The sequence below is a fragment of the Lithobates pipiens genome, unplaced genomic scaffold, assembly GCF_037356315.1.
Source record: "Lithobates pipiens isolate NorthernLeopardFrog02 unplaced genomic scaffold, aLitPip1_a1.2 Scaffold_8, whole genome shotgun sequence".
Classification (NCBI taxonomy): Eukaryota; Metazoa; Chordata; class Amphibia; order Anura; family Ranidae; genus Lithobates; species Lithobates pipiens.
The window spans coordinates 449,817,170-449,889,258 of NW_027507903.1; the positions used below are offsets into that span (position 1 = coordinate 449,817,170).

A 72,089-nucleotide genomic window follows, 5' to 3' on the forward strand; every position below is an offset into this window, starting at 1 on the left:
CCGGAGGGCTGCGACATTCTGTCCATTGCGGGGTCCGGGACCATGTTAAAGTCCCCCATCAGCAGGATATTGTCCGTGCCATATTGCGTGAGTTTTGTCACAATCTGGTACAATAAAGACACCGAGGCCGGTGGAGGCAGGTATAACCCCACCAACACCACCTCCAGCGACATAATACTAGCATAGACAATGACAAATCTCCCCATCGGGTCTACCTCCAGGGCCAAAAGTTGAAAAGATAGAGATTTACGGATAAGAATACTCACTCCCCTTGCTAGATTCGAATAGGTCGAATGATAGGAGTGTCCCACCCAATTTCTGCGCAAACTCAGAACTCTTGCTTCCTATTAGGTGTGTCTCCTGCAGAATACAGACGTGGGGAGAATGCTTTTGCAAAAACTGGAACACCAGTGACCTCTTAATCTTAGAGTTCAGTCCCCTGGTGTTCCAGGATACAATTTTACAGGAAGACATTAGGCTCCACATACCACTCCTCAGGACTAGATCGAGCTCCCGCCACACCGCCATTTTGTATCCGCTGCAGTACAGTTTCAATGGAAGACATAAAACAGTAATGACATTTAACAAGCTGACTCATACAAACACCAACATGTTGGAATAAAACAATAACCCCATCACCAATCCCCCCACCCCGCCCAACCCAGAGGGGGCTTCACTCCCAAACCAAAAAGGGACAACAGGCCCCCGTGGGGACGTGCACTGCAAGAGGGCACCAGAGACCCGTCCTCTGGTAAACAGTACATGGAGCGGGTATCGGAGTCCGGCAAGTCATTGCAAACTTTTCTCCCGGCCGAGACCGGGGGCACGTGGCTTAGAATTCAAACTTGGCAAGGGGAATGGAAGGGCATGAGGGCCACCCACCCTCAAGACGGCCAACACAGCCGGAAACCACAGATCCAATAGGCCAGGGGTACTGCGACATAGGGGCCCCAGGGACTATCTGGCTGAGCCGAGCAAGTGTTACATTTCGGAGACCCAGCAAACCCCAATTGGAGCTAAAACTAGGCCGGGTCACCCCTCACCAGGTGGCAGTCAGCACGTCTCCCACCCCCCCAGATAAGCAGGATAGCAGGAGATGTCTGTGCGCCTGGCAGGGCGGCCAGCAGACGCAGCGTGCTGGCAAGACAAGGGGGACCAGCTGAGCAAGGTCGGTAAGAAGGCCCGAAGGGGACCACGTTCCTTTAGGGCAGCGTCCAGTTCCGTAGTTCATCAGGGTCGGGAGCACAGCAGCCCCTGGGCAACAGATTTAGCAGAGCAGGTGGCATGTTCCATCGGGGGGGGGGGGGGGGAGGGGATCCACAATAGATTACTGGCCCGACCAGGCCGCTTCTCCACAGGTTCCAGTCAACTGGCCCCCCCACCCCCCCAAAGACCCCAAACAAACAGAGAATCAGGATATGGCCAAGTGGCCAACTGAGTGGCAACAAAGTTCAGGTTACTGGTAGATCAGTGCCTCTGCACCATTTCAATCCATGAGGAGGCCTCTGCCGGGGAAGTAAAAAATCTCACCGTCTCCCCATCCTCCACCCGCAGCCGGGCCGGGAAGAGCATGCTATATTTCAAGCCCTTGGATCGCAGCTTGGCTCGGACCCCATCGAAGGACTTGCGTTGGGGCTGCGTCTCCATGGTGTAGTCAGGGAAGATCATTAGCCGTGCGTTTTCAAACTTAAGATCCTGGACCCCTCTAGCCTCCCGCAGCACCACATCTCTGTCCTTATAATGCAGGAGTTTAAAAATAAAAGTGCGAGGGGGAGCGCCCGGTGGGCCTCGTGTAGCCGCCATGTGACTCGAGGATGCGGCCCGGCCTCCGGCCGGGGCCTTGTCTCGTGCGGCTGTAGGTTGCGAAGACCTTTGTGACCGACCGCCGGGCATGACCCGGGAGTCCCCGCTGCTGCCGGAGTGCACTCTACCACTCAGGGTCACTCGGAAGCCGCCAATTAAGGAGGATTAACGGCCGGACTCCGGGAGCTCTGTTACGGAGCGTCCTCTCCCAGCGCCATCTTGGACACGCCCCCAGCCATTCCCAACATTAGGAATTACTGCCCAGAAACATCAGGACTGGACTCTCCGTCTCCTGTACCTCTCCCAGCAAGCAGTTTTCCAGCCTCTCTCCTGTAAGCTGCTGCTTGAGTAGACAGGAGCCTCCTGGCTTCTGCTGCTTGAGAGGGAGGGATGAGCATAGTTGCCAACTGTCCTGAATTTCGTGGGACATTCCCGCCATTAGGACATTTGTCCCGTTTAATTTTGTCCCGGGAAATGTCCCGCGAAATTCGGTTTGTCACAGGAAATTGAATTTCCAGTTTTTTTGCCGCCGGCCGCTAGACAATGTCTTCGCCGGCCGCCATTTTTAAGAAGACCAGAAGTTGGTCTACACCTGTGGCGCCACCCACCCCCGCTGCGTGTGTGTTTGTGTCAGTGAAGGGCGGTGGGCGGCACCACAGTTATGTGCGCGCGGCAAAGGCGGCCAGTATGAATGTGTATGTTGGGGGCCAGTCGGATGTCGGGGGCCAGTCGGATGTCGGGGGCCAGTCAGTCGGATGTCGGGGGCCAGTGACAGTCATGGTATGTGGCCAGTCTGAGAATGTAGGGGGCCAGTCTCTGAATGTGGGGGCCAGTCTGTGAATGTGGGGGCCAGTGGTATGTCGGGGGGCCAGTCTGTGGATGTGGGGGGCCAGTCTGTGGATGTCGGTGGCCAATTGTATGTCGGGGGCCAGTCTTGAGATGTGGATGTCGGGGCGGGGGCCATTTGGATGTCGGGGGCCAGTTGGATGTCGGGGGCCAGTGACAGTCATGGTATGTGGCCAGTCTGTGAATATGGGGGTCCAGTCTGTGAATGTGGGGGCCAGTCTGTGAATGTGGGGGGCCAGTCTGTGGATGTCGGGGGGCCAGTCTGTGGATGTCGGGGGGCCAGTCTGGAGATGTGGATGTCGGGGCGGAGGCCAGTCGGATGTCGGGGGCCAGTCGGATGTCGGGGGCCAGTGACAGTCATGGTATGTGGCCAGTCTGTGAATATGGGGGTCCAGTCTGTGAATGTGGGGGCTAGTGGTATGTCGGGGGCCAGTCTGTGGATGTGGGGGCCAGTCTGTGGATGTCGCGGGGCCAGTTGTATGTCGGGGCCAGTGGTATGTCGGGGGGTCAATCTGGAGATGTGGATGTCGGGGACCAGTCGGATGTCGGGGGCCAGTGACAGTCATGGTATGTGGCCAGTCTGTGAATGTGGGGGTCCAGTCTGTGAATGTGGGGGGCCAGTGGTATGTGGGGGGCCAGTCTGTGGATGTGGGGGGGGGCCAGTCTGTGGATGTCGGGGGCCAGTTGTATGTCGGGGGCCAGTCTGTGGATGTTGGGGGGCCAGTGGTATGTCGGGGGCCAGTCTGGAGATGTGGGGGCCGGTCTGTGGAGTATGTGGGGGCAGGTCTGTGCAGGATGTGGGGGGGCGGTCTGTGGATGTCAGAGGGACACCAGATGTAAGGAGAGGCTCCGCTGATGGACACAGATGTGAGGAAGGTACCTCTGATGGGGCACCTGATGTAAGGACAGACTCTGCTTGGGACACCTTATGGCATCTGGTGGCAGGCAACGTGGCTAGTGACGCGGGCATGGCTACCACTGATTCTGCATTATGGTGAGTTGAATGATTTCATTTCATATTGCAATGTAATAATAGAAATAATGTGCTTCAATCATCCTGACACCATAACAATCATGGCACCGGGATGATTGAAGCGCCAACACCAGGTATTTGGAGTATCTTTATCTGCTGATTGTCAAACTCTGGAAAACACATATTACTATTGTGGTGTAGGATCGGGGGGCTGCTGTCCCTCCTTCCCCCTCCCCTCCATCCCCCTCCTTTCCCCCTCTCCATCCCCCTCCTTTCCCTCTCTCCATCCACCTCCTTTCCCTCTCTCCATCCCGCATTCATCTCAGACTCTAACCACACCCCTTTGAGCCACGCCCCATGTACGCCACGCCCACTATTTTACGTAATCCACGCCCATTTTTCGTCGCAGCGCGCAGCATTTTTTCCTTTTCCTATACCACACCTATAAACGCATGCCCCGCCCCCCTAATTATACCACGACTCCCGCCCACTGCCAAAAAAGTGTCCCTAATTTTTTTTTTACAATGTTGGCAACTATGGATGAGGATGTACCTGACCCCCGAGACTGGACCCACCTGGAAAAGGGAGGTGTGAGCAGCTGAGCAGAGGGAGCCGAATAAATGTGAACTTCCTGGAGGTAAGCTCAACTAGCAGTACATTGTGTATTCGTTTACAGGCACCTCTATGCTAAGTCTGCGGAGTTACTGCAACTTAGCATAGAGGTGCTGTTAGCTGACAAATGGGATTGCATCTCCTTATCATGTAGCACAGTGAGAAATTGGGCTCATTAAAGCATCGTGACTGCCCCCTGGTGTGTGCCCACCCGATTCCCCCAGTGTATGTCCTTCTGACCGCCTGATGTGTCCCCTCCTGACCCCTCCAGTGTATGCTCTCCCAGCCTGCCTTCCGACCTCCCCCATGTGTGCCCTCCTGACCCTGTAATGTGCCCCCCTGACCACCCCAGTGTGTGCCCTCCTGACTCCCCAGTGTGTTCCCTCCTGACCCTGTACTGCGCCCTCCTGACCTACTTGATGTGTGCCATCCTAACATCCCTGGTGTGTGCCATCCTGGCCTTCCTGGTATGTGCCCTCCTGACCCTCCCCTGGTGTGTAATCTCCCAGCCCTGGAGTGTGCCCTTCCGACCCCTCAGTGTGTGCCATTCTGACCCCCGAGTGTGTACCGTTCTGCCACCCCCCCCCCGCCCCCCAGGGGAGACATAGTCTTTTGCTCTACTGATCCCTGTACATTGTCCTACATTCTAATGACCTCTGTACACTTCTCTTCATCCCACTGACCCTGTACATTGTCCTCTTGCCCCCTGTCCTCCTCCCTACTTACCCCCCCCCCCCTCCATTCTCTGTCCTGTCAACTCCTGTCCTCTTCCCTGATGACCCCCTGTTCTCTGCCCTACTGTTCCCTGTACACTGCCCTACATCCTACTAATCTCTCTACATTGCTCTACATACTAATAACCACTGTACACTGCCCTAGATAATGCTGACCACTGTACACTGCCCTACATCCTACTGACCTCTGTACACTGCCCTACATCCTACTGACCTCTGCACACTGCCCTACATCCTACTGACCTCTGCACACTGCCCTACATACTACTGACCTCTATACACTGCCCTACATACTACTGACCTCTGTAAACTGCCCTACATACTACTGACTTCTGTACACTGCTCTACATACTACTGACCTCAATACACTCTACATACTACTGACCTCTGTACCCTGCCCTACATACTACTGACATCTGTGCACTGTACGATACATTCAATTCAGTTCTGTAAGCAACACCTTATTTTCTGGTAGGGCCCCCCTCAAGACTAGACTCTGGATCCACCCCTGCAACAGGCTTGGTGAGAAGGAGACAACTGTTGGAGCGATTATTTGCAAGTGGAAGAAATACAATATAACCATTAATCACCCTTGAGAAAGAAAAAAAACTGACTATGACCCTAAGAACACCATCCCTACAGTTAAGCACAGAGGTGGAAACATTATGCTTTGGGGCTGTTTCTCTGCTAAAGGTCAGGTCAACTTTACTGCATTGAGGGGCCAATGGATGGGGCCGTGTATTGTAAAATCCTGGATGAGAACCTTCTTCCTTTAGCCAGAAAATTGAAGATGGGTCTTCCAGCTTGACAATGACTCAAAACATACCAGCAAGGCCACAAAGGAGTGGCTGAAGAAGAAACACATTAAGGTCTCCAGTCTCCAGACCTTAATCCTCTAGAAAACTTATGGAGGGAGCTAAAACTTTGAGTTGCCAAGCAACAGCCAATAAACCTTATGGATTTAGAGAAGATCTGTAAAGAAGAGTGGACCAAAATCCCTCCTGATATGTATGCAAACCTGGTAACCAACTACAAGAAACGTCTTACCTCTGTGCTTGCCAACAAGGGTTTCTCCACCAAGTACTAAGTCATGTTTTGCTTGGGGATCAAATACTTATTTTACTCACTGAACTGCAACTCAATTTATAACATTTGTATCATGTGTTTTTCTGGATTTTTGGTTGATATTCTGCCTCAATCATTTAAAATACACCCATGATAACAATTATAGACCATTCATTTCTTTGTAAATGGGTGAATTTACAAAATCTGCAGGGGATCAAATAATTATATTCCCCATTGTAAATATACATTATAGCATAAAAAGTGCAGGACTCAGGACTGTGTAATGTGCAAAATTGCATACATTCTGCAGGGTCAGGACTATGTAACATACAGAGGTCAGGAGAGGTCATGAGTGGGTAAAGCCTGGTAAAGCCTATTAGGTTTTTCCATTCAACCCAGCGGGTTAAATGAAAGTCGGAGCCGCTATACTAACTATGCCCCCAATGAGCTATTGTGTTCTGACAGGGGGACGGCTTAAGACACTGCTCCTTCATTGCCCTTTCAGCAGCAGTGAAATACCCCCTGAATCACTGGGGGTCAGTGGTAATAGCCTCCCCTTCCAAAAGCATTTTGATTAGTAATGATAAGATCCTCCACGCACATCACTGATCAATAGTATTTTTAAAAATAATTGATGGTGAGCAACCTTAAAGGATAACTAAATCTTAGTTTAAAAAAAGAAAATAACATACATGTCACACTTGCCTCCTCTGTGCAGTTGGTTTTGCACAGAGTGGCCCCGATCCTCCTCTTCAGGGGGTCCCTCAGCAGCGCTCCTGACTCCTCCTCTTCTCGAGTGCCCCATTGGAGAAGTTCTCTCCCTTGGGGCACACATGCGGGCGCGCTCCCATGTTCTGCTGCTGCGTCCATTGACACAGACAAACAAGATATTTGGGGGAGCACATCCTAAAAAAATGCATAAAGCTGGTGTTGCCATAAGATATTTTTGTTTCATTGACACAGACAGCCCCGTCCCCCAGCTCCCATGTCATTGGATTTGATTGACAGCAGTGAGAGCCAATGGCTGCACTGGTATCAATCTATCCAATCAGGACCCGAGACTCCGGCTGAAGCTGGTGGGCTCGTTCTCGGGGCTGGAAAGACCGGGCTCAAGTGACTAAGGCTGGGTTCACACCTGCGATGGATGCGGCTTGCAGCATGGGTCTGGTGTGCCCCTGTTCTCCATTTCAGGGATGAATCTTTGCCTGATTCGACCCTGAAACTGAGCCAAAGACACACAGCACTCCTGTCCAAGCCGTTCCACAGCCACAACGGTGATATGTGAACCGGCTCAATAGAGAGCGGGTCACAATCTCCTGTCATGCAAATTGGATGCGGGAAAAACCACATCCAATTTGCATAGGTGTGAACCCAGCCTTAAAGGGGGGCTCTGGGGGGGTGCTGCACTATAGAAGGTTTTACACCTTAATGCATAGAATGCATTAAGATGAAAAACCACGAGGGTTTACAACCCCTTTAAAAAAAACTCTCTTCAATCACTCGTGGCCAGTGGCCTTTTGAAAATACTCCCCGTAATCATCGGTGGTCAGTTTTAATCCCAAATATTATTTAGAGAATTTTAACTGCATATTATAGCTTGTAAACTCTTCCTAGGCTAGACTGTGATGTTCCAGTGTTCTCTTTTAAAAGCATTGTAATCTATTGGCTCTACAAAACTGAAACAAAAAATTTAATAAAATATATATATTTTGTTTTTGTGCTGTTTGGATGTCTTCATTCTGCATAAATAAACTTACACTATATGTTTCCAAGTTAGTGGGAAGTGGTTATTGTATTGTATACTTCAGATGTTTGACCAGCACCACTGCGTATGCTTTATCACTATCATTGTGTAGGGGCAGGAGATCACCCGCCGGTAAGTACATAGGCTAGAGTTCAAGCACTGGGCTCTGGGACAAGGCCCAGATTTGCAGGAGGCCTAGGTTATGCTTTTTACCTAGATCCCAGAACAGCCCCATGCATTATTGGAAGGTATGGAAACTGACATCTGGGTTCTTTGCTCCTAAGGGTGATTGAGAAACAGATAGATTTATTTTAATGTACGCTATTTCAGATAAGGAATATGTTAATTTAAAAAAAAAAGTTGATTTATACTTGGCCTTCACCTTGACGTGTGGCTAAAATGTGGCCCTTGGGCCCTTTTAAGTTGGACACCACTGATCTGCTCCTATGCATGCTGTAAAGGAACACAGAATGTTGTATCCAGGGGAGGCGGAAACACAATACTTGTTTGGAGTGATGTTTTATGTAACCTAGCAATCTTCAAAGAATCAGACAATGTTCTGTAATGTGGTAACAGTTAATTATCTATGTGTAACATGATGATCAGCGCTGTAGAGATGTCACATGCTGTCAGGTCGGATGGCGCTGTCAGGACTACTAGAAAGACTTTAATGCAAAGATACATTAAAAGTGTCATACTATCAATTTAGAATAATAACAATAAAAGCACATATTCTGAAAGCAATGTTACACAATTTAAAGTGTCACAATACCCAGAATTGTTTTGAAAATACCTTATTTTTTTTTTTTTTTATTACAAATGAGTTTTCAACACGAAAAATCTTATCTTGGCAAAATAAAAAATACATTTGCTCTATAGAATAAGTGCACTTTTACATTGTAAAACAAGCCTTCCTTGCATCCCTAACCTAATCGAACCCACCTTCCCCTTCCGCAGATGCATGCTTACCTTTATCCATTGACTGTGGTTCCACTATTTGTTTGGATCCATATGTACATGTTATCACTGTCCTGGCCTGCATAGACTTAAATGGGACTGTTGAGCATATTAAACCTTTGCGACACAGGGAATTATTTACTAAAGTGCACTTGGAAGTAAAGTCGCTGTAGATCCGAGGGGTACATGCAAGGAAAAGAAACAACAGCATTTTAGCTTGCACATGATTGGATGATAAAATCAGCAGAGCTTCCCCTTGTTTCAGATCTACCCCTTGGATTTACAGTGACTGCACTTCCAAGTGCACTTGCAGTGTACTTGTAGTTCAAAGTGGATTTGCCTTTCGTAAATAACCCCCACAGTCTCATAGAAGTATATGGGGCCCTATTTCGCAGGTGCAGCCAAGACAGTAAGGACTTGCACTGGTGGATGTAAATAAACAGCAGAATATTGGTTTAATGTAAGTATGCAATGTGCAGGGGGTGGGGTGGATTAGGTTAGTTGAGGGAAAAGGGGCTAAAAAGATAACTGAGCTTTGTTTTAAAGTGCACTTCTCCTTTAAATGCACGTATCATTTTACATAACACCTTAGCCCTGCCAAGCTCAGCAACTTAAAGTATAATTAAAGTTCTGCTTTTAAAAACTGCAAGCAACCAGGATCTATTGCAAAAGAGACATGCAATGTCTCATCTGCAATAAAAGGAACCTATTGGCATGCTCAAAGTCTTCTTTGGAACATTCACTGAGCTGCACAAGCGCAGCTCATTTTCCTTTCCGGCAAAGCACCTGTGTGCCAGGAGGACTGCACTCCTGTGCATGTGCAGGGTTGATGTCATCCAATGCCAGCCAATTAAAATGGCCACAGCCTGGCACCTGGTAGAAGCCAGGAAGAAGATCCTGGCATTGGGCTGTTGAAGGTAGGTAAATACTACAGAATTTAGCAACACTTTAAAGTTGATTTGCAGGCAAACATCTAAATAAATCGATGAAATACATACAGTAAATGGGAGATACTTTACCTGCCAAGTAATACAGCACTTACCGTATATACTCGAGTATAGGTCGATCCAAATATAAGCCGAGGCCCCCAATTTACCACAAAAAAAATGGGAAAACTTATTGACTCGTGTATAAGCCGAGGGTGAGACATGCCTGTCCATCCCTGTGTGTCCGTCCATCCCTGTGTGTCCGTCCATCCCTGTGTGTCAGTCCATCCCTGTGTGTCAGTCCATCCCTGTGTGTCCGTCCATCCCTGTGTGTCCAGCCGCCCTCGGATGAGAGGATGTCCGTGATAGGCGGAACACAGACTGCTGGCAAATTGAGTGTTCCGCCTATCACAGACAGGGAGGCGCGGCTTTTGAATAGTGGAATGGCCGCCGTCTGTCACAGACGAGAAGAGGTGCGGCGATCCTGGCATGGCTGCCGTATGTGCAGAAGGACACAGGCTCAGGACACAGGTAGGCTGGACACACAGGGCGGCTGGACACACAGGGCGGCTGGACACACAGGGATGGACGGACACATTTACTACTACTTACTATTCACTTTGTGAATGGCCCATTGTTTTCTGGGACACACATGTCCCAGAAGGCAACGGGGTCACTCATCGAAGAGGAGGAAGGGCCGCAGAATAGGAAGAGGCAGATTGGGAAGACTGCCTAGCAACAGAGTTTCAGGTAAGTGAAAAAAAATCTTTTTTTTAATTTTTTTATTTTTTTTATTTTATTAATGCATTTTTTTTTTTGGGTGGCCCTCCCCTTTAAGTAAGCATTTTCATACATTTAATTCCAAATAATCAATTTATTAAAGCATAACATGTGAATCGTTTTCATAACTGTTTTTAATTCGCTTTTATACAGTTCAGTAAAGTGTCTACTGCACAGATCAGTTGAATGTACTGCTTGTACATTTTAAGATCAAGTTTTGTTGTATTGTATATTAAAAATGTATCACCCTAAACAATATTGCACAGGTTTTTAAATACAGGTTTCTTCTAGCTGGTGTTAAAGTGTATGGACCTTAAAGTGTTTACCTATTTTTAAGGAGCCATCAAACAATGAGCATTAAAACATGCTGACCTCAGCAATTCATCCTCAAAAGTATAAACTCTGCTGCTCCTTCTTCCAGCAGTTCAGCTACCCCTACTCCTTCCTTCTAGCAACAACTCAGCAGCTCAACTCACCTTCTCCCCCTCCAATAAGTGACTCAGCAGCTCAGCTTCTTCTGCTTTATCCTCCCTACAATGATTCAGCAACTCAGATCCCTCTGTTCATTCTTCCATCAGCTCACAATCCCCCTGCTCATCCCTCCCATTAGTAACTCATCAGCCCAGCTCACCTTGCTCTCCCTCCCAGCAGTAACTCAGAAGCTCAGTTCCCCCTTCTCATCCCTCCCAGCAGCTCAGCGCCCCCTTCCTGCAGTGACTCAGCAGCTTAACTCACCCTGTTCCTCCTGCCAGCAGTGACTTAGCAGCTATCTCTTCTCTCACTCCCAGCAGTGACTTAGTGCTTCACCCACTCTTCTCCTATCTTCAGGCATTGACTTGGCAGCTCAGCTAACTCTTTTCCAAACTTTCGACAGTAACTCAGCAGCTCAGGTAACCAGTAGTGTATTTAGGTTTTGTGCTGCCCTAGGCCTGACTAAACTCGTGCACTCCCTAATAAGCTGACGACACCCAAATCTATTTCTCTACCCCTCAGCTCACTCCCTGTGTCTCCTCACATATCACTAATTTACTATTAGATATATCAGTCCGGATGTCACACCACTTCCTCAAACTCAATCTATCCAAAACCGAACTTGTAATTTTTCCTCCCCCATATGCCCCTTCCCCTGATCTCACTGTCAAAATTGATGGCACAACCATAAGCCCATCCCTACATGCCAAGGTTCTAGGTGTAGTCCTGGACTTTGACCTCTTCTTCAAGCAACACATCCAATCACTGTCCAAATCCTGCCGCCTCAACCTCTGCAACATCTCCAAAATACGCCCCTTTCTAACCAATGACACAACAATGCTCTTAATTCATTCGCTGATCATCTCTCGCCTTGACTACTGCAACTCCCTTCTCATTAGCTTACCTCTACATAGTCTATCACCTCTTCAATTCATCATGAATGCTGCTGCCAGACTCATCCACCTTACCAATCGCTCTGTCTCTGCTACTCCTCTCTGTCAATCCCTCCACTGGCTTCCGCTCGGCCAAAGAATTAAATTCAAAATACTAACAACTACATACAAAGCCATCTACTCATCTGCTCGCCTCCAGGACTTTTCCAAAGCCTCTCCAATCCTATGGAATGCCCTGCCCCAATCTGTCCGCCTATCTCCTACTTTATTAGCTTTTAGATGATCCCTGAAAACCCTTCTCTTCAGAGAAGCCTATCCTACCCACACCTAACAACTGTATTTTCATTTTCTCCATCAGCTCATCCCCGCAATTATTACCTTTTTTGTTTCAACTTGACCCTCTCTTCTAGATTGTAAGCTCTAATGAGCAGGGCCCTCTAGTCCCTCCTGTATTGATTTGTATTGTAAGTGTACTGTCTGCCCTCATGTTGTAAAGCGCTGTGCAAACTGTTGGCGCTATATAAATCCGGTATAATAATAATAATTCAAATATGACGCACCCCTTTCTCTCATGGCCACACCTCTTGTTGTTTAAGATCCGCCCTAAAATTTTCAAGTGGGGACACTAGTTCTGAGGGCCTGGGGGGTGCAATGGATTTTCTTAATTTGCATAGACTTCCTGTTTGGCTATGGGGCAGGAAATGAAGGGAAATATCTGCAATGGGACAGGGATGGTAAAAAATAAACTGACATGGGTTAAAGCTCTCCCTTACTCTATCTAAAATGAAAAAAATAAGTGTTGCCTATAGTTCTACTTTAAGCACAATTTTCTGACCCCACACACACACACACAGTTGCGGAATGCCAGCCGTCTACATACCAAAAGCAGTGCAGCCGCCTTATGGGGGCACTAGACTAATTTGCCTCTCAGCCCGGTCCACCTCATAAGACTTGTGCTACACTAATTCTGCGTACACACGTAGCGGACTATCCGACGGACTTAGACTGGCGGACTTCCCGCCAGACTGTCCGTCGGACTTTCCGAACGGGCTACTTGCCCTCACAGGGCACTCTTTAAGCGGACTAATACGGCGTACTAAGTCCGCCGTACTATCCGCCCTACTTTTGAAATGAACGGACTCGCCCACACACGCGTAGGAAAGTCCGCTCATTTTAAGCGCGTCTCCAGGTAGGCGGGGCACGCGAAGGAGACGCCGCTTGCCCCGCCACCTGGTATGGACTTAAAGGGGAACCCCAACGCCGAAAAAAATCGGCGTAGGGGTTCCCCCAAGTCCACAACAGACCCTTGTCCACAACAGACCCTTGTCCGAGCACGCTACCCGGCCAGCCAGGAAAGGAGGGGCGAGCGAACGCCCCCCCCCTTCAACCGATGACCCCGCCCCTTGTCCCTATATAAGTCGCCGCGCAGCGCATCCCTGGCATTGTGGCCGGAGAGAGCTTCGAGTCAACATCTCCAGGAGAAGAAGAAGAACGGAAGGCGGCGGCGGCGACAGAAGACCGGGCCGCCGCCTGTAAAAGAGCTATAAGAAGGCGCGGTGGCCCGGCAGAAGAACCGAAGAAGGGGACAAGACCCCCGAAGTCGGAAGAAGAGGCCGCGGCGACGAAGAAGAATGCCGGGCTCCTCCGCTAGCAAAAGCGCTACAAGAAGATAGGAGTCCGACGAGAAGACCCCCGAAGACGGAAGACCCCCGGAGCTGTGCAATAAATTATTTTATCTTGTGTGTTGTGGTTTTTTTTGTACTTTATTTTACAGGTGAATGGGTAGGGGTACATTGTACCCCATACTCATTCACATAGGGTGGGGGGCCAGGATACGGGGGCCCCCTTATTAAAGGGTGCTCCCGGATTCCGATAAGCCCCCTGCCCGCAGACCCCGACAACCAAAGGCCAGGGTTGTCGGGAAGAGGCCCTTGTCCTCATCAACATGGGGACAAGGTGCTTTGGGGTGGGGGGGCCGCACGGCCCCCCCTTCCCCAAGGCACCCCCCCATGTTGAGGGCACGCGGCCTGGTACGGCTCAGGGGGGGCGCTCGCTCGCCCCTCCTTTCCTGGCCGGCCGGGTAGCGTGCTCGGACAAGGGTCTGTTGTGGACTTAGGGGGGACCCCCACGCCGTTTTTTTTCGGCGTTGGGGTTCCCCTTTAAGTCCATACCAGGTGGCGGGGCCAGCGATGTCTCCTTCGCGGGCCCTGCCTACCTGGAGACCTGCTCGAAATGAGCGGACTTTTCTCCGGGCGGGAAAAGCTCGTTCATTTCAAAAGTACGGCGGACTGGCACACACACGGCCGATTTGTCTGCCGAAATGCGAGTCCGGCGGGAAGATTGGAGTGCAAAACTACTTTCTAAGTCCGCCATACTTTCGGGTCAAAAAAGTATGCCGGAGGCTACACACGGGGGGATTGTCCGGCGGACTTCAGTTTGCCGGACTTTTCCACCCGCTTGTTTGATCGTGTGTACGCGGCATAACAGTGTAGCGCAAGTTGGCGTGGACTCTTTCCATGCTGCTCCCCTGCAAAGTGCTGTCCTAGGCCTGGGCCTTGTCGGCCTAGGCCAGGATACAGCGTTGCAGGTAACCCGCACCCACTTCCAAGTAGTAACTAAGGTTGGCCATACATGGTTTGATTTTTCGGCCAGTTCGGCAAGAAGTACTCCATGATTTATCCTTATAAAATATAGTTCAGCCAGGGGCAGTGAGACCATACTCTTGCATTGGCTTTTCTAGGGAGGAAGGCCAGGCTGAAAACAATCTAGCAACCAGAGAACAAACCTGACATAAGAAACTGCTGACTCAACCTGATAAAGAGTAAAAATGTAAATAATTCAACTTGGCAGCAGTTACCAGGAACTAAAAGCTAAGCTGTCTGAAACTCTTATACTAATTTATATTTTGACAGGACATGGAAGAAAAAGTTTAGTAATGACGTTCTCTCCTATCAATGTGTTTTCCTTGCAAAAAGCTGTCAATATCCAACTAGGGCCTAATAGTGAAAACTATATAATAAAATGCCATTTGTAATACCAGATCTGCCCAGTAGATGGCACTATGAATCACCCTTTTCCTCTGTCCTATTTATACAGTTGCTCAGTATTTAAAGGACAACTCTAAGCAAACTAAACATTTACATTTATTGTAAGTTTTCATCAGGTTGTAGACCATGCACTTCCTGGTCTTCACCGGCTCCCTCTTCAGTTCTCCCCTCTTTTTGTCTATATAATAGATTACATATAGTTTTAGTAGTTTATCCTTTTTTTTTTTTTTTTAGCAAGATACATAATATTTAGTAGGAATTTTCACCCAAGATTCACTCAGCTTTCACTCAGAAGTCACCTATTTTTCACTTGAGATGCAATTAGAAAAAAATGGATGAATCCTGGGTGAAAGTTGTATGAATCTTTGGTGAAAACATTGATTAATAGATCAGAGATTGTATTTTTATGCTTTAAGAGTGTATTCTTTTTAATTGACTGCTGATACTTACCTTATAATCAGCACTATATACGGGAAGTCCTATGTTCCATTCAAGATAATGAACTTGAGCACAATTTTTTCCCTGTTTGTCTGTAGATTGTCTGTAAAGGTTTTCCTTTACAGGCATTACAGTTTTAAAGAGCTTCTATTTCCAAAACTAAAAAAAAGAATAACATATATTATAATGCGTTAATGAGTTAATTCACAGTTACGTATGTAGAAGTCCCATACTGAACATTAGATACCTGGGCAACATCCCTGTTTAGGTAATGTGTAATCTGCCATGTTGGACAAAAGAAGGCACAAAAAAATCACTATACTATACTATTGTGTAATTTGAGTATTTTAATAAAAAAACAAATTTTAGAATGTGTTGTTGGAAGCAGCCTGCACCACAAGGATAAGACTTCATTCACACGGTTGAGCTTTAACGCCCGCCTGTGCGAGGGCGGTGTTTGCCTGCACAGGGATGCAAAGGGGTCCCGTGCATTCCCATGCATGCAGTTCCATTGATGTCAATTGGACAGCCATATGGGTGTGGTGTGCATTCTGCGGAACCGCATTTGCACTTGTGTCAAATTGGGGACAGCAGTTGTATCTGTGCAGCTGCTGCATTCCAGCTGACATGAATGTGACTGCCTTCACAGGGACGCACAGGCAAACACTCGCACGGGCATGCGTTTAAGTACAACAGTGTGAACGAGACCTTCTAGTCATGCACGTGAATATGTGTTTCAAGGCATGTAAAAAAGGCCTGAAACAGTGAGAGTTGAGAGTGCAATGCAACTTTACCAGTAAGGATGGAGTCCCTCCTCCATGTGGTAAAATTAGCATTTTACCACGTGTAACTGCAACACACAGTAATGCACAAACTACCTACTTTGCAGCATCATTTATTTAAAATGCCATCCCAACACACCACAGCGGGCCTATGTTCAGCACACTACAATGCGCAAGTATGAACCATCTTTGCGTTGTGGCATGCTGGAGTATAAAAAAACAGCGTAAGTCTGTTAAAACCTCGGTTGCTGCACGCTGACTGCCCATTCAAAATATTTTGATCGTGTAGGACACACATTTTATTGTTAATAGGTTAAATTCACAAGCTATAACATAAAGATAAGGATCTTTCTTTTTAGCCACGTGACTGGCATTTTTAAATCTCAGTCAAAAATATCTTTGTGAAATCTTGTGATATCTTTTGTGAAAAAAAAAAAAATGTATCATTATTCTGTTGTGTTAGCTAAGCTTAATGTCTCTTTGGTTAGGTAAAAAGATTCCTGTGCTACCTTATGAAATAAGCCCATCTAAAACATTCTTTGGAGTTCAGAACTCCAGACATAATCGCACTGGGCAAACTACTGGCATTATGTTTTATAACATAGGAATACAACATGGGACAGAGGTGGGGGTGATATTTTTTTCCCGAAGCCTTAGGTTGTATTGCTGAGCTGCTGCTGGGCTGTATTGTACAGTGCAGTCAGCCGCTTTTCCAACATCGAGTGACTGAACATTCAAGAACTCCCTCTATTGTGTGCATGGGGATTTGTAGGCTCTTGTTTTGTTGGGTGCCATAGAGAATCAATCAGCAGGCTTTTATCATGGCACCAGTGCCCTGCCCCCTCCCGATATCCCTGGCTGTGAGGTATTATCAGTGCAGAGTTAGCCTGCGGCCCACACCCACCGTCTGCAGCTAGATGTGGCTGGATGCTGCTGATTACAATGGTAAGCACATGGGTGCTGCCTTACTCTGCACTCTCCCTGCAGTCAGCATTTGTCAGAGAAAGTCTAATATCCACAACATTTACTTATTCTGCTCAAGCCATTTCATCTTTACAAGCATCTTCTGTAAGTCCCAGTCTGGGAGCTGACTACACACAGTATATGAAATAGAAATGCAGCATTTCATGTGTCTATATGGCAACAAGCAAAATGTAAACACTGGATTCTTTATAGGAATTCAGCAGCCAAAACCATATTGTGTAGAGTTAGCTGTCATGTTGCCCATGCCCAGCTAAACTGGTCGAAAAATCTTCAGTATCGGACATTCCTGCTGTGGTTCGACTCGTTGGCCACCATGTCACTACTGCTTCCCTGCACATGGCTCGGCTGATGTACTAAGAGTGACCATGTACTGTTATGCCACGTACACACGACCGGACTTTCCGGCAGAAAAGGTCTGACGGACTTTCAACTGAGTTACAAAGGACTTACGAACGAATGGACTTGCCCAAACACGAAAGGACTAAAGTCCATTCATTTTGAATGTGATGACGTATGACGGGACTAGAAAAGGAAGTACAATAGCCAGTAGCCAATAGCTGCCCTTGCGTCGTATTTGGTCCGTCGGACCAGCATACAAACGAACGGTTTTCCCAATAGTACAGATTTGAAACATGTTCTATTTCTAGGTCCATTGGAATTTTTTTTAGAAAAACAATCAGATTTTCAGAGACAGAGAACAATCCATGACTTTGTTTTTGTTATTTATTGAGGGTTAATAACTTGGATAGGGATGGGATGAACACTTGACTTTAGCAAAACTTCAGCAACAACTTCAGGGCATTGTTAACCTTTAAAACAACAGCATTCTGCCTATATACAGTCTCTATATACAGCTCCAATGTCTTCCTCCAGCACACACTTGCTTGCAGACCCCAGCTGAATCACTGTTTGGATATCTGCCGAACTTTCAGTCAGATGTTTGAGTGACGGCCCATTACAGGTAGGAACCTGAGGCCCCTTGTAGTGAAGCAAAAATACAGTAAAACAGTTTGCACTCTCCCTCCTGTGGCTACTGATTTCAGCACCATCTCTTCAGGCACTACCAACCCACTTGGTTACCGCTGCCCCCTTCACTAGCCCTCCAGGCTACATGTCCTTCACAGTCCTCCAGACTGTCCCTCTCACCAGCCCACCTGGCTGACTCTGCAGGAGATCTCCCAGGGAAAGGATGAAGACTTGGGACAACCTTGTCTTCGGGGAGAACTGGCTACATAAGGTAGTCTCCCCCCTTGTTAGTTCCCAACAGTGCTGCTCTAATCACACTGTCCTCCACTTTCTCCCGTGCCTGCAGAAAGGGCTTCCTCCCATGTATTGTAGAAGGAACTTCCCAGCACCCAAGCCTGGGCCCAAAGGTCATAATCACCAGACTAAGGGGTACTCCAGAGGGTCACCGACAGTCTACACAGCACTATATCTCCATTTTCCGACTGCCCCTGCTGGCATCACTCATGCCTATTTATGAAGTGGCCTGCCCCCTGCCTGCCCTTTTACTGGGGATTAGCTGAGGCCATCATAAATATTCCAAACAGCTCCTCCTAACCTTCCCCCACTATCTCTAGAAGTTTCTACAACTTTCTAGACCAGGGGAAAGCACCACAGTAGCTGTCGGGATGAGTCATTCAGCCCTGACTCACTGAACCCTGACCTAGATTCACAGCTCAGGCTTAGCCCTGAGCTAAATAAATGTACCTATTCTAAACACTAACACTACTTCTAGCATACACTGGAGGGTGCACACGCACAAACAAGGTTAATGGAGGAATCTCCCCCATCGGGACACTGATCAGCGTCTGTACCCGATTGGTGCAGCCACTGATCGACAAAACTTTTCCAGCACGTCCATGGGCGTCCGCAGAACTTTTTCCAAGGGGGGGCATCATTTTAAGGCTGCTCATGCTCCGCCCCTTTTCGACAATCTCATGAAAATCTTTCCACTGGTAATACATATGTGTTATATAACAGATAATTCATCTTCACTTTGTATTGGAAGTTACTCTGGTGGCTGCGTACCATGCCCATATAGCCTAGAGAATGTACATCTTTTTACATTGCAATACATCTGTTGTGGCCATATTTTGATTTCATACTGTCACTGTATAGGCTAAAAATATGGCAACAACAGATGTATTGCAATGTAAAAAGATGTACATTCTCTAGGCTATATGGGCATGGTACACAGCCACCTGAGTAACCTTGTGGACACTCTGGAAAAAATTTCATACCAGCCTCACAGCATTATTATACCAGCCCAACAGCATAACGTCATTATTTTCTTGTTCATGAAAGGGAAAACCATACATTTTACCAGTTAATAGTGGTAAGTGATCAATCATCAAGGGGGACCCCAGGAACTCAGAACGGGGGGGGACCACCTTCTGCAGAAAGAATACTCGAAGGTAAGGGGGGTGGGTTACTAATATAAGGAGGAAACCCTTTATATCAGTGCCCCTTACATTATCGTATTCACTCCCCCTTACATCAGTGACCCCCCCGACTGGCCTGGCGGTGCTTTCACTGACCTCCTCTCAGGTGCACTGTGCAGGGCTCAGTCAGTCGGCTCCAGCTTGGTGGCTCTGGTTTTATCCTATAGTCTCCTCTCCACAGTCCACACAAGTCTGACTTCTCCCATGACCCCCATCCTGGCGGTGCTCCCACTCTTGACTCCTCTCCAGACTCCCTACAGGAGATGGTCAGAGACTGCAATCTCTATGCAAGAGCTCAATTCAGCCTCACCAGTGCCCATCAAATGCAGCCTCACTGTGCCCACCAATGCAGCCTCACTGTGCCCACCAATGCAGCCTCACCGTGTCCATCAAATGCAGCCTCACCGTGTCCATCAAATGCAGCCTCACCGTGTCCATCAAATGCAGCTTTACTGTGTCCATCAAATGCAGCCTCACTGTGTCCATCAAATGCCGCTTTACTGTGCCGTGAATGCAGCCTCACTGTGTCCATCATTACAGCCCCTCCTGTGCCCCACGTCCCAGTCTGCAGTCCCTGTCTGTGGGAAGGTGTGTTGTTGATGCTTGGTACGGTACCTTGCATGCCAGCAGGATATCCATGATGACCAGCAGCAGGCAGGGTCTGTTCTCGTTTTGGATGGGGACGGTGCTCCTTCCAGAGGATCTGTCTGCTGTGAGATGGAGTGGTCCCTGGCCACCTGGACCTTCAGCTGTCTTCATTTTCCAGCCCCAGTCAGCCTGTCCTCTGGTCCTGGGGAAGTGGAGAGCACTGGGTGGGAGTTGGAGAGAAGGGGGAGCAAAGAGTACTGGCAGGGTTGGAGAACACCTGGGTGGGGGCAAAGAGCGAGGGGGAGTGGAGATCACAGGGATGGGGAGCGGAGAGCGCTGGGGGGGAACCTGAGAGTACTGGGGGGGCCAACAAGAACAGGGGTAGAGAGCATGGTAGGCTGAGAGCACGGGGGGGGGCTAAGAGTATGGAGTGGTGAAGAGCACTGGGGGGGCAGAAAAACAGGGGTGGAGAGCACGGAGGCTGGAGAGTACTGGGGGGCAGAAAAACAGGGGTGGAGAGCACGGAGGCTGGAGAGTACTGGGGGGTACAAAGAGCAGGGGGGAGTTGAGAGCAACGGGGGGGGGCTGGAGAGCACCAGGGGGGCAGAAAGAACAAGGGTGGGGAGAATGGGGGGCTGGAGAGTACTGGGGTGGGGGCTGGAGAGTGATGGGGAGAGCTGAAGAGCACTGGGGGGGAGAAAGAACAGGGGGGAGAGCACTGGGGGGAGTGAAGAGCACTGAGGGGAGAGCACTGGGGGGGAAAGAACAGGGGGAGAGAGGAGAGCACTGGGGCGGGGAGAGCACTGGGGAGAGTGGAGTGTACTGGGGGGGGGAGCACTGGAGGGAGTGGAGAGCACTGGGGAGGGAAGAACAGGGGGGAGAGCACTGGGGGGAGAACAGGGGGGAGAGCACTGGGGAGGAGAACGGGGGGAGAGCACAGAGGGGAGAGGACTGGGGGGAGTGGAGAGCACTGTGGGGGGGGGGAACAGGGGGGAGCACTGGTCGGAGTAGAGAGCACTGGGGGGAACGGGGGGAGAGCACTTGTGGGGGGACGGGGGAGAGCACTGGGGGGGGACAGGGGGGAAAGCACTGGGGGGAGAGCACTGGGATGGTGGCTAGAGAAGGATGGGGAGAGCTGGAGAGCAGCAAGAACAGGGGAGGAGAAAACTGGGGGGGGGGGCAGGAGAGTATGGTGGTGGAGGAGAGCACTTTGGGGGGGGCAGGAGAGTGTGGTGGAGGAGAGCACTGGAGGGGGTGGCAGGAGAGTGTGGTGGTGGAGGAGACCACTGGGGGGGCAGGAGAGTGTGGCAGTGGAGGAGAGCACTGGGGGGGCAGGAGAGTGCGGTGGTGGAGAGCACTGTGGGGGGGGGGGGGGCAGGAGAGTGCGGTGGTGGAGGAGAGCACTGGAGGGGGTGGCAGGAGAGTGTGGTGGTGGAGGAGACCACTGGGGGGGGGTGGCAGGAGAGTGTGGCGGTGGAGAACACTGGGGGGGCAGGAGAGTGTGGTGGTGGAGGAGAGCACTGTGGGGGAGGGGGCAGGAGAGTGTGGTGGTGGAGGGGAGCACTGTGGGGGAGGGGGCAGGAGAGTGTGGTGGTGGAGGGGAGCACTGGAGGGGGGGCAGGAGAGTGTGGTGGTGGAGGAGACCACGGGGGGGGGGCAGGAGAGTGTGGTGGTGGTGGAGGAGAGCACTGGGGGGGGCAGGAGAGTGCGTGGTGGAGGAGAGCACTGGGGGGGGGAGGAGAGTGCGGTGGTGGAGAGCACTGGGGGGGCAGGAGAGTGCGGTGGTGGAGGAGAGCACTGGGGGGGGCAGGAGAGTGCGGTGGTGGAGGAGAGCACTGGGGGGGGGCAGGAGAGTGCGGTGGTGGAGGAGAGCACTGCAGCCCCCCCCTCGATCCTCCTATCCAGGCACTGTGGCACGGATGGGCATCTACTCCTCTGGATCACAGCGATGAATGGCTGTGTTCGGCGGCCGCTCTGTAACACAGTCCCGCTCCCCCCAGACCGGCTCATGTGATAGGCGGAACGTGATTCTCTCTACTATCACACGAGCTGGTCTGGGGGGCGGGACTGTGTTACAGAGCGGCCGCCAAACACAGAGCCAGAGGAGAGAGCGGAGGATGCAGCATGGCGGCGGCAACACCTTGGGGATTCCAGGGGGGGGCACTTGACCCCCCTTGCCCCCTGCTGCGGACACCCATGAGCACGTCCCTTCCAGAGAAGGTGATTAAAAAATTGGCTTCTGTTGATCAGTGACAGCCACACAATCATCGAAAATTCATCCAATCCCCACAGGACTGGCCAAATTTCGATCAGTGTATGGCCTGGTTAATGCTCTCTTCACATGCAGTGCAGTGATCTACTCACATTGCAATGTATCCCCTAGGTATGGTGCAGTGAGCTGCGATAAAATGCAGACATGCTGCATTATATTGCAGTGTGCCGTAAGGGATCACATGTTACTGAACAGTAGTGGAATGCAACACTTTGTGCACTTTTTTTTACTTTTTGCACTTCGAATACAGCTGATCCCCAAAAAAAAGCAAAAAACTGTGTGATACGCTGAAAACACATCACACCGCCCTCTAACACCAGCTCACTGCAGCCAGAAAGAAGAGCTGCCACACACTAAACCAATGCGTGTGTGTTGAGGGTGTGGGCAGAGCAAACAGGTCCTAAGCATGGTCATTGTTTCTTAGTTCAAATCATCACACCACCTGGGAGCTGCCATACGTTTTATCCCTGATTTAAAACTATCCCACTGTGGTACACAATTGAAAAGCCTCTTTCTACAAAGAAAATTAACAATTTCTAAACCATTGGCTGCGCCTGCGAGCACTGGTAATATGCTGGTTTTCCAGCAAGACCATTTTGACAGCGGGAACCCATGATACCTGCTGAACTGGCCGACTTTTGGTACATGTGAACTAGGGGACAACATGAATCTTCTAATTCTCAGAAGGGAAAAACTGAATAGACACTCATTAACACAAATGTGACAACCATAATGTTTGTTAAAGGATTGGAGTGGACACTTTTGCCTCGTACACACGTTTAGACTTTCCAACAACAAAACCGTAGATTTTTGTTCGAAGGTTGTTGGCTCCAACTTGTCTTGCATACACACGGTCACACAAATGTTGGCCCACAATTACGAACGTAGTGACGTACAAGACGTACATGATATCTCCATCACGAACGCTAGTTTTACAAGATCGAGCACTTCCTGCTCGTCCTTGATTCCGAGCAGGCATGGATTTTTGTGTGATGTACCTGTGTGCACACACGATCGGAAAGTCTGAGAACAAACATTTGTTGGCAGAAAATTTGAGAACCTGCTAGTCAACATTTGTTGGCGGAAAGTCCGACAACAAATGTCCGATAGAGTGTACACATGATTGGACTTACCGCCAACAAGCTCACATCCAACATTTCCCGTTGGAAAATCTGATCGTGTGTACGCGGCATTAGGTCTATTGTCAGTTTTGTATTGCTGTCAGTGTTACTATCAGGTAGATCTTCCTATACTTCCTGTCATCGCTAATGCAGAGATCACATGCAAATCATAAGCCCTGGACGCAGGCAGTATTTTTTTCCTGCACTCTTTTGCCCCGTACACACGAGAGGACTTATGTCCGACAGACTTCCAAAGGAGTTCCGCCGGAGTTCCGCCGGAGTTCCGACGGAGTTCTGACAGACTTTTCGGCCGAACGGACTTGGCCACACACGATCACACTAAACTCTGACGGATTCGAACGTGATGACGTACGACCCGACTCGAATAAGGAAGTTCATAGCCAGTAGCCAATAGCTGCCCTAGCGTCGGTTTTAGTCCGTCGGAGTAGCATACACACGAGCGGAGTTTTCGAAGGGGACCGGGTCCGGCGGAGTTCCTTCGGGAAAATTTGAAGCATGCTTCATTTCTAAAGTCCGTCAGACTTTGGCGAATCAAAAGTCCGTTGCAGCCCACACACGATCGGATAGTCTGACGGACTCGGTCCTTCGGACTTTGGATGTTGAAAAGTCCGCTCGTGTGTACGGGGCATTATGGGTACCCTGATCTTTTGATAGACCACCCAAGACTCCCGCGTAATAAATACAGGGCTGTCCATGACCCTTCCACCCCTATGTGACATGTTTCAGGTGCCGATTGCTGCTGTGTGCGTATGAGGGGCAGGGTGTTGGTAATGTCTTTCTTCACACCTGGAAGTACTGCATTTTTTTTGACAGTCTGTAAGCAGATTGGGTCAGCAGTAAAGCACAGAAAAAGTATGCACAAATTTACCATTTAAGATGAACCCATTGCCATACCTCCCAAATTTTTGCAATGGGAATGAGGGACACCCCTCAGCAAAAGTAGGCAGGCATAGAACACATCCCTTGCCACGCCCCCTTAAAGGAGAATTGTACAAAAAACAAGATTGGTTAAACCCACAAGTGCTTTTTTTTTTTACTTCTACTATTCCTTTATATTGGCTTTTGGAATTTACAATTTAGAAATCAGATGAAAGGTTTAGCACTGGAAAACACTTTTTGATAGATAAAAAGTGCATTTTATATACAGCTATATAGATCAGACCAAAATGAGGGACAAATGAGGAGCAATAAGGGACAGAGGGACATTGTTCCAAATCAAGGACAGTCCCTCGAAATCAGAGACAGCTGGGAGCTATGCATTACTTTCACTAGTAAGGACAAAGTACAGGTTCACTTTAAAAAGGCTGTGATTGGTTGCTATGCAGTGCTGAGTTTTGTACATTGCCCCTTACTATATACGGAAGAGCAGAGAATTAAGTAAAATTGCACAACTGGGATGTCCCACTCGCTCATGCAAAATGAAAGTACGTGGTTTGGGTGGAGGTCTTATTTATTATTTTTCTGTGAGATAAGCAATCTCTGTGGCGCAGTGTAAGGCTCCGTAGACTAATGCACCCCTGCAGTTTTCCTATACTGTTTATACAGCAGTCTAGAGCACAGGTATGTGGAGGCTTTGTGCTGGGGTTTACACTGTATGCTAATTAATTATGGGACCCAGTCATAAACTAGTGATATGACCCTACTGTAGCCCTGCTTTTGTTAAAAAATAAAAAAAAGGCACACTTATAAAGCACAGCACTGGGCTTTATAAATGTGATCTCCCATTCGCTTGCTACAGGACTCCAAAAAGGTTAAAATGCTTACTTTCAACAATTTTTGTATACATAAATAATATTTAAATAAATATGATTTAAAATAAATAATATTTTAAATAATAAATAATTAAATAATATTTATTTACTTGCAATGTCCCTCTGAACTTGTTAGCACATATAGCTACTTCAGAAGAGTCAACTCCCTAAGCACAGCCCCCTCCCTACTTGCATGTCATAGCCCTGTCATCTTCTGAGAGTATCTAATAACTGTCTGTGCTGGCCCAGCAATTTCACCCCTCCCTACATAATATTTTATATAGCTGCCAGCGGAGAACCAAAGGGAAACACTATAGAATGTTACTTGTGTCACAGATCTGAATCTGCTAGAGGTGCTGACTTCACATACAATCCAGTCTATGGCCCTTTAGATGTCTACACAAGGGAGGTTTTTATAGGTACAGTATATATAACATGCCTAAAACATATGAAATGTCTGTTAAATGAGCTAGTGACAGGATCTCTTTAAAAAAAATCAGGGAGAAGAAGAAGAGTGGCACAGGTGCCTGTACCAAGTCCTGGCCAGCAGAAGAACTGGATCTGGCAATGAAGTAGAAACTGAAGAACAGGAACTCGTGCCAGAAGTTGTCACAGGGCTTGCAGAAGCCGGAGGCAAGAACGTGGTCAGACAGGCAGAAATTGGCAATGGGCAGGCAGCAAAGCCAGGCAGAGATTCCGAAGATGTAAGCATAAACAAGAGCCGGGCTGAGGTCAGTATCACACGGGCAGAAGATGAGCCAAAGGGATAAGCAAGGTGTGATGTCAAGAAGCAAGCCAAGGTCAGGTACCAAAGGGATTGAGATCTGGCGTATTTAGAAGGCAAACCAAGGTATATCACGGCAACTAGGAGGGTCTGGTCATGGGTCACAGGAGCTGACGACCACTCAGCAATAGTGATGGCCGAACGGTTCGCCCGGCGGTCGTTTCGCGGCGAATTTCCGACTTTCGCCGTCCGCGGGTTCGAACGCCTTTTTCCGTCGTTCGCCCCGGCGGACTTACGTGTTTAATGTATACAAGAACTTTAACCTTTCGTGACACGTTTATCATGTGTTACAGGACAACCAATTGAGACATGACAGCTCATGGACACTTGGACATTCCCCCTAACCTATAAATACACCCGATCCGGTGGCCATTTTACATTCTTTCTTCTGTCACTGTAGGGAAAGGATCCTGTGTGGAGTAGGGACAGAGAAAACGCTAGCTATTTGGTACACAAAAGTTCTTTTCAGGACTGGTATAGGTGTTAGGTCAGCAGCCTGAGTTTCTTTTGTCAGTTTAGATAAAGGGACAGAGCGCTGTATGCTGCTATTTTAGGGACAGCTCAGCCAGATTAGTCTTTCTTCATCATCATCATCATCATCATCATTAGCTGTTACTATCAGGTCCACAAAAGAGCTGTTCCAGCTAATCGTTCCAGCCTACTCTTTTTTGCCAATTTGTATAGGGACAGGCAGGAAGCAGTGTGTCAGGCAGTGAGGATAATTTTAAAGACTTGCTGTTACTATTAGTTCCACAAAGGTTCTTTTCAGGACTGGTATCAGTGGTACGGTAATAGGCTTGTACACGTATAATATTCTTTCTTCCAAATATAGAAAGAATATTATACTTGACTGCTGCCCTTCTGCTGCAGTCTGCTAATCATTCACAACTCACTTGTTCCACAAAGCTCTTTATCAGGACTGGTAACTTGGTCTGTCTAGGGTGCTACGGTACATAGGCTTGGGTGCGGTACAGTCTGCTGTTCTGTAAGGACCGCTATCGGTCCACAATACATAGGGTTGCCGTGCACTACTGCTGACCGCTGCCCTATACTGCAGCAGTCCTTCAGCGGTATAGGGACTGACGCACAGTCTGCTAAACACTAATACACAACCTGCTTGGTCCACAAAAGTTCTTATAAGGACTGGTAACTTGGTATAGGGTGCTACGGTACATAGGCCTGAGTGCAGTACAGTCTGCTGTTCTGTAAGGACCGCTATCGGTCCACAATACATAGGGTTGCCGTGCACTACTGCTGACCGCTGCCCTATACTGCAGCAGTCCTTCATTGGTATAGGGACTGACGTACAGTCTGCTAATCACTAACACACAACCTGCTTGGTCCACAAAAGTTCTTATAAGGACTGGTAACTTGGTATAGGGTGCTACGGTACATAGGCCTGAGTGCAGTACAGTCTGCTGTTCTGTAAGGACCGCTATCGGTCCACAATACATAGGGTTGCCGTGCACTACTGCTGACCGCTGCCCTATACTGCAGCAGTCCTTCATTGGTATAGGGACTGACGTACAGTCTGCTAATCACTAACACACAACCTGCTTGGTCCACAAAAGTTCTTATAAGGACTGGTAACTTGGTATAGGGTGCTACGGTACATAGGCCTGAGTGCGTTACAGTCTGCTGTTCTGTAAGGACCGCTATCGGTCCACAATACATAGGGTTGCCGTGCACTACTGCTGACCGCTGCCCTATACTGCAGCAGTCCTTCAGCGGTATAGGGACTGACGCACAGTCTGCTAAACACTAACACACAACCTGCTTGGTCCACAAAAGTTTTTATAAGGACTGGTAACTTGGTATAGGGTGCTACGGTACATAGGCCTGAGTGCAGTACAGTCTGCTGTTCTGTAAGGACCGCTATCGGTCCACAATACATAGGGTTGCCGTGCACTACTGCTGACCGCTGCCCTATACTGCAGCAGTCCTTCATTGGTATAGGGACTGACGTACAGTCTGCTAATCACTAACACACAACCTGCTTGGTCCACAAAAGTTCTTATAAGGACTGGTAACTTGGTATAGGGTGCTACGGTACATAGGCCTGAGTGCGTTACAGTCTGCTGTTCTGTAAGGACCGCTATCGGTCCACAATACATAGGGTTGCCGTGCACTACTGCTGACCGCTGCCCTATACTGCAGCAGTCCTTCATTGGTATAGGGACTGACGTACAGTCTGCTAATCACTAACACACAACCTGCTTGTTCCACAAAAGTTCTTATAAGGACTGGTAACTTGGTATAGGGTGCTACGGTACATAGGCTTGAGTGCGGTACAGTCTGCTGTTCTGTAAGGACCGCTATCGGTCCACAATAGATAGGGTTGACGTGCACCACTGCTGACCGCTGCCCTATACTGCAGCAGTCCTTCAGCGGTATAGGGACTGACGTACAGTCTGCTAAACACTAATACACAACCTGCTTGGTCCACAAAAGTTCTTATAAGGACTGGTAACTTGGTATAGGGTGCTACGGTACATAGGCTTGAGTGCGGTACAGTCTGCTGTTCTGTAAGGACCGCTATCGGTCCACAATAGATAGGGTTGACGTGCACCACTGCTGACCGCTGCCCTATACTGCAGCAGTCCTTCAGCGGTATAGGGACTGACGTACAGTCTGCTAAACACTAATACACAACCTGCTTGGTCCACAAAAGTTCTTATAAGGACTGGTAACTTGGTATAGGGTGCTACGGTACATAGGCTTGAGTGCGGTACAGTCTGCTGTTCTGTAAGGACCGCTATCGGTCCACAATAGATAGGGTTGACGTGCACCACTGCTGACCGCTGCCCTATACTGCAGCAGTCCTTCAGCGGTATAGGGACTGACGTACAGTCTGCTAAACACTAATACACAACCTGCTTGGTCCACAAAAGTTCTTATAAGGACTGGTAACTTGGTATAGGGTGCTACGGTACATAGGCTTGAGTGCGGTACAGTCTGCTGTTCTGTAAGGACCGCTATCGGTCCACAATAGATAGGGTTGACGTGCACCACTGCTGACCGCTCACCTATACTGCAGCAGTCCTTCAGCGGTATAGGGACTGACGTACAGTCTGCTAATCACTAACACACAACCTGCTTGTTCCACAAAAGTTCTTATAAGGACTGGTAACTTGGTATAGGGTGCTACGGTACATAGGCTTGAGTGCGGTACAGTCTGCTGTTCTGTAAGGACCGCTATCGGTCCACAATAGATAGGGTTGACGTGCACCACTGCTGACCGCTGCCCTATACTGCAGCAGTCCTTCAGCGGTATAGGGACTGACGTACAGTCTGCTAAACACTAATACACAACCTGCTTGGTCCACAAAAGTTCTTATAAGGACTGGTAACTTGGTATAGGGTGCTACGGTACATAGGCTTGAGTGCGGTACAGTCTGCTGTTCTGTAAGGACCGCTATCGGTCCACAATAGATAGGGTTGACGTGCACCACTGCTGACCGCTGCCCTATACTGCAGCAGTCCTTCAGCGGTATAGGGACTGACGTACAGTCTGCTAAACACTAATACACAACCTGCTTGGTCCACAAAAGTTCTTATAAGGACTGGTAACTTGGTATAGGGTGCTACGGTACATAGGCTTGAGTGCGGTACAGTCTGCTGTTCTGTAAGGACCGCTATCGGTCCACAATAGATAGGGTTGACGTGCACCACTGCTGACCGCTCACCTATACTGCAGCAGTCCTTCAGCGGTATAGGGACTAAGAGTTTTGTCACAGGGTCATTTAAAAAATGACATGCAGAGGAAGAGGCAGGCCCTTCCGCAGGGGTGGTAGGGGTAGGGCAGGAGCAACAGGCTTGAGCCAAAGTGGGAAGTTGCAGAAGGTGCGTTCAATTACTTTAAAGGATGCACCAGACTTGGTTGAGTGGCTCGCTCAGCCTTACTCTTCTGCACCCTCCTCATCCTCTCGATCTGCACCCTCTTCTTCACTCTCTGCTATGTGCACCCCCAAAGACACTACCACCAACAACACGACCACCACCACCACCACCACATACCTTCCGCTTGAGTCACTGGAATTATTTTCCGATCCATATCAAGAGGACATTTCTGATGCGCAGCCACTCTTGGTATTGGATCAGGAAGAGGAGGTAGCAACAAGCGCTACTCAGCAGTCTGACGCCAGTACCCAGATCAGCCCAAGGAGGAGGTTGGTCCCCGGTGTTGCTGCCTACTCTACTTATAGCGGTGGGGAAGGTGACGTTGATGATGACGTGTCTAGTGATGTCACGTGGGTGCCCACAAGAGAGGAAGAGGAGGGGAGTTCAGAGGGAGATATGGACCAGCAGATAGGGAGGAGAAGCAGCAATGACTTACATTGCACAGCAGGGACAAAGCAGACTGCAAATGTATCAGGAGCGAGTCATCGACCATGTACGGTCACATCTGGCGCTCCCAGGACACCGGCACATGGCTCCGCAGTGTGGGCTTTTTTTAACGTGTCCGCTGCTGACAATAGCGTTGCCATCTGCAATCTTTGCAGTCAACGCGTTAGTCGCGGTAAGCCCAATACTCACCTAGGGACGACCGCCTTAAGAAGGCACATGAGCAGCCATCACCGAGCCCAGTGGGAGCAACGGAACACACAAAGCCACACTGCAGGCTCTCACCGTCCAGCCTCGTCTTCTACTTCTCCTTCTCCTCTCTCCTCACAATTGTCCTCCACTCCACCTTCCATCACGCCAAGCTCACATTTTTCTGCAAAAAGGCAGGCTTCCGTGGGCCTAATGTTTGAGCGTAAAAAAATGATGACGCCGGATAACCCTCTTGCCCAACGGTTGGCGGCTGGCTTGTCAGAACTCATAGCCCGCCAACTACTGCCATATAAACTGGTGGACTCGGAGGCCTTTCGCAAATTTGTGGCCATTGGAACACCACAATGGAAGGTCCCAGGAAGGAAGTATTTCTCAGAGAAGGGCATCCCAGAGCTATATGGCCATGTTCAGCGGCAAGTGAATGTATCTCTGGCACACAGTGTCGGTGCCAAGATACATCTGACCACAGACACGTGGTCTAGCAAACACGGGCAGGGAAGGTATATCAGTTTTACTGCCCACTGGGTGAACCTTCTGACGGCCGTCAAGCATGTAACCCGTGGCACCCGTGTAGATTTGGTTTTACCGCCACGGATTGCATGCAGGCCTGACTCTTCTTCTCCTCCTCCTACTCCATCCTCCTCCCTCTCCTCCTCAGCTGCCTCCTCCTTTTCCGCTGCTAGCGTCTCTTCCACTGCACCGCCCAAGCTCCCCAGAACCTATTCCACATGCCAGGTGAGACGTTGCCATGCCGTGCTGCGTCTGTTGTGCCTGGAAGCAAAGAGCCACACTGGCCCGGCACTCCTTTCAGCTTTGCGTTCACAGGCAGATGAGTGGCTAACACCGCTCAATTTGACAGTTGGTAAAGTGGTGTGTGACAACGGTGCCAATCTGCTTAGCGCATTGAAACAGGGCAAAATCACGCACGTGCCGTGCATGGCACACGTCTTAAACTTGGTCGTGCAGCGATTCCTTGTCAAATACCCTGGGGTCCAGGACATCTTGCGGCAGGCAAGGAAAATCTCGGCCCATTTCAGAAGATCTTACACGGCCATGGCTCGCCTTGCTGACATTCAGCGGCGACACCATCTGCCGGTCAGACGTCTTATTTGCGATTGCCCGACGCGATGGAACTCAACCTTCTATATGCTTGATAGGCTGCTCCAGCAGAAACGTGCAGTTAACGTCTACCTGTATGAACTCTGCGAAAGAAACGGTTCTGGGGAGCTGGGTTTTTTTTCACCGCGCCAGTGGCTGCTCATGCGCGACACATGCAGACTTCTGCGGCCATTTGAGGAGATCACCAAACTGGTCAGTCGCAGCCATGGCGCCATCAGTGACATGGTACCTTATGCCTTCTTTCTGGAGCGTGCATTGCGTCGTGTCATTGATCAGGCTGTGGAGGAGCAGGAGCGGGAAGATGAGGAAGTCGCAATGCTGGATGAATTCCCAGGGGGGGCTACTCTATCTGAGACAAGTCAACAACAGGAGTCTGATGAGGAGTCAGAGGAGGATGGTGCCGGGGCGGATGAGCAGGAGCAAGAAGAGCATGCTTTAAACCTTTCTGGGATCCCTGTTGTGCGAGGATGGGGAGAGGAGAATGAAGAGGACGACATTATCCTGGATGATGAGCAGGAGCCAGGCCACCACACCGCTTCCACTTTAGTGCAAATGGGGGCCTTCATGCTCCAGTGTTTTAATAGGGACCCCCGTATAAAAAGCATGAGGGTCAAGGACCAGTACTGGGTGGCAACGTACTTAGACCCCCGGTACAAACACAAAATGGTGGAAATGTTACCGCCGTCGCAGAGGGCTGTCAGAATGCAGCACTTCCAGGCCTTGCTTCGAGAAATGCTGCATTCTGCTTTTGCGTGCGCTGGCAGAGGAGCAATTCCCACTCCCAGAGAAGGATTTGCGGGTACCAATCCAACAGCGCCTGCAAGAAGAGGCCGGTTTGAAGATGTGTTGGTGACTTCGGATATGAGGTCATTCTTTCAGCCGACCCATCGACAGGTGTCATCCGGATCCAGCATCAGGGAACGCCTAGACCGTCAGGTGTCCGACTACATTGGGTTAACGGCCGATGTGGACGCTCTGAGGAGTGATGAACCCCTAGACTACTGGGTGGGCAGGCTTGACCTCTGGCCAGAGCTTGCCCAATTTGCAATCGAACTGTTGGCTTGCCCCTCATCCAGTGTCCTGTCCGAAAGGACGTTCAGCGCAGCAGGGGGGATTGTGACCGATAAGCGTACTCGCCTAGCTCACCACAGTGTTAACTACCTCACATTTCTAAAAATGAATGAGGCATGGATCTCGGAGGAATTCAACACATGTGATCAGTAGACCATGTATATGTCTATAAACAATTTTTGGAATCAAGCACACAGACCTTCTTAATTCATTTGGCTCACTTCCCTGACCCAAAAAAGCACACCGTACTATATGCCCCTACCCTCCTCTTTGAAGAGGTTGAGCGGTGTCATATTTCTACTGGGGCTGCTTATTATGAGGGGTTCCCACCATCCCTGTGCTGTGCTGACTTCCTCCTGGGTGTTCTTATTATGAGGGGCTCCCACCATCCCTGTGCTGTGCTGACTTCCTCCTGGGGGTTCTTATTATGAGGGGATCACACCATCCCTGTGCTGTGCTGACTTCCTCCTGGGGCTGCTTACGGTGCTGCTGTCAGCGCTGTATGTCACGGAGCTGCTGTCAGCGCTGTATGTCACGGAGCTGCTGTCAGCGCTGTATGTCACGGAGCTGCTGTCAGCGCTGTATGTCACGGAGCTGCTGTCAGCGCTGTATGTCACGGAGCTGCTGTCAGCGCTGTATGTCACGGAGCTGCTGTCAGCGCTGTATGTCACGGAGCTGCTGTCAGCGCTGTATGTCACGGAGCTGCTGTCAGCGCTGTATGTCACGGAGCTGCTGTCAGCGCTGTATGTCACGGAGCTGCTGTCAGCGCTGTATGTCACGGTGCTGCTGTCAGCGCTGTATGTCACGGAGCTGCTGTCAGCGCTGTATGTCACGGAGCTGCTGTCAGTGCTGTATGTCACGGAGCTGCTGTCAGCGCTGTATGTCACGGAGCTGCTGTCAGCGCTGTATGTCACGGAGCTGCTGTCAGCGCTGTATGTCACGGTGCTGCTGTCAGCGCTGTATGTCACGGAGCTGCTGTCAGCGCTGTATGTCACGGAGCTGCTGTCAGCGCTGTATGTCACGGAGCTGCTGTCAGCGCTGTATGTCACGGAGCTGCTGTCAGCGCTGTATGTCACGGAGCTGCTGTCAGCGCTGTATGTCACGGTGCTGATGTCAGTGCTCTGTATTACGGTGCTGCTGTCAGTGCTCTGTATCTCCTGCACCCTCTTGTTTGCCTACCCTGGTCCCTGACCTTCCCTCTCCTCCATTGCCTTCATTAGCTCCATAGTCCTGAATTGTCAGAACAATTTCCCAAATAAAAAAAAAATGCTTGTAGTTATCGATCCCAAATTCACCTCATACATGTATTATGCTATTGTCCAGGTGGTGGGACTACGTGCTACCCCCTAATAATTACCCCGTGGCCGCAAATTCGACCTAAAGGTTTGCGAAATTCGCCTCCCATTGAAGTCAATGGAGCCCGCGGCGAACGGTCGTTTTCGCGAACGTTTGTGTCCGTTCGCGTTTCGCGTTCGCGAAACGTCCCGTCGGAAGTTCGTCCATCACTACTCAGCAATGATCTTGAATCTTGCAGTGCTTTAAATGAGCCACTAGGCACCAAAGTCAATTCAAGCATGCATGCTCACGCTCATGTGCACACTCATGCTCTTGTGCACACATGCACAGTTCTTTCAGCACAGGTATGTACTCAGTTCACATGCATTCCAAGCACCAGACCCTATGCTCAACCACTGCTGGATGCCTATGCTGGTGACCACAATGGGCGGTTTCTGGTTATGTGATATTCTACCTACATGCAAGCTGTGCAAGTATTTTAAAAGCTATGGCACGTGCCTTTAGTCTCACCTGTGATCCAGCCAGTAAGTCTGTTATTTTTTAACCTTCCTTTAACAAACCAAGCTGTTCGGGAAAAGTGGCAGTTAGAGGGTTGAGACAAACCATTTAATACTGACAGGGGTGCTTACAGTTGTGAGCTTTTATTTATTTATTTAAAATCTTTATCACAAAAAGAAAAACAAAACTATTGCTGTAACTGCTTAAAAAGTGTTAGCTGGAGTTCAGCCTTAAAGTGGATGAAATTAATGAAATTTGACCTGAGCACATTTTATCTGTAGTGTTTTCTTATCGCTCTTCAAAGCCCTAAGTTCAGTGGCTTTCTCTTGCTCCATTCTTCTGTTATCAGCATGATAACATCTGACAAGTTCTCAGTCAACGGAGATAAAACCAGACAGAATTTTGTGTCGGGTGGATGCTATAATTAGATTAGCAGAGAGCTGAACTATTCACAGCGTAGCTGTCAGGGCTGGCTTAGCCCTTCCTTCTCTGGGCTGGCTGCTCAGCTGTTGGCTAATTGCCAGCTCTCATCTCTCTCCACAGTTACCAGCTGTTCCTGATCATGCTCATCTGACCTGCCTACTTAAAGGTGTCCAGCTCACTTCACCTCTGCCTTCGCCTTGGTCACATCACAAGAAACCATCTCCTGCGGTTCTGTTTAAAGACTGGCTTACTGACATCCCTTCTGGCTCCTTATCCTGCTTGCCGTTGCTCTACTTGGATCCCTGACTTCTGGCCTGGCTGATTACCCGATCTGGTTATTGAACTCTGGCCTGGCTGACTACTCGATCCGTTTACTGGACTCTGGCTATGCTTTGACTATGCTTTTTCTAATTACCTTTTTATTTTTATTTAATAAACAAGTGTGATTTAATTGTACTTCTGTCTCGGTCTGATTCATAGTTTCTGACAGTAGGCGAAGGCCATGAATTCAGAAGATACAGTCAATCCACTTGTTGGTAAAAAAAAATCCAGATTGGATGAGCAAGATCACCGCATGGATCAGTTTGCCATGGCTTTACAAACGCTCCTGAGTCACACGGCTCACCTGGAATTCCCCACGGTGGCTGCTCCGGTACAACCTGAGTCGCAGGCCGTCCCTGCTGCTGCGCCAGTCTCTGTGCAGGCACCCGCCTCGAGTATTACCTCTATAAGAGGTATGTCTGGTTCTGCTCCACTTCCCCAGCGATTTGGGGGTGATCCGGTTCAATGCAGAACACCGCATTGTTTCTTTCTTTTTCTAGCTATGTGGAGTGGGGGTGTGTGCCTTTCCTCCAATCAGCTGTCTCACAGTGTATGCCAAGAATCCACACCCACAGGTGAATCAGGAAGAGAAAATTCTAACAGGGTGTGCACTTTCTAGACAGTATATAAAGCTGAAGACAGCAGATATACATGTAAAACTTATGTAGGGATATTTGTTTCATCCCTGTGTATCATCTGAGGCTGTTCACTTCAGTGGGAATGTGTGGGTTTACATCCACTTTGTGAGTCCACATCCACATTTGTCAGTCAAGTTCATCCAACCTGCTAGACTAATGCTGCGTACACACAATCGGATTTTCGGACAACAAATGTTGGAGGTGAGCTTGTTGGCTGAAAGTCTGTATGCTCCATTGAACATTTGTTGATGGACTTTCTGCCAACAAATGTTGGCTAGCAGGTTCTCAAATTTTCTGCCAACAAATTTTTGTTGTCGGACTTTCTGAGCACGTGTACACAAGTCTGTCGCACAAAAGTCCACGCATGATCAGAATCAACTACGAGCCAGAAGCGCTCAGTCTTGTAAAATTAGCGTTCGTAATGGAGATATCCCATGACTATTGAACTTCCTTTTTATCAGCTCGCCATACGTCTTGTACGTCACTACGTTTGTAATTGTTGGCCAACATTTGTGTGACCGTGTGTATGCAAGAAAAGTTGGAGCCAACAATCGTGTGTACGGGGCATTACACTATCCTCTCCCCAGATTGACAACGGTGCTTTTCAAAGGTGTCTGCCTTTCTACTTCATCCATAATGCAGACACTGTAGACAGCAAGTGTGTTACTGGCAGGGTCAAATAAAGGAAAAGTCTAAAAAAAAGAAAGCTAAAGCAACCACCACATCTAAGGACTGATAAGCTGCAATATATTTCATTTTTGTTTTTGGGCTTAATATCGCTTCAAAGAAAACAACAGGGTCAGTTTAAAATCAAACTTAAGATTAGATACAAAGCTCACCCGTATCGTACACCCACCTCAATTTTTAAAACAATTTTTTAGTATACATACCTTTACTCCAGATGTCTTATCTTCAATCTCCTCTTCAGTCACATGATCCTTGGAGTCCTCTTCCATTGGCGGTCCTTGCTCCTTGAGTCTATGACTCCCTGGGCTTACAGGAAGCAGTCTGAATAACGTTGGGTGTCATTCAACCAGGAAGCCCAACGGCAGCAGGAGGGAGCAGTAAGTCATTTTGGAGGATAGCACCCAAAAGGAGGAGAGTAGTGCAAAGAAATCTGTCTTTTCTTTCCAAGTATTTAAGTTAATTAAGTGGGGGAAGAGACCATGTCAAAATCAAAAAAAAAATTAGGAATCCTGACACCATTCCCCATTGAATCATAGCTTACTAACTTGGAGAAAGAAGAGAACCCCAAGTCTCCAAAGTAGTAGCCTGGAGTAGGGGGATGGTAGCGAGCCATACAATACTCAGAAAAATGAATTTGTAAAAGGAATACACTCCCCCCCCCTTTTTTCCCCTTTTTCTTTTCTCATCTTTACATGGGGCTCACATTTCTCTGCAAGTGTAAATTTCAGGCATAATTGTAATATGAAGTAACATAATGTCATAATGTCCAATTTTGTAATTACTGCCTTCTTATTATAGACATTGTACCCGTACTTTCTGTTTCAATGTATTTATTGGTTTTTATGACACAACAAAAATCAGAAGCAAGCATATAGGTTCCCTATGCAGGGACTAAAGAATGATCAGGTGCCAATATATTTCCTGTATTGCTGACATTAAGAAAAAACAGGCGAGTATGACTCTCTCACTACAACAAGCCGTTGATAAGTGTAATGCCACATACACGGCGGACCCCAACCCTACCAATTTTGACTTACTGATGGCAGCTCAGAGGGACTTGCAGCTACACCTGACGGAAATTACCAGACTTGACATGTATAAGGGGAAGCAGCGGGTATTTGAACAAGGAGATAGGAACGGACGTTTGCTGGCGATGATGGCTCAACATGACCAACCCCTTACTCTGGTGTCTGCCTTGCAGACTCCGGAGGGGGACACCGTGACCTCCCCCTCGGATATACTGCGGACTTTCAGCGCCTTTTATGAAAGGTTGTACTCCTCAGGCCTCCCTACCGACTTTCGACCCGAGTCACTCCATACTTTGTTGGACCAGCTGGCGCTGGGATGGCTCTCTGACTCGGAGAGGGAGACTCTGGTCCAGCCTTTTACGGCGCTGGAGGTCCTGGGGGTCATTAGTTTTTTTCCTCCGGGTAAGGCTCCGGGGCCTGATGGACTTCCGATGGCCTTTTACAAGACCCACGGGGCTCTTCTGGCGCCCCCCACTGGCTCAGCTCTATACTACCTGTCTGACTGCTGGTGAATTGCCTGCTTCCATGTACCATGCCCACTTAACATTGATTCACAAGGCCCTTAAGGACCCCACCTCCTGTGCTTCCTATAGGCCCATAGCCTTATTGAACTCTGACTTTAAAATATTGACCAAGCTTTTGGCCCGTAGACTTTATCCCATGCTCCCCTCGGTGATAGACTCTGACCAGACTGGTTTCATGCCCCGTAGATCTACGGACATTAACCTCAGGAGACTCTTTACTAACATTCACACCCACCATTTAAATGTGGGAACCCGGGTGGTGGCCTCCTTGGATGTCGAGAAGGCCTTCGACACGGTGGAATGGCCTTTTTTGTGGGGAACCCTGCGGAAAATGGGCTTCCCTTTGCTGTTTATTAATTGGCTTCAGGTGATTTATAAGAGCCCGACTTCGTCGGTTCAGTTGGGGGGAGCCCTTTCCGCCCCCTTCAGGCTTTTTAAGGGGACCAGGCAGGGCTGCCCTCTCTCTCCGACTCTGTTTGCCCTTGCGATCGAACCTGTGGCGGAGGCACTGCGTGTCTCGCCCCGGGTGTCCGGGTTGCGTATTGGGCTGCTGGAGGAGAGGGTGGCCCTGTACGCAGATGACATGCTGCTCTTTCTAAATGATGCTGGTCCTGCACTGAAGGGAGTGTTAGATGTGCTGGATACTTATGCAGGGGTCACTGGTCTCAGGGTGAACTGGTCCAAATCTCTTCTGTTTCCGATTGATCAGGGGGCAAGGGCCACTTCGCTCTCGGACAACCCCCTTGTCTGGGTTGACTCATTTAAGTATCTGGGGGTTCAGGTATCTCACTTGGCGTCGGATTACCTCACACTCAATCTTACCCCGGTTTTTTTGGATATCCAGGCTAAGCTCAAATCATGGAGTAACCTGCCATTGTCGCTCTGGGGGCGTGTAAATCTCCTTAAAATGAAGGTCATCCCCAGACTTACTTACCTGTTTCGTCACTCCCCGCAGTGGTTGCCTAAGTCGTTTTTCAAAAAACTGAACCAGACTTTCTCCTCCTTAATTTGGGGCTCCTCGCCACCCAGGTACCGCTTGACCACTTTGATGAGACCACGGACGCAGGGGGGCATGGCTTTCCCAGACTGTTACAAATACTATTTGTCCGCACAGCTGGTTACGGTAGCCTGGTGGCTGCAGCCGGACCAAACAAACTCCTCCACTGTCCTGGAGGCTTCGGTTCTGGGTTCGTTGGAGGCCCTCCAGCTTCTCATCTACCGAGGCCCTCGGGCTCCTTATTCTTTGACTCCCTCCATGGTCGCTACCCTGCGAGCATGGCGGGCGGGGCTGGCCCTGGAGGGACGTGGATGCACTGTTGTGTCTCCGAATGCCCCACTGTGGTTGAATCCTGGCCTGTCTCATCTATACCAGATCCCTGACCCATGCGCATGGACTAGGCACGGGATTAAGCTTATGTCGCATGTCGTGAAGCAGGGCTCTTTACTCCCCTTTACCAGCCTAATCTCCAAGTACAATGTGCCTGGTCACTATCTATTCCGATACCTTCAACTGGTCCATGCGTTCACGGCGCAATTCCCGAATTCCTCCTGCAATTTGGCACCATCGAAACTGGAACACACACTCAGGGCCGACTGCGACAGGAAACCTACTTCAGTTTTATACTCTCATCTCATAAATGTGTCGCTGCCGGCTCTTGACAAACTTTGGGCCAGGTGGCGGACTGACATCCCCTCACTAGACACAGATGACTGGGATGATGTTTGGGACCTTCCTTTTAACTCCCTGGTCTCTATTAGGGACCGCCTTGTGCAATTTAAAATTGTACACCGGGCCTACTACACCCCGTACAGACTCCATAGGATGAACCCTGCGCACCCTCTGAGCTGTTGGCGATGTGGGGCCTCCCCTGGGGACTTCTCACACATTTTCTGGCAGTGCCCTAGGGTTCAGCAGTACTGGGAGTCAGTGTTACATCTGATCAGAAAGGTCACTTTGACTGTGGTGCCTTTGGCCATGGAGGTCTGCATATTGGGACTCATTGAGCCCGTGGTGCAGTCCACCGCCAAACGCACGATGACCGGCCTGCTGCTCTTTTATGCTCGTAAGAATATTGCTATGCACTGGAAAAAGGCAGAACCCCCATCCGTGGTGCAATGGAAGCGCCTGGTGAATAACAGTCTTCCCCCTTTACAAAGATACTTACCTCCATCGGGGATGTCCAAAGAAGTATGATAAGGTCTGGCATGCTTGGGTAGCTGACCCCGAAACAGCTTAGATGGGGGTGGTGACTGTGGTTGCGGGGGAGAATTGGTACGCTTGCTCCGTTATGCTATATTTCTGCTCCCCTCCCCCCCTTAGTGCCCTTAGGAGCTGTCCCTTGCTTTTATGGAACCAGATGGGGGATCGTTTATACTGGCAGAGGGCATTGGGGCCGCCAGTGGTGCACCTTTTTGTTTTTTTACTGTGAACTGCTGAAATATTATGTTGCATTGAATATTTCTGTGTCATTGAACGGCTCTTGTATACTGTGAGCACTGTTGTTATAAGTGTTGTTTGTTATGAAACTTTTAATAAACATATTTTTCAAAAAAAAAAAAAGAATGATCAGGTATTACAGAGGAATCCAAAAGGAATACGAACAGCACAATCGATGTTAAACACCTATCGAAGGATAATAAATGCAAAATGGAAAGAAAAGGAAAAAATACCATATGCCACAGCCTACTCACAGTCATCCCAGGGGTGGCCCAACTCCCGTGACCAACCCCAAAGATGGCATCTGTAAGGACAAGAAAAAAGAAGAGCCAGAAAGAAAGTAGAAGGGAGTAAGGAAAAGACTAGAGAGGGAAGGAGAAAAGGGAAAAGAAAAAAGACTCAGATAAGCTGTCAGACGCTGTCAGAGAAGGCCTGGAGAAGCCATCTGAAGTGAGGGAAACTCATAGGAAATCTATGGTTCTCAGACTTTGGGCAATATAGGATGTGATTCATTCACTATGCTAGAAATCTGCTCATAGAGCATCAAGGCAGTCATAAGTGACTTCACCCCTTGAAAGGCAACATACGGGGTCTTCCAGGTTGGGGCTATGGTCCGTTTAGTAATTGTCCCCATATTTTGATATAAAGAGGTTGTGGATCCTGAGGAAGCACTGGATTTATGCAAAACGTTTTGGTCCACTAGGCTCAGAATTCTGTACACTTTACATTGATATCATGCAATTATGGATGAATTTTTAATAAGGATTAATGTATTTTAAAGTCTAATAAACTTGTATTTCTTTTGCAATTTTTTTTTTACTTTGTATTGTATGACATGGTAAAATCCCCCTTCTCCAGGCTCCTCCTTTGGAGACTTGGGATTCTATTCTTTTTCCATTTTTGTAAACTGCCTTTTTCTTTGTTTTAGCCCACATTCACACTGAAGGCAGGTGTGAAATTGTGCAGCTGGACACGGTCCCAAACCGGCATTTCAGCCCAACTTCGGAGGCGATTTGACAGACATCTGTGCGGGTTCATGCACAGAAGTCTATAGAAATCCCCACCGAAGTCACCAAAAGGAGTGCAGAAACTACTTTTGGGAATTGATCCGGCACCACAAAGTTGATTCGGATGGTGCTATTGCTGGCAATAGGCTCCAATTTGGTATGCGATTTGACATGTCAAATCGGTCCATTGTGAAGGTGGGCTTAACAACTACGCAACATTTTTTTTCAATTTTAGTTTAAAAAAGAATGAGAAAAGAAATAGATTGAGAAAATATAATGGGTGCCAAGTGATCACGTTAGCGCAATAAATTAATCTGGGGTGTGCTGTAATGCCTCTAGTAACTGAACAAAAGATCTCGGCATTAACATAAGCGTAAGAGCCGGTTCACACAGCGGGCGATGCGAGGCGACACGACTCGCCTCGCCTCGCTCTCGCAAGTCGCCCCCGTTCTGTACAATGGAACCGTTCTGAGAGGAGCGACTCGAGTCGCTCCGACTCAGAAAAAAGGTTCCTGTACTACTTTTGGGCGACCTCGGGGCGACTTGCATTGACTTCTATACAGAAGTCATTTGCAAGTCGCCGCTGAGGCCGCAGCAAGGCAAGTCTGAGTCGCCTCGCCTCGCCTGCAGTGTGAACCGGCCCTAACTGTAACATGGAATAAAAAAAAAAAGTTCTTTGAATTAAGACTAATGTCTTTTAATATCAATAACAGGGTAAGGACACAGTAATGTGTACTTTTCTCATTGTGAATCTTTGCATAGCCGTGTATATTTTGATTATGATGTTATACAAACACCACAAAGCACTGCATATTTAGCCATGTCCTACCAGCACCCTTCACCCAATTATTTAGACACAAAAAAAAAAATAGAGGTCACAGGGCTCAGAGCTGTAAACTTTGTCCTCTCAGCTGGGTCAACCTCGGCACATCTCTGTAAATTGTCTGCCCACTCATCTACCTGATATGATCTTTTCCACTCAGCAGATTTACTTATCACTATATAAAGGTTCCATCAACACCATACGGGGAGTTAATCCTTTCTTAAATTAAACTGGTCTTTTATTTAAGTTAGAAACTGATCACAAACACTTGAAAATAGACTACCATAAGCATCTACACATCACACTAGATAGCGGATTGAGCTCTTCTAGTGCCCAACCCAGAGAGTTCTGTTATGCAAATTTTCAACTTCAGTGAGCCAAGCTACATGCATGGGAAAGCAAACCCGGGAGGCTGGTTGCACCCAAGTTGATCAGTTAATCAACTTGGTACATTCAGCCTGCCCATTAAAGAGGCTGTAAACCCAGCTTTGTCATTTTTACCTGTAGGTAAGCCTATAATAAGTCTTTCCTGTAGGTAAAATGAATATCTCCCAAACGTACACCATTTAGGAGATATTCTTCCTGCATAGAGCCAGTGTCATCACTGGCGCATGTGCTCTGAACGTCCGCCATGCCTTGCTGTAACTTCAGAGCTTATGGAGCCGGAACAGAGAGCTTCTGCACGCATACACAAGAGTGACGTCATCGCGGCTCCGGCCAATCACATAGCCCCGAGCTATGTGATTGGCCAGATGTCAGCCCTCTCAGCGATTACATTACAGTGCTGGAAGGCTTTGTTCCAAGGTGAATATTTGATAATGTGTTAGTATGTATTGCATACTAGCACATTATGCCATTGCCTTGCAGTTTTTTTTGTTTTTGCAGCTCACAACTGCTTTAACAGTTCGAGTTTCGGACAGTTCCTGCTGAACCGGCCGAGATTAGAACAGTGTATGGCCGGCCTAATGCTGGCCATTCAAGATACGAAAAATCGGCCCGAACCCATTTTTGATAAACGAACATTCGGCCGTGAGGGCAAACGATAGTGCCATCATGTAATGACCGATAAATTGTTCAGCGGACATAATGATTGCATTTTTTGTTTGCTTTTTTTTGTTTTTTTACATATACCTAGTGCAGACAGTTCGGACGGGAGACACATTAACCTTTCAATTTATCGTTCGTTCAGCAGAAAATTTCCAAACTTGTCCTTCGTTTTTTCGTCTCAAGAACGTCCCAAAGATTATCGATTTTGTGCCCATTAACTGGCCGAAAAACAAACAAACTTTCTAAATGACAGATTTTCAGCTGATTTTTCGTATAGTGTATGGCCAGCATAACTTTCACTCCCCAGCAAAATACACTGGTTCATACACTGCTTGAATTTCAGCAGATTCCTGCTGAATCGGTCAAAATTTGAGCCGTGGGTGGCCCTACAAGCATCACCCAGATCAACAAAATTTATTAAAATCAATTTACAAATCAACTGAGCTGGGTGTAAAGTTATCAGATGAACAGTGACTGCATCAATGCAGTCACTGTTCAGGTATTCAGACAGCTGCGGTTGTCAGTCTGTCTGAATACTATAGCCAGTGGTTCAGATTTCTTCATCTATGCTGTTTAGCATGGATAGAGTAATCTACTGAATTTCTCTTGTTCAGCCTGTGGACTGAACAAGAGAAATTTATAAGTGTATCGCTGGCTTTTCTTGCCTTTCTGTTTCAATTTTTTTGACAGGATGATAAAATAGAAGCTAAAATCAAAAGTTTACATTTTATAGCATATGATACTTAGTTTAGGTAGGTGGTTCTGTCTGTTGTTTTTAATAACTGAATGGAAAGGAAAGAAAATTTGCTGTGACTAAGGAAGAACAGACTTTCTGTAAATTCAGATTATTTTCTGAGTTGTAGCTTAGGCTGGGTTCACACCTCTGTACGGAGTGGCTCACAGCAGGGGTCTAGTGCGTCCCCCTTAACTGTCTCAGGTCTGTTTCAGGAGAAACCCGCATCCAATTCGCAATAGTGTGAACACAGCATTACACAGGGATGATAGTATACCCAACCTAATGTGATAGCAGTACCAGTGGTGCCAGGCAGAGGTAATGACATGCTCCTCCATACCCAGAAGTGCTGGAGTGCTTGAATAGAGTGGTGGAGGTGTGAAGAAAAGCTAACAGTGAATATAGTTGGGAAACCGACACTGTACTCCCACTGTACTTCTGCCAAACAGTTAGGAGCTATGAGTTTTCTTCAAAACGACTTTTCTGGTATAGTGTAACAAATGTATTCATTTAAAGTGGTTGTAAACCCTTACAACACACTCTGACCTACAGGTAAGCCTAGATTAAGGCTTACCCGTAGGTCCAAGAAATATCTCCTAAACCTACACGGTTTAGGAGATATTTGCCGAAAGACAGGCACCGCTGTCTACGGTGCATGCGCCGTAGACAGCGGCGCGCAGGTGCACTGAACGTGGCATCGTCAACGGCAAAGATGCTGCGTGTGGCGGCTCCCGTGTGCATGCGCGGGAGTGACGTCATCGCGGCTTCGCCGAATGACAGTGGCGGAGCAGCGAGACCCACCGAGAAGATGGATGCGCCGGACTACAGGGGACAGCGGTGACATCGCTGGCTCCTGTGTCAGGTAAGTGACACATAATGGACTACTATGCGATGCATTGTAGTCTATTATGCTTTACCTTTGCAGGGAATGAAAGAGGAAGTAAACTCATCAGGGTTTACTTCCTCTTTAAAGGCCTATACATCAGCCCAAAAGAGGAACAGCTGAGGAGGAAAGAGTAAAGCCCCGTACACACGATTGGATTGGTGGCCAACAAAGCGGCGGACCTTTGTCCAAAGGGCATGTGCCAGGAACTTGTCTTGCATACAAACAGAACACAATTGTCAGCCAACAAACAAACATGAACGTCGTGACGTACTATGTGGAAATTCAGCTCTTGAGTGCCACCCTTTGGGCACCTTCTGCTAATGTTGTGTTTGGTGAGCATTGATTCCTAGCATATGTGTTTGTACTTTGGACTTTTGTAAAAACAATAGGAAAATCTGACAACAGATTTTTGTCCGCCAAAAATTTACTAGCCTGCTATCCAACATTTGTTGGGTGAAAGTTGGACAATAATTGCCTGATGGAGCGTACTAACGGTCGGATTTTAGGCCAACAGTCTTTCATCACACAATTCCCTGATGAAAATCCGATCGTGTGTACGAGGCTTAAAGGCTCAGTTCACACTCCTGCGATTTAGGATCCGACTTTGAGGCTCCATTCACACGTGTAGGACTCCAAAGTTGTCCTGACTTTTGGAGTGCAAATTTGATGCTACTTTGGATGGGTGCAACTTGGATACAACTTTGGCTTTCACTAGTAATTATGGACAACTGTTGCATTTTTTAACATTCAGATATGAATTTCATGCAACTTTTGAGGGTTAACATTGAAGTCTATAGCCTTCAAGTTTCATGGAAGTCAGACCGAAGTAATGCATGAACTACTTTGAAGTTGCTGCAACTTTAAGTTGCGCATATATGAATGGATATCATTGGAAAACATGGGGAACGACTTAACATTCGACTTACTGTCCAAAGTTGCATTACAAGTCGCACAAGTGTGAATGGAGTCTAAAAGTCTTATTAAAGTCACTTTAAAGTTGTATGAAAGTGAGATTCCAAAGTCGCACAACGTTGGAGTTGGCTAGTGTGAACCAAGCCTCATAGAAGGATTTGATTCCAAATTAGGGACAGTTGAAAGTTATGGCTCTAAGGCAGGCATGTCCAAGTTCCGGTTTCGGACGGCCTGTCTGGTCATGTTCACATATATATCTTTTGTGGCCCCCAACGAATCCCTGTTCGCCAGAAACAAAAGAAAAATATGCTGGCTGCCATGGAGGGGGCGGGACGAGTGGCGTGGATACAGGACAGCGTCCTGTGTAAAAGGAAGTCCCGTCCTGCACTGCTATTGGACAACCATTTTGTCCATCACAGGAGGCGGGACTTTCAATTAAAGAGGACGTCGATAGAAACAGGAGTTTCTCCTGTATGTCTGTCTGCGCTCATCCCGCCCCCTCCCTGTCTCCTCCAAGGCTGCATTCATGGAAATGTGTGGGCGGCATTCATGTCAATATGGGGGCTGCATCCATGGCAATGTGTGGGCTGCATTCCTGGCAATGTGTGGGCTGCCATCATGGCAATGTGTGGGCTGCATTCCTGGCAATGTGTGGGCTGCATTCCTGGCAATGTGTGGGCTGCATTCCTGGCAATATGGTGGGGGCTGCATTCATGGCAATACATTGGGGGCTGCATTCATGGCAATACGGTGGGGGCTGCATTCATGGCAATACGCTGGGGGGCTGCATTCATGGCAATACGGTGAGGGCTGCATTAATGGCAATACGCTGGGGGGCTGCATTCATGGCAATACGCTGGGGGCTGCATTCATGGCAATACGGTGGGGGCTGCATTCATGGCAATACGCTAGGGGCTGCATTCATGGCAATACGGTGGGGGCTGCATTCATGGCAATATGGTGGGGGCTGCATTCATGGCAATACGGTGGGGGCTGCATTCATGGCAATACGGTGGAGGCTGCATTCATGGCAATACGGTGGAGGCTGCATTCATGGAATACGCTGGGGACTGCATTCATGGCAATACGGTGGAGGCTGCATTCATGGCAATACGCTGGGGGCTGCATTCATGGCAATACGCTGGGGGCTGCATTCATGGCAATACGGTGGAGGCTGAATTCATGGCAATACGCTGGGGGCTGCAGATGGGCACTGACCCTTATTTTGCTTCACATGTCTTTATTTAAAATGTAAGATTTTTATTTTTTTCCTGAGACTTCCTTTTTAAAGTTAAGGTGTGTGGTATAAGCCGATTAAATACGGTATATCCAAATAACACACCCGAGCTCATCTGTTCATCACACACAGCACAAAGGCAAGAGAATTCTTGTTGGGCCGTGTATTAGTGCTCGAATGAACACACTTAGACCGAATTTTAATGGTTTAAAGAATGTCAGACAAAATGGTCGGCCCTCGAGCATGTTCACTTCATCAAATCTGGCCCTCTTTGAAAAAAGTTTGGACACCCCTGCTCTAAGGTGACACCTTATCACCCCCTTACAGACTTTGGCCTGATATAACCCCTGAGGCCTGTGGAGGGGGGGGGGGGGGGGGCACTCCTTCACTCCTTGCCAAAGAGAGAGGGAAATGAGCTGTGTTTTGATGGACTTTACACCACAATAGGTGAACAAACTCTACAGACCGGAATACAATCTTCACATACCGTGTTTAGACATGTAAAATTCTACTTCCGTGCCATATGCACATGCATCCATATGCATTTAAATTACTGTATTTAAATGCAAATGTTTTTGTTTTCATTATAAAAATTTGAATGCAGCACATTTACTGATCTTATGTGCACAAGTCCATCAAAAACAACAGAACTGTGTTCATAAAAAAAAGCAGTACTGGTATACATTGTTTATTAGAGTATAAAATGGTTACAACTCTTGTCAACTTTGCAACAATTTTACAAAAAAAATACTTGTTTAAGAAAACTGTATGCAGTGGGGCATAATGCCAAACATAATAAAGTCTAAAGGAATCCCTGGCCAATCATGTCAGGACACACTTCCTTTTCAACTGGGTGGAGAAACAAAAGCCCGGCTCTTCCTTCCCACTGCCTCCTAAAGTCATCTAACACCGGGTGGGTGCTTGCGGCGATCTCCACCTTCCCACCCGCCGTCTGTCTCACGTGGGGGGCGGGGTGCTTGCAGTGATCACCGCCTTCCTGTCCGCCGTCCATCTCCTCCCGGCGGAGGGGGGGAAGGGCGTGGCTGGCGTTAGTTTGACAAAATATTTAGCACCAACCGCCACTGGTTACAATACAGTTCAATACAGGAAGAATCAGAGGGCCTTGCTCATTAGAGCTTACAATCTAGGAGAATTAAAAAAGTTAAATTATAGCTGCAACTCCACCATGAGATACTATACACAGTCAAATTTCAATTGTACTAAAAGGAGTCGCGCTGCAAAAAAAAAAAAAAATACCAAGTGATATACAGTATATATATATATATATATATATATATATATATATATATATATATATATATATATATATATATATATATATATATATATTTTTTTTTTTTTTTTTTTTTTTTTTACATAAGCACAAAAAAATCTTTACAGTGACAAAAAAGTACAAAAAATAAAAAAGTCCAGCATGCAAAAGAAAAAGTGCTCCTTTCATGTGTTCATATGTTCTTATGTATGTGATAAGCCTCCATCACCAGAAAGAGGAATGTTCAATCATGAAGCCAACACCTTTTATGGGGAGAGTACACACTTACTGGCTAAATATGACCCCCTAATTAAAGAGAAGTCAACAGAGCTTTCAATCAGGCACCCAGCCTTAAATTACCATAGAGCAACTCCTCTAGCTCCCCCGCTGGCAGATGATTGTGAATTGTTCTCAGTCGAGCAATACCCCATAAAGTATATCTCGTGAGAATATAAAAATAAATGCTTGGATAGTGTAAAACCTTTTGGGTACATTGATTGAATAGGTGAAAACACAATTAGATTAAAATAAGATCATAGCACTTTATACAAATCCTCACTGACCAGATACAAACAGTGCCTGCACTTCCGGTAACTCACGATGATGTCTGCACATCGCTATCCCCTACGTACTTCGTCTTACGTGACGTTATGTACTAACATATGTACTAACTGTCAGAAACCATGAATCAGACTGAGAAAGAAGTACAGTTAAATCTCACTTGTTTAATAATAATAAAAAAAGGTAAACAGAGTAAACATAGTCAAAACATACCCAGAGTTCAGGAACCGGAACGGATAGTCAGACAAGCCAAACATCAGGGAGCCAGAGATGAGCATAGTAGAACAGCAAGCAGGATCTGGAGCCAGAAGGAACATCAGCCAAGCAAGCCTTTAACAGGAACACAGGACAGCGTCTCTAGAGATGTGACCAAGGCAAAGGCAGAGATCATCTGGGCTGGACGGCTTAAGTAGGCAGGACTGACGAGCAGGATATCATCAACAGGTGAGTCACTGTGGAGAGATAGGAGCTGGAAATTAGCTGACAGCTGAGTGGCCAGCCCAGAGAAGGAAGGGCAGAGCCCAGCCCTGACAGTAACATGGCTCAGCAGTCGGTAAAAGGACAGGCTTTTCATCACGTGGTCACTGTGACCGCCATTCAAGGTGATCACATGGTCAGAAAGCTGAAGAAATGCCTTGGGGTTTACGAACCCCTGAAAGGGCCAGTAATGAAGGGTTAAATGTGGCCTTTTTAAAAACGTATATTTTAATTAGTTAAATATATTTTCTGTGTAATAGGTGTCAGAATTGGGACATCTAGGATTTGGAACAGAGGATTTGTATGACATCCGCTACAACACCAGCTGACGCATCAAAGCTTTACTTGACAGAAATGCAAATATTTATTCTCATTACTTTTTAAATATTCTCACCTGCTTTTTCCTGGGAAGACACGAGGAGAGAAAGTGCTGCTAATGAGATACAGACGGAAATATGACCTCTTTCAGTGTGACTGCCTTAAAGTATACCACAAGCCTGTGTCTAGCACAATGTAATTGTCTTTACCATTATCATTTTATCTCTGAACCAAGACGGAAAACTGTTTTTTGATCCAATTTTTTTCTTTTAATTATTTTTAAGTCCAATATAACAAGAGTACCTTACAGTGACCCCCTATATAAAGAAGACCTAGCAATAAAAGGAACACTTTGATTGAATCAAAAGAGCACGTATTAGCATTATAAAATTGTATTTTGGGGAATTCAATAAAGCCTTTACGACACATTTCCAACAGTAGTTTCCTTTATAGCTACCTGCGCCTAATTCAGGCAAGCATTTGCACCAGTTTCAGTAACATTACTGATATGGTCGGCAGAATTAGATGGTTCTACTGCTACAATACGAACCATGTCATTATGGCAGCAACAAATTCTTAAAGGATTACAGATTAGATAACTGGTAGTAGTTAAGACCAGTTGATGGGGTCAGGCATGTTCAAACACAAGTCCAAACCCACTGGAGCTATCTCTCTGGGAAGCTGTCAAAGCCAACAGTCAATCATAGTTGGCGGAGGCCCTTGTACATGTGGCTGCAGGGTGAAGAATGCTTCCGCCGCCTATGATTGCCCGTTGGCTTTGACAGCTTTCCGGCGAGTCAGCGACTCATATCTGAACACACCTAAGCTCATCCCTAATTAAGACCAGCTCTGAGCTGGCGTATGCCAGTACTCAGAGTGGGCCATGTCTGTGCTGAGAAGCTTGTAGGCAGGTGCAGTCTGCTGTCTCCACTGCAGGTGGCATTTAACTGCAGTGGCAATACAGAGGTAGAGGAAGTCATGGGAAAACAGATTCCTCTATGGTTTCTTGAGTCACTGGGGCAGCAATCTGATTGGATGCTGGCTGCCCATGTGACTCTGGTGGCCATCTTAGGTGTGGCAGAGTCTATTTAGGACCCTGACCCTGAGTTTGGCGCAAGTGGGTAGTGTAGGGAAAGGTCTGTACCCCATCTGTTGAAGACAGTACTAGCGATAGAGAAGTGCTCCTGATGAGGAGGGAAAGCTTAGGGCTGCCTAAGCAGCTTTATGCTTGTGCAAGTATTCTGTCGAGAAGTGCCCCCCATCTAATAATGCCTGCGCATGCGCAGGACGGAGCTGCGCTTCAGCTGATTTGCCGATCAGCTGGAGTGACGTGACCATCATAGGAGGTACCTCTCGATGGGAGATACCATTTCATGGCCACAGTTGGAACCTATACAAACAGCGGGGGGAGACCGTAGTTCTCACATTGTGCCTCGCTGTTGCGGGGCGGCTTTACAGTGTGCTGATGGTCCAGTTTGTCTGTGGTGCAGGGTGGGTTTGCTGTGTTGAACGGCCAGTTTTGTCTGTGTGAAAGGGCGGGTTGCAACACAGACAAAACCAGCTCTTCAACACAGCCACTAGCTGCTCTCCAGCAGCAGCAATGCACAATCTGAGAACTACGACCCCCCCCCCCCCCCCCGCTGTTTGCATAGGTTTAAATTGTGCCTGTGAAATGGTATCTCCCATCGAGAGATACCTCCTACGATGTGCGCATGCGCCCTGGTTACGTCAGCCCAGCCGATCAGCAAATCAGCTGTTGTAATGTTCCATATGGCGCATGCGCAGTACATACCAGGCACTATTCCATGGGGGGCACTTCTCGACAGAACACCGACCCTGTTTGGTCTGTTCCTAATCTAATAAAAGACAAGAAAAACATTTGTATTCTGTTTTGTGTTACAAAATTTTTGTCTTCTTTTTATTTTTGGGCATCTGAAGCTGCTATCTGTTCACTTCCTGGATTTACACAGACACAGAGGCACACCTCTAGCTTTGCAGCCCTGCAGCTCTCATTGGCCCTCTTATGACTCACCCCCCCCCCCTCCCTTCCTGGCAAAGTCTCACAAAAGTGAGAGAGAGAGAGAGCTGTCAATGATGTCATAAGCCTAGACCAATGATGGTGAACCTTGGCACCCCAGATGTTTTGGAACCACATTTCCCATGATACTCATGCACTCTGCAGAGTAGTTCCAAAACATTGGGGGTGCCAAGGTTTGCCATCACTGGCCTAGACTAATTACCAGACAAGAAACAGGAAGTGGGCTGTGTAAGGTATTTACTGGCAGAAAAAAAAATGTTTTACTATCCAAAGTTAAAACAACAAGGGCAGAGGATTTCATAGATGGAAAGTTGTAACTGACTGAAGTTCACCTTTAAAGAATAAATAGCCTCAGGGCAGATAAATCTATTTCCCTTTGGTTCCTGGAACTTTGGGTCTGCCTCAAGGAACATGTGACAGTGTGCATCATCTGAGGGGGGGGGGGGGGGGAGCACTGGTGGTATAGCCTTCCCAGGATGTGTTTGAGAAGCCCTGGTTACATCACCAGTGCCTCACATAATTATAGAGTGGAAAAACTGTAAGTAAAAGCAAAAATGTTTTGTTTTTGTTGAATGTAAGATGATTTCATATCAGCATGTAGAGCTGCATGCTGCTGTGATTTTTAGTGAAAGGGGGAAAAGTCTGCCTTAAAGCCTAAGTTTTGTCAAACATTTAAAAATCAGCACAAGGGATAGTACTTAGTATCAATGCGAAGGATCCCTTGTGCTAATGGGTACTGCTTTGGTTAAAGGGGTTGTAAACCCTCATTTAAAAAAACAAAAAAATAACAAACATGTCATACTTACCTCCACTGTGCAGTTCGTTTTGCACAGACTGGTCCTGATTATCCTCTTCTGGGGTCACTTAGCAGCGCTGGTGGCTCCTCCCCGCATCGAGTGTCCATGTTGGAGAAGCGCTCTCCTTGGTGGACACCCATGTGGGGGCGCGCTCCCGAGTGGTTCGTCATTGGATTTGATTGACGAATTGTCCAATCAGGACATGAGACACCAGGTAGAGTCGGCGTGCTCGTTCCTGGCCGGAGAAGGATCGGGGTCAGATAAGTAAAATGGGGGCTCGGGGGGGCTGCAGCACCACAGAAGGTTTTTCACCTTAATGCATAGCATGCATTAAAGTGAAAAACCATGAGGGTTTATAACCACTTTAAAGTGATACTAAAGTCTTGGGGTTATTTCTGTTTAAAAATAACAAACATGTTATACTTACCTGCTCTGTGCAGTGGTTTTGCACAGAGCAGCCCAGATTCTCCTTTTCTCGGGTCCCTTGTCAGCGCTCCTGGCCCCTACCTCCTGCTGAGCAAGCAGCTTGCTATGGGGGCACCAGAGCCAAGCCTCTGCTCTGTGTGTCCATTCAGAAACGGAGCTGAGGCTCGGCCCCACCCCCTGTCTCTCCTCATTGGCTTACTGACTTTGATTGACAGCAGCTGGAGCCAATGGCACCTCAGCCAATCAGGAGGGAGAGTCCCGCACAGCCGAGTCCCTCGTGCAACATCGCTGGATCAAGATGGGGTTCAGGTAGGTATTAGGGGGGCTAAGGGGGGCTGCTGCACATTGAAGGGTTTTTTATCCTAATGCATAGAATGTATTAACCACTTTCAGACCGGACCAATTTGCTGGTCAAAGACCAGACCACTTTTTGCGATTCGGCACTGTGTCACTTTAACTGACAATTGCGCGGTCGTGCGACGTGGCTCCCAAACAAAATTGACGTCCTTTTTTTCCCACAAATAGAGCTTTCTTTTGGTGGTATTTGATCACCCCTGCAGTTTTTATTTTTTGCGCTATAAACAAAAATAGAGCGACAATTTTGAAAAAAAACGCATTATTTTTTACTTTTTGTTATAATAAATATCCCCCAAAAATATATAAAAAAAACATTTTTTTCCCTCAGTTTAGGCCGATACATCTTCTTCTACATATTTTTGGTAAAAAAAAATCGCAATAAGCGATTATTGATTGGTTTGCGCAAAAGTTATAGCGTTTACAAAATAGGGATAGTTTTATAGCATTTTTATTAATAATTTTTTATTATTTTTTTTTACTAGTAATGGCGGCGATCAGCGTTTTTTATTGTGACTGCGACATTGTGGGGGACCCATCTGACATTTTTGACACATTTTTGGGACCATTGTCATTTATACAGTAATCACTGCTATATAAATGCAGTGATTCCTGTGTAAATGACACTGGCAGTGAAGGGGTTAACCAGTGGGTGGCAGTGTAGGGGTTAAGTGTTCCTAGGGGTGTGTTACTAACTGTGGGGGGGTTGGGCTTTCATTTAGTGAACACTGATCTCTGCTCCAATCACATGGAGCAGAGATCAGCGTCACTAGTTGCTAGGCAGAATGGAGAAATGCTGTTTACAACGGCATTTCTTCATTTGGCCGCTCCGTGAGACGATCGCGGGTATGCCCGCGGCGATCGAGTCCACGGGTCCCGCGACCAGACTCACGGGGGTCCCGACCAGCGCGGGAGCGCGCCGCCGGCGGCGCGCTCCCGATGGCAGGTTGGCAAATTTAAAGGGACATACATGTACGCCCATTTGCCTGCCCGTGCCATTCTGTCGACGTACATCGTCGTGCGCTGGTCAGCAAGTGGTTAAGATAAAAAACCTTCTGCCATTTAGAACCACTATAAAAATCTGAAATCCTCTAAACCCCTCTAGACCTGCAGCATTAATCTTACAGTGCTGCTGGGATTATTAGAATTAAGGGACCTGTGACAGGCACTCATCAAGAGTACTGACTATGCCCACTCCTCTTCCAATCATAAAAGCTATACTATAGCTTCCATTAATGAAAAGCTATCAATGAATGAAGAAGGCGATCTTTCATACATCTTCCCATCCTCCATTCATAGATCACTTTTTCATTCATGGAAACTATAGTACAGATTCCATGAATAATGGAGGTGGGAGGAAAGGGTGGACATCACCTGTCTGTCACAGGTCCCTCGGCTCTATTAACCCCCTCAGCTTAAGAAGAATACCACTGATGGGGTAGGGGGATTCAGAAGACTTTGGATTTCAACTAAAGCAGCAGCCATCAATCAGCACAAGGGACACTCAGCACTGATAGTAAATACTGTCCCTTGTGCTGGTTTAATAAAAATATTTGACTAAATGTAGGCTTTAAAGGAGCTAATTTTTAAGAAGAAAAAAAAAAACAAGACAAGATGGGAAATTAAAATAAAGAATCTGTTTTATCGCTTTGAGCAGCATATCACTTTTGCTCCTTTTCTTTTTAACAGTACAGAAGAGGTCATTCCAGGCCTGGTATTTGTACGTTTTGCAAAACTATGAGACAGCAATAATCAGTATATGCATGTTTCATAAAAGCTTGTTATCACACACAGAAATTTTCCAACATCTCAGAAGGTTCTTTTGCAACCTCCACCTCTTGACCCATAGGCTAAATATAAATGGTCACAATATGCAACCTTTTGTATTTAGGGTCTAGGCAGTCAGCATAAATACTTGAGAGCTTTCGGGGCTTGCCTGCACTTGTGACCACAAGCGGCCTGTACTGAAAGATGAAATAACATCCTAAATAATTCCGTGCCTACACGTATATGAAAAATTTGAAACTGGGAGAAAAAAATAGCAGAATGAAAATAATAAAAAAATGACATTTGTGTTTCCAGTTTTTGGACTTGAAGGACTTCCACTAATTGCTGTTCTCCCCCTCCCCTTTGAAAATACTAGCCTTGCTGTACCCCCACTGTGCAGGCATGCCATGGTCACACAGATCCCTTAATCCCATCCCTGTGTCCCATGCACATAGCTTGTACAATAGCTGCCTGAAGTTCAGATGCTGGCATTGCATTTTCCTTGATAATGGAGGCTTTTTTTGTAGCTCTGATTCGCTGACCAGTTGCTGACTGTGTACTATTGGGAGGCTCTAGGCACGACTATCCAACGACAAGAGAGGCACAGTGGGTGACATAGATACTACAGCCATTCCGCCCCTTTACTCTGGGCTGTTTACACCTTTACAACTAATTTACAACATAATCTTTGTACTTAGGGTGGCCATACACATGGAGATCTAGCCTGATCTAACTTGTACACAAATGACATTTTTATAATGAAATTTATATTTTGAAAGATGATATAACTGGAAGATGAACTGGATGGACTTGTGTCTTTTTTCAACCTGACTAACTATGTAACTATGTAACTATAAGTCTGAATGATCGCAGAGAGTGGACCATTGAGTCACAGTGACAGCTGTGAAAAATAAGCTACAGCATTTCCACAATCCATCAGAAAGACAACCAATTTTCAAGGAAATGATTCCGATTTTAAATAACACAATTTCACCTGTTTCATTTATAATGGATCTTGTTCAGATCACTTGAAAATTCATATCATGTGTGACCAGCAGAACTCGCAAAACAAAATTGGTAGCAGGAAAACTTTTTATTGCAGTAAAGACATACAGTACTATGCCCTTTCTGCAATAAGAACTTCACATCTGCCTTATTCAGATAGACTGAAGGCCAAGGCCATTCGGCACCTGCCCCACCACTGCTGTTTAGTGAAGGGCACATTCAGGGACAAGGGGGAGATGTAAACGTCAACGTGTACGAAGCAGCATAGGCAAAAAGTGATTTCAGCCATCTTCAGTCATTCTGACTTCACTTGCCTTCATTCCTTATCTTGAAGTGCAGTACAGGACACAGGACTAGCATCCATAGACCCTGTGCAATATGGAGACTATCTTCAGATAACTGGACAGTGGACACTAGCATAAAACTAGTGCCCATTTATATAACCCCATCCACTCCATGAGATTCCAGTTTTTTTTTTCTTTGCACTTGAAAGCATTTAAAATGCCAAGATTTGCTTTTTTTAATGCTTTTTAGTTTAAAAAAATTGCACCGTTGACAGCCAGGTAAACTGGAAGTGGTGTCATGTCATCGCTTCCGGGTTACCATAGCTGAGACCAGATGAATGGCAATTCTGGCTTTGTGTGGGTCTCTGGCCAACCCACAGACATGCCGGCTAGTAGCTTGGGTCTCCCGGTGGGACCAGAGAGCCTGAGAAAGATGTGGAAGGTGGTAGAAGAGGTAGGGGCATCCCATCCTTCTGCTTGTAATAGCAATCGAGTGGCTAGTTAGCCACTCTGATTGCTATTACAAGAAAGCCAACCATCGGCTATAAAAAACAGTACCAGGGGGATCCTGTAGCTGCTGCCTTCATCCCCGTACAACCACTTGAAGTCAAATGATGTACCAGGTACATGATTTGGCGACAAGTGGTTGAAGTAGTGTTAAATCCTTAGCATTTTGTGCATTAAAAGAGAAGTATGACCACATTTTTTGTTAATACTTCTCTTGTGGGTCACAGATGTACACTTACTTTTGCTCTCCTGTGACACAGAATCGGTAAACATTAGCTAATGTGGCTGAGCGGCACCAGGCTCTGGAAGGATCCCGACATTATTGTTAGGACTGACCCAGCGGCCTAAGTGACAGCTGGCTCTGCCTTTCAGTTTGTATCAGAGAACCAAAGCCAGCTGTGGCCTTCCTCTTCCAGCCTGTGTCAGAGGAAGGGGAGGGACCGGGGGGGGGGGGGCTCTCTCTCCAATCAGATAATGTGTCTCAAAGCTCCCTTCTTCTTTGTCATATTTGAGTGGCACCTTTTGGAAGAGGGGGGTCAAATGCCTGCTCTTGACAGGTACGAAGTTTGCCCCCCCTTCTTCCCCCACAGCCAACCCATTCACAAAGCACAGTGCACAGTGCGCTTCACGCATGCGCAGTAGGAAACCAGCTGTGAAGCTGCAAGGCTTTACTGCTGGTTTCTCTTAGTCAAGTTGGCGGTGCCAGTACCTGATAGCCGATTGAAAAATTGGCTTGGGTGAGAACACCACTGGATTCCTGGACAGGTAAATGCCATAATATTAAAAGTCATCAGCTACAGTATTTGTTGCTGCTGACTTTCATTTTTTCTAAAGGAGCTTGGAGCTCCTTTTTAATATTAGGGGTTAATATTAGGGTTGGGGGTTATATTAGGAATAATGTTTAATATTTGGGATTAATATTAGGGTTGGGTGGTAGGATTAAGGGTTAATATTAGGGTTTAGGATTAGTGTTGGAGTATAATATTAGGGATGGGGTTAAGGTTTAATATTGATAGGGGTTAATATTAGGGTTGGTGGTTAGGCTTAGGGGTTAATATTAGGTATAGGATTTAGGGTTAGGGGTTAGGTTTATTATTAGGATTAGGGGTTAATATTATGGTTGGGGGTTAATATTAGGGTTTATGATTAGGGCTGGGGGTTAATATTAGGGTTAGGATTTAGGGTTGGGGGTTAATATTAGAGTTAGGGGATAGGGTTTATGATTAGGATTAGGGGTTAATATTAGGGTTAGGGGTTTATGATTAGGGTTGGGGGGTAATTTTAGGGATAGGGGTTACTGTTTAACCACTTAAGCGCCGGACCATTTGGCTGCTTAAAGACCAGAGTACTTTTTACAGTTTGGCACTGCGCTACTTTAACTGGTAATTGGGCGGTCATGCAATGTTGTACCCATAATTTTTTTCTAACAAATAGACTCCTTTTCACCCGCCCATAGCATGGATTTGCGGCGGATTTGTGGCGCATTTCGGCCGCTAGTGGGGCGCTTTTACCCCCGCTAGCGGACGAGAAAGGGTTAAAACGCCGGCAATATGCCGCAATAGCGGCGTTTTGCCGGCGGTATTACAGCACTGCCCCATTGATTTCAAAGGGGAGCAGCAGTGGAGGAGCGGTAAACACACCGCTCCTTCACCGCTCCAAAGAAGCTGCTGGCAGGACTTTTCCCGGACGTCCTGCCAGCACACCGCTGTAGTGTGAAAGCCCTCGGGCTTTCACACTACAAACAATGGTGCAGCTTTTTTAGGGCGGATTACAGGCGCTATTTCTAACGCTATAGCACCTGCAAAACACCCTGGTGTGCAAGGGGTCATGGAGCTTTCTTTTGATGGTATTTGATTGCCTCTGCAATTTTTATTTTTTGCAATATAAACGGAAATAGACCAAAACATTTTGAAAAAAAATGATATTTTTCACTTTTTGTTATAAGAAAAATCCAACAAACTCAATTTTAGTCATACGTTTAGGCCAAAATGTATTTAGCCACATGTGTTTGGTAAAAAAAATGTCAACATTTACATATTTATTGGTTTTCGCAAGTTATAGCATCTACAAACTAGAGTACATTTTCTGGAATTTACACAGCTTTTAGTTTATGACTGTCTATCTCAATTCTTGAGGTGCTAAAATGGCAGGGCAGTACAACCCCCCCCCCCCCAAATTACCCAATTTTGGAAAGTAGACACCCCAAGGAAATTGCTGAGAGGCATGTTGAGCCCATTGAATATTTAATTTTCCTGAAAGACTCCATGGCAGCAACGTGTGGGTTAAGTCCCGCCTCCACTACCCTATAGGACACTACTCCCATAAATCTTTGCTCCCTGCCCCTGGCCGTATTCTTTTTTTGTCCTCCTCCGAAGGACCCAGAGGTGGTCTTTCTACCTGAAGATCTATCATCCCCCCGATCGAGGTCGGCCGGTCTGCGACTCTGGGTCTGGAAAGTCGCATTACTCCGCTAAGCCCTAGCTATTAGCAGGGTATGGAGCGGGCAGTGGAAGAGGCGCTGTGAAGAAGCCCATGTCTTGGCCACTGGCAGGCAGGTTGCGCATTGGTCGGATAGCCAGCTATTAGCAGGTGACCTGTTTTGCCCCCTGGAAAGTCCGGTGTCATCTTAGCTTACCTTCAGCCGAGTGATCGATCGTGGTGAGAGTGATGAGAGGTTCTATAGTTCATTATGGCAGCAGTTTGTGTATCTTTTATTTGTCCTCGTTTTTTCTGTTTGTTTGTATGTGCAGGCATGGCGGCTGGTTCTTCCGCGTTCCAGCCGCCGTTCTACTTCCGGGTTTGCGTTCTCGGCCGTACTGCACATGCACGAGTGTGGTTTGAGATCGAGGCTTGGTTTTGCGTATGCGCGATAGCGGCAAATTGCCGCTATTTCACGCATGCGCACAGGCACGGCGGTGACATCACAGGGGCGGGCTATTTAAACGGGGAATTAGTCTGCAAGCTTTGGGAATGCTTGCGGGCTGTTGTGGTGACTTCCCCCTGCCTCTGTGTTGCATCTATTGGTAAGTGGCATTCTGGGACAGGGTGGCTATCCCTTCCCTGTCCCTTGAACTGATCCCTTGTCAGCGCGTATGGATATCACTGAGGACATGGATTCTCTACCGCCTGTCTGTGGCCAGCCCTCTCATAAAAGGTAGTTTTAATGATCACCTGAAGGTCTGGTGGGGGAGGGGTATGTATGTTAGCTCTGTCCTGATATCTTGTCTCTTGTGGTTTCTTGTCTTGTTCCTGTTTCAGCCCTTCCAGGTCAGAACAGCATCGCAGCTCTCACAGAGGAAGCGACTCTTCCAAATCGCATCACCGGAACTCCTCTTCCATATCAAAACATTATGGTTCCTCCTCAAGATCAGGACACCGTAGTGAGGAACGGTCGCATTCCTCAAGGACTCAATCTAGTCACTCAGCTAGTGCCTGTTGGGGGTGCAGAGCTCTTGTACCGGCAGGAAAATCTTTGTGCAATCCTTGCTACGCCAAGGCTTCCAATGAAAGGGGTGATGCGGATCAACAACTTAAAACCCTGGTGGAAAAAGTTGCTAAGGAGTCCCTCAGAAATATTGAGGGCCAGTCCTATGTTCCCCCGGCAGAGCCGCCACTTTCTCCAGGAAGGGAGACTCAGCTGCAGGATACTTGGGAATCCTCTGCGCATAGCCACCCCTCTGTCATATCTGACAGTGACTCTGATGAAAGTGATCCCTGTGTGGGTTTTGATTTCGCTCTACTTCCTCCTCTGGTCAGAGCTGTTAGAGAGACACTGAACTGGGAAGATTCTGTGGCTGCTCCTTCCAAACAGAGAAAATTCTTTAAGCAATTAAAGAAGGAATTGATTAATTTTCCTTTTATCTTTGAGCTAGGTGAGATTATCACAGATGAATGGGGCAAGGTGGAGAAGAAAAATTCCATGCTATCTAAGGTTTCGAAACTCTATCCTTTCAATGAAGAAGAGGTGAAGCATTTGGAGTCAGCGCCGTTGGTAGACGCAGCAGTCATGAGGCTGGTGAAACATGTCACACTTCCCTTAGAGGATACTGTTTCTTTTAAGGATGTTCTGGACAGACAGATTGACGCTGATTTGAAGAGAGTGTATCTCACAGCAGGAATGGCCTGTAAGCCAGCGTTAGCTCTGGCCGCTATGTCCAAAGCAATGGAGATATGGATGGATAGTGTAGATGAGACGCTTAGAAATATCTCTGAAGATACGGCTAAGAGCTTGCCTATCCAAGAACTTAGGCTGGCCTCCGCCTTTCTTGGGGAGGCCTCTATCGACATCATACGCCTGGTGGCTCGGGTGATGCTTTCTTCTGTTACGGCCAAACGGGCTCTGTGGCTCCGCCCTTGGCTGGCGGACCCAGCCTCAAAACAAGTATGGTGCCGTATCCCCTTTGAGGGGTCCTCCCTTTTCAGCAATAAGTTGGATGAGGCTATTACCCGAGCCACTGGTGGGAAGTCGAGGTTCCTTCCCCAGGACCGGCGTTTGCAGGCCCAGAGAAGGTCTTTTCCAAAGAGACAGTACCAGGAACGAGCCAGGGAAGCTCGCAGTTACAGACCGGGCCGTGAATTTTCCAGGTCCTGGAAATCAAGACAATCCTCTTTTAAAAAATCTACAAAAAGTGATTTGAAGGGAGAGAGGGAACCGACTAAATCCTTTTGAGGTTGGGCCTGCTCAGAAAGGGCAGGTGGGGGCTTGTCTTTTCCACTTTCGCCATGTCTGGGCGGCCTCGATTCAAGACTTCTGGACCGTCAAGACTGTCTCCTCAGGTCATGTTTAGACCTTCAAGGAATCTCCCAGGCTCAGATGGGTCCCCACCTCTCTTCTGGTTTCAGACGAAAAAAGGCTAATTCTTCTAGCCTACGTGGAATCTTTGTTGCCTCAAGGCGCCGTTATCCATGTTCCAGTCATTCAGCGAGGCATGGGAATCTACTCTCCTCTATTTATGGTCCAGAAAAAGAGCGGGGCCTGGAGGCCAGTCATAGATCTAACTCACTTGAACAGTTTTATCAAAAAGGAAAAATTCAAGATGGAGACATTATCCACAATTCAACAATCTGTTCAAGCAGGGGACTGGATGGTCTCCATAGACCTCAAGGACGCCAATTTTACGTCCCAGTTGCAGAAAATTACCAGCAGTATCCCCGCTTCTCCGTGGGCGAAAGCCATTTTCAATTCACATGCCTTCCCTTCGGGCTATCAACTTCTCCTCGTGTATTCTCAAAAGTACTGTTGGCAGTGGTGGCTCTGCTGAGAACCAAAGGGATTCGTCTACATCACTACCTAGACGACCTTCTGTTGTTGGCTCAAGACAAGGATCAACTTCTGGTACACAGAGAGCAGGTCATCTCCACCCTACAGGAGTTCGGGTGGATTTTGAACTTGGAGAAGAGCCAGCTGGACCCATCTCAGCGGCTGGTGTTCTTAAGGGCCCTATTCAACACTGTCAGAGGCACCATCTCATTACCAGAAGAGAAGTTGTCAGTGGTCAGGGACAGAATCCGTCCAGCCCTCTCTGTCTCTCATCTCCAGGCTCTCCAGTGCCTAAAAATTATAGGCACTATGGTAGCGACAATTCCGATGGTGAGGTGGGCACAGTGGAGGATGAGGCCCTTTCAGAAGGGTTTCCTTCATCAATGGTCAGGCAGCAAAACCCAGCTGATTTGGATCACATTATCCATGAGGAATTCCCATCCGTGGTGGCTCCAACGGGAAAATCTCTGCAACTGCCATTCCATTCTCCCCATCTCATGGGTCACCATAACGACGGATGCCAGAAACAGAGGCTGGGGCGCCCACTGCCTGGCGGAAGTGGCTCAGGGCACCTGGATTCTCCCCTCCAGAAGGACGGTGTCAAACATCCTGGAGTTAAGGGCAGCCTTTCAAGCTCTGCTAGCCTTTCAGCATCTGATTTCAGGAGCCTCGGTCTTACTCAGGCTAAACAATACCACAGCAGTAGCGTACATAAGAAGGCAAGGGGGTACCCGAAGTCTATCCCTTCTCCAGGAGGTGGAACCGATCATGACCTGGGCTCAGAGGAACCTAAAGTATCTGACAGCAACTTATGTTCCGGAGATTCAGAACGTTCAGGCAGACTTTCTTTCCCGGATACTTCTGGACAACAACGAGTGGTCTCTTCACAAGGAAGTGTTCAACTGGATCCTGACGATGGGGCTCTCCCCGGAAGTCGACCTGTTTGCCTCTCCCTGCAACAAAAAACTGGAGAAGTACTACTCAAGGTACAGGGATCCTCAAGCCTACGGGGTGGATGCCTTGACGGAGAAATGGTGGTTCCCCAGGGCCTATGCCTTTCCACCAACTCCTATCATTCATCAGTTCCTGAGTAGACTCAGGTCAGAGACAGCAGAAGTGATAGCCATAATCCCTTATTGGCCCAACAGACCCTGGTTTTCGCTTCTGATGCTCCTCAGTGTCAGGGATCCAATTCCTTTACCATCCAGACCTTCTGTCTCAAGGGTCAAGATTACATCCTTGCCCAGATCACCTGCACCTAAAGGCTTGGTTTTTGAAAGGGGATGGTTGAAGGCTTAGGCTGTCCTGAAGAAGTCATTCCCACTCTTCTTAGTGCACGAAGAAGTAGTACCAACCGGGTATATGAGAGAATTTGGGCGAAGTTTACAGATCACTTGTCTTCAAGGTCCAGTTCCTGTAATACCCTGACAGTCCGGGACGTTTTAAGCTTTCTACAATCAGGATTGGATATCTCCCTTTCGGTTAGTTCTCTCCGGGTCCAGGTATCAGCAATTTCAGCTTTTTCTGGATTCGCATGGGCCAATCATCCCTTGGTCCCTTGGTCTCAAAGGAGCAGTCAGGCTTAGGCCACAAAGGAAGCCTAGATTCCCCAAATGGGACCTTCCATTGGTTCTAGATTTCTTCTCCCAACTTGACAAAACGCTCTCAATCAGGGAATTAACCCTTAAAACCTTTTTTCTGGTAGCCATAACTTCGGCGAAGAGAATTTCCGAAATTCAGTCTCTAGGTGCAAAGGAACCTTTTCTCACCTTCTTTCCAGATAGGGTAGTCCTAATTCCAATGTTGGGGACAAATCTCAAGGTTACCTCTGTTTTCCATGAAAACCAGGAAATCACTCTTCCTACCTTCAATTCTGATAGAAGTACGGATCTACATCCACTCGATTTGAGAGTTACTCTAAAACAATATCTGGATGTTACAGCTTCTTTTCGTCGATCTGACTTCCTCTTCGCGTTATTTAACGGGAAAAATAAAGGCGCTAAGGCCTCCGTTAGATCCATCGCTGCTTGGGTGGTCCAGGCAATCCAATGGGCTTATAGAGAGAAGGGCTTGGCTCCTCCTGAGGTGGTTACAGCTCACTCTACCAGAAGTCTCTCAACCTCATGGGCGGCTTCGCGTCATGTTGCGCCTGATGTAACCTGCAGAGTGGCTTCCTGGTCTTCAATTAATACCTTCATGTCTCACTATTGTGTTGAGCCAGCATCTTTATCCTCTGTTGATTTTGGTTTGAAAGTCCTGTCGGCTGACAGTGTTAAATAAATCTTTTGTTCAGCATTTTGCCCAACCGGGTGTGTTTGGCGAGTTATTTCCCACACGTTGCTGCCATGGAGTCTGTCAGGAAAATGGAAAATTCCTATCAAAATACTTACCGTAATTTTCCTTTCCTGATGGACTCCATGGCAGCAGAAGTTCCCTCCCAAATGGCTGGAGTAGGCTAGTTACCGAACACGGCCAGGGGTAGGGAGCAAAGATTTATGGGAGTAGTGTCCTATAGGGTAGTGGAGGCGGGACTTAACCCGCACGTTGCTGCCATGGAGTCCATCAGGAAAGGAAAATTACGGTAAGTATTTTGATAGGAATTTTCCATTCTTTTGTCCCAAGTGATTGAATAATGAAAAAAAAAATGATATATTGCTCACACATGCCATGGTTATATGCAGAATGGCACCCCAAAATACATTTAGCTGCTTCTCCTGAGTATGAGGATACCACATGTGTGGGACTTTTTGGGAGCCTAGCCACGTACGCGACCCCAAAAACCAAGCATCACCTTCAGGATTTCTAAGGGCGTAAATTTTTGATTTCACTCCTCACTACGTATCACAGTTTTGAAGGCCATAAAATGCCAAGATGGCACAAACCCCCCCCCCCATGACCCCATTTTGGAAAGTAGACACCCCAATCTATTTGCTGAGAGACATGGGGAGTATTTTGCAGTTCTCATTTGTTTTTGAAAATGAAGAAAGCAAAGAAAAATTTTTTTTTTTTCTTTTTTCCATTTTTTCAAAACTTTGTGACAAAAAGCAAGATCTGCAAAATACTCACCATACCTCTCAGCAAATAGCTTGGGGTGTCTACTTTCCAAAATGGGGTCATTTGGGGGGGGAGGAGGTTGTGCCATCAGGGCATTCCATGGCCTCCGAAACTGTGATAGGCAGTGAGGAGTGAAATCAAAAATCTCCACCCTTATAAAGCCTGTAGGCGGTGCTTGGTTTTCGGGGTCCCGTACGCGAAACCCCGGCTCCCAAAAAGTCTCACACGTGTGGTATCGCCATACTCAGGAGAAACAACAGAATGTATTTTGGGGTGTAATTTCACATATGCCCATGGCATGTTTGTGCAATATATCATTTAGTGACAACTTTGTCACAACAAAAATAAAAAATGTGTCTTTTTCCCGCAACTTGTGTCAAAATATAAAATATTCCATGGACTTGACATGCCTCTCAGCAAATAGCTTGGGGTGTCTACTTTCCAAAAAGGGGTCATGGGGGGGGGTTTGAACTGTCCTGACATTTTATGCACAACATTTAGAAGCTTATGTCACACAGCACCCACTCTTCTAATCACTTGAAGACAGCCCTTTCTGACACTTTTTGTTTACATGAAAAAATTATTATATATATTTTTTAAAGCAAAGGCCCTACAGATTAAAATGGTGGGTGTTACATTTTTTTTTCCACACGGTATATGCGCAGCGTTTTTTCAAACAAATTTTTTTTGGAAAAAACACACTTTTTTTTATTTTAATGCACTAAAACACACTAAACTGCCCAAATGTTTGATGAAATAAAAAAGATGATCTTAGGCCAAGTACATGGATACCAAACACAATATGCTTTAAAATTGCACACAAATGTGCAGCGGCGACAAACTACATACATTTTTAAAAGACTTTAAAAGTCTTTACAGGTTTTACTTTAGATTTACAGGGGAGGTCCACTGCTAAAATTACTGCACTCAATTTGACCTTTGCGGTGATACCTCACATGCATGGTGCAATTGCTGTTTACATATGACACCAGACCGACGCTTGCATTCGCCTTTGCGCGAAGGCAGGGGTGCTTTTTTATTTTTTTTATTATTTATTTTGCTTTTTTATTTTATTTTTCAATTGTTCCTTTCATTTTTTATATCATTTTTATTTTTATCTCAGGCAATGTAAATATCCCCTATGATAGCAATAGGTAATGACAGGTACTCGTTTTTGTAAAAAATGGGGTCTATTAGACCCTATATCTCTCCTCTGCCCTCAAAGCATCTGACCACGCCAAGATTGGTGTGACAAAATGCTTTCCCAATTTCCCAGTGGCGCTGTTTACATCTGGCGAAATCTAAGCCAAGAAATGCTCGTAGCTTCCAGTTACTTAGGCCATAGAGATGATTGGAGCCATTCTGGTCTCTGATCAGCTCTATGGTCAGCTGGCGGAACCACCAGCTGCATTCTGCATTCTCAAGTTCCCTGTTGGGACAGGAGAGCCAGAGAAAAACATGGGGGGGGGGGGGACATTCCCTCCCACTGCTTGTAAAAGCAGTCTGGAGGCTAATTAGCTGCTAGGATTGCTTTTACATGAAAGCCGACTGGCTGAAAAGAATGATACCAAGATGATACCTAAACCAGCAGGCATCATTCTGGCATAACCACTCAAAGTCCAGCAACATACCAGTACATTGCTGGTCCTTGTTGGGCATATATTGTAATCTTTTTTTTCATGCACCCTGAAGAGATTGATTGGTGGGTATGCCCACCATTAGAATACCTCCCTTCGTCAACCCACTTCTAATGATGGGCATACATGCACCATTTTGTTTTTAACTGTGGTGGTGAAATCACCTCCTACAGCATTGGAGTCATGAATTTATGTATTGTGGGAGCAAACGCTGTTGTTATCAAGATAAATAAATCTGCGCTGCAACTAAATGGCGTACCTGCTAAGCAAATGATGGTTAACAATAAAACAAAGTAACATTATGGTATAACAGTAAGACATACCATACCTGCAAAGCAAATACAAAAAAAATTGTAAAAAAATAAAACATTTTTTAACGCAATCTGTGCCTAAAATATATATATGCCGAAGCATGGGGGCATCCGCCCCAAAAGTTAGGAGCAAATCGCTCCTCCACCCCTGCTGCCCCCATGCTTCGGCATATATGCTCTTTTTTTTTTAACTGTGGTGGTAAAATCACCTCCTACACCGCTGGAGTAAAAGTTTTATGTATCGTGAGAGCAAACGCTGTGGCTGTCAAGATATATAAATCTGCAACAACAAAACACAGTAAACAGTAAAGTATAAAAAAATGTCATTCCTGAAAAGCCAACATGATAAAACATGATAACAATAAAACATTGCAGAATAGAATACAGTAAAAAAGAACAGAACAATAGAGAGAAACAGAACAATAAAACGACAACTATTTTTCGTTTTTTTATTTTATATAGTTTTTGTGTTTTTATTATTTTTTTTTACAATTTTATTTGTAACTGTAATGGTTCGGTTCCAGGTTCGGGTCTCTCAAAATGCAATGGCATCTTGGGAGACCCTGTTAAAGTGTGTCCTAGTCTGAGCAGTGCTGTACCCTAGGCTAATACTCAACTAGTGTATGGTCGCATTCAAAACATTCACAAATACAAAGACCAGGATTTTGGGACAGGAGGGACAATAATAGCAGGTGTCACGCCTATATCTGTGCTTGTTACAGACACGACATCTTCTTTGGGGAGCTCGTTGGGTAGGGGTACTCGGGAGGACATACGGAAAATGCCTCTCATGCAGCCGACATACTGTATTTGGATTGGGAAGATGAGGTGAAGCTCCGTCTGGAAACAGAAGGGCTCTGACGATTTCTTCCTGGAATTTAAGGAAGGATCCAGGCCATCCTGAAACTCTGTATAGCACATGAGCGTTCAGCAAAGCCAATTGAAATAAGTATACAGACACTTTTTTGTACCAGTATCTGGTCTTATGGGCAACTAGGTGCCAACAACTGGTCGTTGAGGTCCACCCCTGCCATATTTTGGTTATATTCGTAGACACAGAGGGGTTTCTCCACAACACCAGTCGCCGTAGGAAATTGGTCATGTCTGCGTGAAGGGAGGTAAGAACAAAAACATTCTTATTATCCCTCCACTTCACAGCAAGCAAGTTATTACACTTCAAGCAGGCTCTCTCCCCCAGCCTAAGACGGGAATCTACAAGCCTCTGGGGCAAACCCCTGATTAGATCGCACGGTGCTACATGCGCCAATCTGATGATCAAACAAGTGACTAAAAAGTGGCATGCTTGTGTAATAATTGTCCACATACAAATGGTACCCCCTAATAAGGGTGACACCAAGTCTCACACAATCTTGCCAGTCCTCCCTATGTAATCTGGGCAGTTCGGCAGCTATATGTGACTATCTCTTCCCTCGTAAACCATAAAACTATATGTGTAGCCTGTGGCCCTGTCACAGAGCTTATACATCTTGACCCCGTATCTGGCATGATTGCTGGGAAGATATTGTTTGAAAGACAAGCGGCCAGAAAACGTAATCAGGCATTCTTCAACGCAGACAACTTGATGGGCATAAACAAGGCTGCAAAATGTTGGTTGAAGTGGTTTACGAGGGGCTGAATTTTGTAGACCTGATCGTATCCATCTGAACGTATCGTGCCCTGGTCATAGGTGTAGAGAACAAGAGCATATGATAAATTGGGTCAGTGAACCAATATGACCGCAACGTACTCATTTTAACTATGCCCATGTCGAGGGATAGGCCCAGAAATGTCTTAAATTCGGAAACCGTAATTGGTTTCCAGTCTCTGGCAAGGGAGGATTGGGAATTAGCGGCGATGAATTGACCAGCATACAAATTACTTTGGTCCACAATAGATCTTCCGTGAAAAACAGTGAATAAAAATCAAGTGACGTAAAATCACCTGAATTCTGGGTTGGCCAGTGAATGGGGGAAGTGCAGGTGCTGCAGAAGTAGTGGGCTCCCAATTAGGATTGGCAAATTCTGCAGGAAGGACACTATGGGCACAATGGGCCTGTCTTTGTCTTCTTGGTGGCAGCGGGACACTACTTGTGCTTGCCACCTCGCCAGCTTGAACTGCACTTATGGGACTCACCACGTCACTCGCCACGTGATGTACGACCAGAGTGGACTAGGCCGCTGGTGCTTGCCAGTTCACCAGAAGGATGAGATCAGCGCCACTAGTACTTCTCTGCTCCATACGAGAGCCCTGTGGTTCTTGCACCTCAACAACAGCGGAAGAAGATCGGGTCTGGTACGCCTGACATTGGCAGGAACCTCAACTCCATCGTCAGAGCTATCTGTCATGGAGCTGCTGTGGTCTACAGGATCATATTCTGAGCCTGAATCTGACAGATGAGTGTCTTCCTCTTCACTAGCTGTTATGCTCAGAAACGTGTAGACCTCTTCACTAGTGTACCTTCAATTTGCCATTTTGGGCTCTAAATTTGACTGTACACTAGTGAGACTCACAGGTAAGAAAGCTCCTAGGCTGTCAGCAACTGTATCAAACGCTACCAAAAAAACTGTTAGCGATCGCAGGGATCAGGCCTGACTCTGAGAACACTGCAGTTATGTGTTTAGTATTTTGTAAGCAACAGTGATCGATCGATACTGCACTTGGGTGGGCTGGGCTGGGCAGAGGGGCAAAACGCAGGTGCTAGCAGGTATCTGGGCTGATCTCTTAGGATCTCTTATGATTAGAGGATAGGGTTTATAATTAGGGCTGGGGGTTAATATTAAAGTTGGGGGTTAGGATTAGTGGTTAATATTAGGGTTAGGATTTATGATTAGGGTTGTGGGTTAATATTAGGGTTAGGGGTTAGGGTTTTTGATTAGAGGATAGGATTTATAATTAGGGTTGGGGTTAATATTAGGTTTAGGGGCTAGAGTTTATTATTAGGATTAGGGCTTAATATTAGGGTTGGGGGTTAATATTAGGGTTTATGATTAGGGCTGGGGATTAATATTAGGGTTGAGGGGTAGGATTAGGGGTTAATATTAGGGTTAGAATTTAGAATTATTTTTGTGGGTTAATATTAGGGTTAGGGTTTATTATTAGGGTTGGGGTTAATATTAGGGATAGGGTTTAAGGTTTAATATTAGGGTTAGGATTAGGGGTTAATATTAGGGTTAGGTTTTAAGATTACAGTTGGGGTAAATATTAGGGATAGGGTTTACAGTTTAATATTAGGGCTAGGGATTAATATTAAGGTTCGGGGATTAGGATTAGGAGTTAATATTAGGGTTAAGGTTTAGGATTAGGATCAGGGGTTAAAATTAGGGTTAGGGGTTATGGTTTAGGATTAGAGTTGGAGGTTAATATTAGAGCTAGGGGTTATGACCACAATTGTCAGTGTACTTCCCTTCGTCATCAGCAGTTGTCCTTTCTGCTCTCCTCTCTCCCCCTCACCCCTTCCCACTCTGCCTGTCAGCTCTGTGTGTCCGCCCCGCCCCCTCCCCCCACTATTATTAAAAATAGAAAACTTACAATGGTCACTGCCAGCCTCTCTATTATAAGCAGGCATACCACACTGTGTAAATTTTTTTTCTAAAAACGAGGCCTGTAAATACCTATTGAGAGATATCTTCAGGCTGGTCATGTGACTTACGGGTGCTTTACAGCTCCGAGACAGGGCTTCTACAGCAGGGGCTGAGCGGCCAGGTGACTGCCCCGGCTGAAAACAGAGGGAGATCTCTGCCCCACCTGCACAAGCCATGTATTGGAGCTGTAAAGCGGCCATGAGTCATGTGACTGGCCTGAAGATAGCTCTAAATAGTTATTTACAAGCCTCGTTTTTAGAAATGACTTACATAGTGTGGTATGCCTACCTATAATAGAGGGACTGACAGTGACCATTGATTTAGACTTATCAAACACTTTAATATTTAAGTTAGGTTTTAGGATTAGGGTTGGGAGTTAATATTAGGGTTAGGGTTTATGATTAGGGTTGGGGGTTAAATTAAAGATAAGGGTTAGGGTTTAATATTAAGGTTGGGGGTTAGGATTAGGGGTTAATATTAGGGTTAGGGTTTATGATCAGGGTCAGGGGTTAATATTAGGGTTAGGGGTTAGGGTTTATGACTAGGGTTGGAGGTTAATGTTAGAGATAGGGGTTAGGATTCAATATTAAGGTTGGGGGTTAGGATTAGGGGTTAATATTAGAGTTTAGGATTAGGGTTGGGGGTTAAGGTTTATCAGTAGGGTTGGGGGTTAATTATTAGGTTTAGGACTTAGGGTTTAATTTTAGGATTAGGGGTTAGTATTAGGGTTGGGGGTTAGGATTAGGGGTTAATATTAAGGTCAGGGTTTAGGGTTGGGGGTTATGATTAGGGTTTATGATTAGGGCTGGGGGTTAATATTAGGGATAGGGTTTAACCACATGCTGACCGGGCCATAGCCGCAAGGCCGATACAGCGCGGTCAGGTTATTCTGGGAGGGCACCCATGGATGTCCTCACAGAATCACGCTCCCGTGCGACCCCTGGGGCGCACACCTGGGAATGTCCGTGACCGTCAAGTCCTCTGGCGCCATCACGGAACAGGGTAAAGGACCAATGACAGCGGTCCTTTACCACGTAATAACTTAATCACTCTCCTCGCACTGATCGGTACAGTGGGTGAGGAGAGGAGGGAGCCAGGTGCAGCAGTGCTGTGGGCTATCTCTGGAGTGCCCACAGTGCTGATTTGTGCTACTCCATGCTCC

General features: G+C 47.1%; 1 long non-coding RNA gene across 1 annotated transcript; it reads left to right on the forward strand.

The window, feature by feature from the left end:
- Positions 1–25,652: 25,652 nt before the first annotated feature.
- Positions 25,653–35,453, forward strand: LOC143960096 (uncharacterized). Its single transcript, XR_013270262.1, has 2 exons — positions 25,653–25,983; positions 35,118–35,453. It is a non-coding gene; the product is annotated as an uncharacterized LOC143960096 (long non-coding RNA).
- The last annotated feature ends 36,636 nt before the right edge of the window (positions 35,454–72,089 follow it).